This window comes from Cryptomeria japonica, chromosome 3 (assembly GCF_030272615.1).
Source record: "Cryptomeria japonica chromosome 3, Sugi_1.0, whole genome shotgun sequence".
Taxonomy (NCBI): domain Eukaryota; kingdom Viridiplantae; phylum Streptophyta; class Pinopsida; order Cupressales; family Cupressaceae; genus Cryptomeria; species Cryptomeria japonica.
In genome coordinates this window covers 415,858,224-415,930,312 of record NC_081407.1, presented here as the reverse complement: position 1 = coordinate 415,930,312, position 72,089 = coordinate 415,858,224, and positions in this window count along the sequence as shown.

Here is a 72,089-nt window from a genome sequence, read left to right as displayed (position 1 = left end):
AACCATTTTCCCTTCTCTATTGTCCACAGTAACAGGTATAGAGTTACGATTTTCAAGATCATCTTTACTCATAGACACGAACAAGTCCCCCTTTGGATGCTAAGAAGTTCAGAGGACTAGAGCGATGGGCATTCTAGTCCCAAAAACTTAGGATCACCTTCTAGGAATAGATCCGATCACTCACATATTACTTAGATCCAGGTTTGTGGCTCGATTCGATGACTGTAGTTCACTATTTATGCATCTTTACTTCAAATTCAACACAATTACCCTAATTTCACCATTTTCACAATTCAACTTAAAAGAGGGTATCAAATCCTAACCTACTTAATCTAATAGAAATTCTCAACCCTATCCTTGCTGATTGGAGGCTAGATCCATTGGGTTTACCCCTCTTTAATGTGGTGGTCTCTAAGCAAAATATTAGTGGTTTTAGTGTGGTTTTATTGCATCATTGAGTGAAACCCTAATAGTTACACCATTATAGGTAAAATAAAGTTAAGGTTTCAATTTTAAATTGATAGTTTCCATTTTTGTTTCAAATTTAGGGTTTTTATTTTAAATTTATAGTTTAAGACCATGTAGATTTACATTTTAGTTTTGTTATATATATGTAGAAAAATATAAAATATGTAAAACAAAAGTGTTTTTTTAAAATAAATATTAACTTTTTAATTAAAAATATTCTTTTAATCATAGTTTAGGTTAAACCTCGAATTGAAGGTCTAGAGGTAGAATGCTAGTGTTCGATAGCTAGACAACTAGTTGTCAATTTACTATTGAATGTTGGCTAAACAATGACTTAGGTTTACACAACAAAAAAATAATGCTCGTACTTTTTTTAAAGGTTTTGGCTAAAACCTTTTTTACCTAATCCATTGGGTCTGCATATCTATGCCATGTGGTTTCGTTTTAAACCTTTCTAGCCAAAACTACTTTGTTGGCAAAAAATCTAACCCAATTTTGCATTTTCACCCAATAAATAAATTTTAACCACAAACAAGGATATATTAATTTGAAATATAAAAAATTAATCTAAACTAAAGTATATCTTTCCTAGAAAAAATGCATCACCAACACTAGTATTATACCTTCATGACCTTAATATTTGTTCTTGGATGAGGGATTGAAATGATAACTTGATTGTTTTGTTGCTCTTGCTTTGGAAACTTCTTAATTTTTTAACATGTACTTACTTCCAATTGTAATTAGTTATCCTTTGGATATAAGTGCTTATATAGATTCCCATCAATAGAGATAGAGGGCTAAGATTCTATCATGACTTGGATGGTTAGGATTTATTTGCATGTAAATTAAGCTAGGATTTAGACAAGTGGAGGGATAGGATGAGATCAAAATAATAAAGAGTTGATAAATCATTATGGGGATGGGAGATGGACACAAGTGGAGCTCCGATGCAAACCATCCAGCAAAAACAAACTAGGAAGATCTTTCTCCCAACTCACCTATTCAAATAGGTGACAACTCTTCTCAAACTCTCAAGAATCCTCACAAGGTTACTAGGTGCTCATAAGGCTTCAAAACCCCAAAAGTGAATCCATGCCTCCCAACCCTTGTCCAACCATTAGAATTAATTAGATTAGATTCAAAAAACTTTCTCAAGGTAAAATTGAGTCTCTCCAACATCTAGACCACACCAATCCCTCAAATCCGCACTCACACAAACTCAACTCCTATTAGGACTCCAACTTGTCCACAGGTACAACTCACAATACCAAGTGGATATATACAAACCCAAGGAATCCCATGACACCCTTGTAGATACTCCTCATCATATCCAAATCATTGTTCTTTACCCTCCCATCCACCCCAAAAACCAAAAAGAAGGCCTACTACTGCAATATTGTCTCACTGTGACGGTCACAAGCTTTTAGGATAGTCATTTTAGTTTGGGTTGTTTCCACTCTTTAGGGTTTTCCAAGCACTAACAAAGGTTATCAAGGACCTTCACACCCCTATCCAAGTGTCCTCCACCAAACAAACCCATTCATTGCATCGTAATCACAAAATCTTAGTCCACTAACCGTTATGGGTAGTTACATACCCAGTTAATAAAATGATGAGAGTTCTGGCCAATCAAGGGCCACAATGCTCTTAATAGGATCTGTACTAACCCCTTACAGCCCTCTATGCCTTCACCAACCTTTTGGATTCCAAAATTTTCACACTCACAACCCAAACACCATCAATTCACTGTCAATTTCAGACAGACACAAAAACTCAGATTTGTGTCACCTTTCGCACGTGCCATTTTGTGCATGGTACCCTGCAAAGAAGGAAAGATAAAAATAAACATTTACAAGGGTCATCCCATCCAGTGGCATGAGTTTTTGATGATGGGATGACCAAAAATTACATTACTTTATGTCACTGGATACCCTAGCAAGGGTTAGTGATAGTTTTTATCAAAACTTTGATAACTTGCTCAAAAAATATGAAAATGAATGAAACCAAAAACCAAAATTCAAAGATTCATTGCTCTTTCATTCCCAATAGGTTTTGAGTATCCACAAAAAGTATTTCACAATGAAAAATGCTTGATAACAGATTGTAACTATCCGGACCTAAATTTGACTAATTAATTTAATCAGATTTAACTCCCTTTCCTCTAATTAAATAATTTCCCTATTTCGTTCTTCCAATTAATTAATCCCCAATCATATCCTTCTAATTAATTAATTAACCCCTTTCCTCCAATTAATTAATTAATCCTGCAATCCTATTCCTCTAATTAAATAATCTATTTAATTGATCCCCTTTTTGCCATCACATTTGATTAATTATATTTAATTAATTAAATGTCCTTTTATCCAAAACCCCCATGAATTAATTAATGCAATTAATTAATTAGACTCAAATCTGATTTGAGCACATGGCTCCTAACCTCCCCCAACCTAGTCATCCTCCAAACCTCCCAACCAACCCTATCTATCCTAACCTCCCCTATCCTATTCCTCCAAACCTCCATATGTGCACATCCTAACCTCTTTTCCATCTTTTTCGAGAAAATAAACTATTTTGGGTGGCTTTACCCAAAATAGACACGTGTCCTTAGGGACACATGTCACCCCTTTTTCTCTAGTTGAGCCACTTGTCCCTTTCAAGGACAAGTGTCTCCTCTTCACACCCCCTCTCCTTCCTCTCATCTTCTATATAAACTCTCTATTTCCTATGCAAAGAATCCACCTTCATACAATCATATTGTCACTCTGTCGGAATCATTACTCACTCTCATATTTGCATTATCACATCCATTATCATTTTCATCAACAATCATGCAACATAATCGAGCATCCAAATCAACATCATGAGTACACATCAAATCCTGGAATAATCGAATCAAAGCGAGGATATTAATTTGCAGTGCTTGTCATTTATGTTCTTCATTTTTATTTTAACATTCTTATCTTGAAGTGTCAAGTTTAATGGCTTGTTTGGTTGTTTTCTTCATTATTTTAATCATTTAGTTTATCATGCACATTTTTCATCACACATTTTCTGGTACGCCCAGTGGGACCCACTTCACAAGTCATTCTAATGATTTGTTTGTTGATTGAGTGTGTTTATTGCATATTTTGAGCAGTTGTAGGCAAAAAAGAAGATCTACAAGCTGATTTCTGCCTAGGCATAAATCTATTTTCTCAATCCTATGATTTCACGAAACAACGGGTTTACACCCTGAAATGGTGGGTTTGCACCTTGAAACATCAGGTTTGGGTCCTAAAACTGCGGGTTCGCTAATATCATTTTCATACGACGGCGGGATCACCATCATCACTTTCATACGAAAGGTAAAATTTTTGTTAAGTTTTGGGTTTTATAAATGACAATTGGCTTCTATCTCTTAAAGAGCGGGTTCGCATTCTCACAACAACGGGTTCGCTATCTTGCACTTGTGGATTCCCTATCTTGCACCCACGGGTTCGCTATCTTGCACTAGCAGGTTCTCTTAAAACAACAAGTTTGCTATCTTGCACCGGCGGGTTCACTTAAACAAGCGGGTTCGCTATATTGCACCAACGGGTTCACTATCTTGCACCAACGGGTTCGCTTAAAACAACGGGTTTGCGCCACACAGTAGCGGGGTCGCTAATTATCATTTACATGATTTTTCCGAATGTTATTTTGGTACTAATCAGCTAACTTGTGTGTTAGCATTTTAGACAGATAGCGGGAACATGTTTTAGACAACCAACAGGTTCACTTAAACGAGCAAGTTTGCGCCTTGAAACAATGGGTTTGCGCCTTGAAATAGTCGGTTCGCTTAAAACAATGGGTTTGCGTCACACAGTAGCGGGATTGCTAATTATCATTTACAAGATTTTCCAAAATGCTATTTTAGTACTAATCAGCTAATTTATATGTTATTGGATGGTTTTACTAACATTTGTGCAGCATTTCAAGCTATAAGAAGACCCCTAAGTGTTTAAGCACTAACATTTTACATGTAGGACCGCTAAAGAAAGTAGGGTTTTGTTGGAACAAAATTGCTCATTTCATTTGTTTCATTTCCTTCTTTATTTTGTGTCTTATTGCATAATTAGGCACACTTTTATTCAATTAAGGGAATGGACATGTTGTGTCTTTTGAGTAATTAGGCACACTTCAATTCAAGTAATGGAATGAACCCCATGTATTTTGTGTCTTGCACGCTTGTGCATCTCTAGAGTGGTCCTAGTGCTAACACACACTATCCTCTCCCTCTGGATCTCCTAGTCATAGGTGCAAGAGAAAAGTGTTAGCGACGCTCGATTTTACTTTCTAAGTAGGAGGGCTTATCCCCCCGAGTAGCTTATAAGGTCGGGTGAGGGGAGAACGACCCAAGCGGTACTTTCTTTCGGTCCTCGATATAAATATTTGTGATTTTAGCGAAAGCTATAAATAAACTGGTAACTATGTGTTACACTGATTATTTCCCTCAATATCATTATGCAAATACCTTTGTGGTCTTAACGCAATTCAAAATCCCCTGGTGCTTGTGTGGTAGATGCATAAAATCTATGTTCTATGGGTTGGGATATCTCTTAAATGAGCTATCCACCGTATGTATGACTACCTGATTCACCCTGAAAGTTCCCCCACTATGAGCCAATTGTTCTTTAGCATGAAAAAGTCCTTCTATGTGTTAACTCAAGTGTTGTGATATGCGCATACCGAAGAAACTCCTCATGTACCCCCCAATTCGAGATAACAAATTCACTGGGAAGTGATTGCTCAGGAATTCAAAGCTTGGCATGCTCAAGAAGTGTGCGTCGAGGGTGGAGCCAATGCTATCAGGCTTCTATCTATCCGGTTGGATGTGGTATTTTATGGTTAGGAGATTTAACACATACTGTATTTTATGGTATTTTATCTATTTTCTGATCATACCTTCATGCTTGATGTGTTTGGTGTCTCTTTTGTTGAAATATCAGTCTAGCGGGTTTCAAGTCAGTTCTAGCAGGTCTGTGGTCTATAACAGCGGGTTTGTAGTCTTGTACTAGTGAGAATGTTGTCAACTTTGAGCCAGAATTGACATACTTAGCGTAGTCATTGTTGTTTTCTCTACCAGTGGGTTTGCATCTCAAACTAGCAGGCTTTCTCTTTGTTCTATCAAGTTTGCTCTTTGTTCTAGCATGTTTGCTCTGGCTGTTTTTAAGTCATGTTCTAGCGAGTTCGCTTTTTATACTATCTATTGTGCTATTCCAGCGAATTTGCACTCTGTTCCAACAAGTTTGCACCCTAAAACAACGAGTTTGCACCATGAAACAGTTGGTTTATGTTTTTGGTGTCGTTATGTTATCCAAGCATTTTTCAGTCTTGCCTTTCTTGTTCTAGCAGATTTGCATCTTGTTTTAGTGGTTTTGTGTCTTGTTTTGGTGGGTTTGTGGTCTATTATAGCAAGATGGCTCTTATCTTGTCACAATTTGTCAGTTAGTCTTGTTATGCTATCATTTTTTTTTTCATTGATTTACAATCTTACATTTCCCCAGTAGTTAGGGTCTATCTTTGGTGATCCCAGTCTTAGACGTCATTGTACTGTCGTTATGATGACTACATTACTCTATACATTTCTTGATCTATAGGAAGTTTGCACCCATCTTTTATGATCTTCGTCTTAGGCATTGTTACGATGTCGGAATTCTATTTGTTTAGCATTAGAGTTTCCTTGACCCTTCAGCTATCAGTTATCTCTTTGATTTTGGTCTTGGATGTCATCATGCTGCCAGAATTCTGTCCATTTAGCGTTAGAGTTTCCTTAATTCTTTAGCTGTTAGTTAGCTCTTTGATTTTGGTCTTGGACATTGTTATGCTACCGGAATTCTATCTGTTTAGCATTAGAGTTTGCTTGACTCTTCAGCTATCAGTTATCTCGGTGATATTGGTCTAAGAAGTTGTCATGTTCCTGAAGTGTTGTCATATTATGTTATAAATCTCTTGAGTTTTCAGCAGTTGATATCTTTATCCGTGCATTTCTCTGGTCCTAGCTTTCCTTGGTCTATGCATTATGTTGTATGTGAGTCTCTAGATTCTTGTTAGATTATTATCCTTTTATTTTTGGCTTCGCATGGCATTCGATCATTGTGTCCCTTTTGTGTCCAGATGCTATCGATTTTTGGTTAGATCACTTTATGTCTCATATCTATCGTCCACTATCATATATTGTCTCCCAATTCACATCATCATTTCCTTCTTCCTAAGTTAGAGGTTGAAGACCAAATATCCAAAATTTAACATCAAATTTCATCCTCTTTTCAACTTCTTCAAAGTCAATCCCCATATCATCTTGGTCTTTAGTCTATCATACATTCTCATCTTCCATCTCTTCAACTCATCAACTAATCGTCATGTCACAATCCTAATATGATGGGTATTATCATTCCTCATTTTTGTCCACTTCACCCTATGTCGATGACGATGAGGGTATGGTTGATCAACCTATTGACACATATATCCAAGTCATCCCCTCAATCCTACTATGATGAGTATTATCATTCATCATTTTATTCCACTTCACCCTATGTCGATGATGACGAGGGTATGGTTGATCAACTCGATGAGACAGATTTCAAAGTCATGTTGCCATCTTATCTCACTTCTCCATCCAGTTCTCATCTTCAATCTTCTCACATATCCATCCAATTCTAATCTCCCATCTTATCTAGCTTCTCCATCCAATTCTAATCACCCATCTTATCTAAATTCTCCATATAGTTTTAACCTCCCATCTTATCTAAATTCTCTGTCCAATTCTAATCTCCCATCTTATCTCACTTCTTCATCCAGATCTAATCTCCAATATCATCTCACTTCTCAATTCAATTCTAATCTCCCATCTTATCTCATATCTCCATCCAGTTCTAATCTTCCATCTTATCTTAATTCTCTATCCAATTCTAATATTTCATCCTAACTCAATACTCCATCTTATCCTAATCTGCCATCATTTTTCATGCAAGCTATGACTAGGGGCATGAATTATACAATTCCATTATCATCAATGCCCCCACCCATCCAATCAGTGCCACAAGTGGTCAATGACCCACAACGTCAACCTCAAGTAGCATCACAACCTACTGTTTCACAACCTTAATTCAGTTATCTATAGGCCCTGCCTTCATCCATTGTTATGAGCATTTGTGAATAAGCATGTGGCACTAGTCACAATCCTTCATCATATCACAATCCTCAACCATCCACTTCCTTCTATCTCAGTCCACCATCCACCACATCTTATCTCAATCCACCAACTTCCCTTCCAACTCCCACATCTATCACTCTTCTCCCACTTTCTACCACCATTGAAGACCTTTCATCCAGTGAGATTCTTTCATCACAATCCCCATCACCTACTCCTACAGTCATCCAAACTCAATCCAAGGAACCTCTCATCCTTCCATCCACTCCATCTCTCCCAGTTGATGCACCCCCCATCCTTCCATCCACTTCATCTACCCTAGTAGATGCACTTTCCATCCCTCCATCCACTTCATCTAACTCAATTGAGGAACCTCTCACCCTTCCATCCACTTCATCTACCTCAATTGAGGAGCCTCTCACCCTTCCATCCACTTCATCTATCCCAGCTGAAGAATCCCCCATCCTTCCATCCACTTCATCTCTCCCAATTGATGAATCTCTCATCCTTCCATCCACTCCATCTCTCCTAGTTGATGAATCTCCCATCCTTCCATCCACTCCATCTCCCCTAGTTGAGGAACTCCACATCCTTTCACCTACTCCATCTCTCCCAATTGAAGAATCTCTCATTCTTCCATCCATTCTATTTGAAGAACTTACCCAAACACATTTTAACACACCATCCACACTAATCCCATCATTCCAAGATCTTGTTCCAGAGCATGTTCAAAAAATTATTGTTCCAAGTCAACATCCTACAATTTCATCCCCTTCATCTCAAGATCCCCTATCATCCCCAATTCCAAGTCAAGATCCTCATGTCATACTCCACCTCTTGATCCTTTGTTTCCTCCTATCCAAACCATCTCGCCAACATCACTCTATCCCCTTAGTTCTCTTACATTCGTCCATGGCAGTTCATTCATAGTAGAAGAACATCTCATATGCACCACCCATTCTCCTCCATCTGATAAAGGACTCGCATCTTGTTACCCAGAGAACAAGTATCCTACTCTAAATAAAATGTTAAAAAAAATGAATATAGAGGTAAAGGCTTAGGCCTACATGAGCAAGGTAATTTGGAGCCCATCCATGTCAAAGCACATCCAGGATCTCATGGTCTCGGTTACATGTCCCAAGGTGCTTCAAATAAAAATGTTGGTACAACTAATGAAAAATCCAAGTATACTTCCAAACACACCATCCCATCTTCCCATCGTTCCTCCAAATCATTTATCACCATCCCCCCTCCTCCATCATATAAATCTAAAGCAACCATCCATCTTCCTCCATCCTCTAAATCCATTTTGGGTCCCTCTATCCCAAAATCTACCTTCATATATCCCCCACATGCTAAATCCATTTTGGGCCCTTATATCCCAAAATCCCATCCTTCATCTTTTCCTACTCGTCCCTCCATGCAAATCCACTATCTCCATCACCCATCATAAACCTTCTTCTCCTTTCATTCCTAATCAAGATCAACGAAGGCACGTGTCCTCACATTCCATCCAACATCCTACCTCCATCACTTCACCCATATTTCCTACATTCCCCACACCTTTGCACACTCCTTCCCATGCTACTAGCAACAGTTTGGATGCCAAATTAAAAATGTATAAAGATAAACATCCACATCAATATGAATATGACTATGTCCACTCAAAAAGACATTCTCTCACAAAGCAAAATCTGATGCAAAATACAATGAATCCCAATGGCAGCAAAGGCCCACCAAAGAAAAAGAAAAAACAATGTGGATCCAAAAGCAAAGAGAAGCAATGCATCCAAAAGAAGAATCTCCAATGGCATCCAAAGTTTCTATTCCACCTGCTAAAAATGCTTCCCCTCCATCTCCTAAATCTATTCTGGGTCCCTATGTCCCAAAGCTACCTATCATAATGCCTCCATCATATTCACATGCTACATCCATCTCTCCTTTGTTCATCCCACATCCTTCACAACATGTGCCAATATTAATCCTTACAACATCCCCCCATCACACTCACATTCCTTCCTTCCATCAAAACACTTGCCACTACCATATCCCTTACATTCCCCATCAAAATCATCTAATCCAAGCCTTTGCATAATTAATTCTTTCTTAATAAAGTTGTACCAACATCTAGTGATCACTCCAAATGGGCTCCTATTACCTTGATATTAAACTTTATGCTTGAGTCCTCCATCCACCTACCTTATCACCTATATTCTTAATCCATTTATCCTTCTCCCTCTTCATCCATAAGTTTCTTCCCAAAATCAGAAAATACCAAAAAATTTAAAAAAATCCCAAAACAAAAACAACAACAAAAAAAAGAGAAAAATTAGTCCACTAGTGAAAACTTGGCAACAGGTGACTTGGACAAGTACCATGATGAAAACCTGGCAAATAGGTGTCATGCATAATTCCCCTCATCCTTTTTCTCTTCATGCTTGGGGGAAAGTTCTTCTACCCATCTAGCCATTTCCTCCTCCATTCCATCTTCCTACCATACCCATCATATCTTATCCAATTTGCTTCCTTCATCCTCCCTTGGATATTAAAAGAAAGAAAAGGCTCCCATATATACATGCTTTGGACACCTCTTGTCTATCATGTCCCTATCTTCCATCCACATTCCTCAACTTCTTATCCTCCTATCAGTCATCTTATCATATCCTTTCCTCCACGAATCCTTATCTCTCGGTTCCTCCATCCCTTCACTCATATCCTTTCATCCACCAATCCTTATCTCCCAATTCCTCCATCTCTTATCTTGTTCCTCCATCGACCCATCCTTAGACCTCTTATTTCCTCCATCCCTTCATCCATAACATATTCCTCTCCCCATCATAACTTCATCCCTCATCCTTTAATCTCCCAACCACTTTCGTAGTGCTTCCATCTCCACCTTTTTCATCCTATCCTTCATCCTTTCATCCCTCCTCTCATATCATTTTATCTACCTCTTTCATCCCTTGTCATTTGTATCTATCTCTCAGCTACCTCCATCTACATTTCCATCGCATCCACATTTTTTTAGCATGGTATCCCATGGTACATGCATTCCCTCGATCCGTTTGCTCCTCGCAATTCGTCATCTCATGCAAATCCTATCCATCTTCTTCAATTATCCAATACCATCCATCTGATCATCCAATCACATCCTTGGTCTTATTCTCAGACCTTGATCGCAATCTCATCATCATCATTGAGATGCATCCTTCCCAATCATCATCATCAATCTCTCATCACTTTTCCTCTTGATTGGGGCAACATCATGCCTATCTCAAGGTCTATCATCTCTCTCTTTCCTCATGTGGTATCTCATGTTACCTACATCCCATTTCATTGCATCAACTCTATCTCCTTTAGGAATAGTATCCCATGATACCCACATCTTCACTTGCCTCAACCATCATCCATTATACCTAATCCTTGTAAGTATCATGTTTATGCTTGGTTCTATGTGCATAACTGGTATTTTGTTGTTCAAAGGTTATCTTTTATATAGGTGTCATTGTACATAGGCGTCTGTCGGTCCTATCTATCGAGATCATATCCTATTAGTTGGTCCTTCAACAATCATGCTAGAGCATCTTTTTCATCATGATCCTATTAGATCGTTTTGTGGCACCATCATCAATCTTTTATCCTGGTGTTGTTCAGAGATATATCCTTCTCACCAACACCCATCATCTGTCTGTGCAGGATGTATCCTTCTTCAAGTTAGACATCATCAAATCCTCATCCAATCAATCATCCTTTTGGCAAAAGACATCTGAGACACTCGTGTTGGCTTTGATTTTTTTTAATCTTTGTTTATCTTTTTAAGATCCTAAGGGCTCTATTTCCTCTTGGTCGCCACAATCTTTTATATCATGGTGCGCTAGGAATAACAAGGCTCAAGATATGATCTTGTTGCTTTTGATTTTTCTTGATGTATCTTTTTGATTTGTCCCTTTCTTATTCCCTCATGAGCTCTCTATCATCTCATGTTACATAGGGGAATATCTTATGCAAGATAGGGAGGGATAATTGGTTGAATCGATGTTGAAACCATAGTTACCCTAACTAACTAAGTAACCCTAGGAAAATTAAGTACTATCTTTCTCTTTCAAGCAATTCAGAACTTCAAATCACCGGCAAACGGAAGATATTTCATTACTCTATACCCACATGTGCTCACCCAAATAGCTCCAATCCATACAACAACATATAAGTACATAAAATAGAGTAATTTGCAGAAATTGGACCTCCAAAACGATGCCAATGATTTCAAAATTTTGAAAATATGCTGGACAATTAGATTTCAGAAATTTAAAATTTTTCAGAATTCACTTTTCATTCTCCTTTTCCAACTGTTGGCTTATACAATTTATATCAAAATTTGAACTTTCCCGTGGTCACAACAGACCTTTGGGTTTCGTGACTCTTCAACTCCTAGATTTTGAAAAATCAAATTTAGGACTAGCATCGGAATAACAATCCCGAACTGACAAATCAACACTAGACACCGACGTCGGAATAGCAATCCCGAACCGAGCTCTTGATCACCCATCAAAATAAGTCATATAGGTGGACTAACCATTTCATTCAGTTTTGATAGAGTAAACTTACCCTAATGTCCCTATTTCGGCATAGCTATATCGAACAAGGCATTTGGATGTCTATCGACATAGCCATCAACAGTTGGCTAAGCAGTATTTTCCAATCCTGATAAAGCAAACTATCTTGATAACCCTTTATCAGGTTAACTATCCCAATGACAACTTTGACAACTTTTTATAACAGTGACACTTTATTAGGTTAACTATCTTGATGACAACAGAATGACAACTTTTGAACAACTTTACATACTTGTAAATTATGACTCCAAATTTGACATACAGACCTAAAAACATGAAATAACATTACAGATGGTCTCAATAGACCTTTTTGAATTAAAATGACATGACCGCTAACTTCTAATAGTCAAACATCTAATTGACATGTTAACTAGGCTCTAGATGCTCCTGCACCATACACCCGGAGAAGAAAGATTCCATGCTCCTGATGAAATGAGATCTGCAACTGAGACCCCATGTTGTGCCATATCCTCCTCTGACATCCATGTGGCATCTTCATTTGGTACTCCTAGCCACTTGACTAGGTGCTCCTTATAAATTTTCCTCCTTGTCCTCTTCACCTCTCTTGAGTCCAAAATGGCTTCAAGTTGCATAGGATGAGTAGGTGGAAGGTCCTTGACCCATTCCATATCAGCATCTTCAGCTCCTTCTTCTCCTTGACTTGCAAAATCATATTCCTTATAGGGATACAAATCTTCTACATTGAATATGGGTGAGTTAGAAACCCCCAGTAAGAGTTCAATCTCATAAGCATTGTTGCAATACTTGTGAACCACTTTACATGGCCCTATCTTCTTCATCGTCAACTTTATATACTTGCCCTTTGGAAATCTCTCCTTCCTCGAATGTGCCAATACTAGATCACCCACCATGAATTGTACATCTTTCCTCTTCAAGTCTTCCTTCCTCTTATAATTGTCTACATTATGCTTAAGTGTCTCCCTAGTTTTCTTATGGATGTCATGCATGGCTACTATAAATTCTTCACCTTGGGCACTTCAACTAACCATTCTACTTAGATCTCTCAATTCATAGATACCTATAGGATGCACTCCATAGATAACTTCAAATGGACTCTTCCCTATGCTTTGGTTGATTGAATCATTGTATGAATACTTTGTCTATGGTAGGATTAGATCCCATGACTGATTGTGCTCCTTAGCCAGACATCTCAGTAGATTGCCTAATGACCTATTGACAATCTCAGTCTATACATCCATTTCCAATAAACTTTGAATCTCTGTCGGACACAATGGATAATGGCAATCCATGGATCCTTACATTCTCCTTAAAGAGTAAGTTTGCAATGTGGGAGGCATCATTGGTTGTTATGCATTCAATGAAGTGAGCCATCTTGCTAAACATATCTACAACTACATACACACTTTCATATCCCCTTGTGGTCCTTAGTCTACCAAAAAAAAAATACATACTGATAGCTTCCCATGGTATATTAGGTATGGGAAGAGGTTGAAACAACCCTACATTAGAACTTGACCCCTTTGCCCTCTAACATATACCACAACCTTCCACAAACCTCTTCACATCTAGGTGCATCTTAGGCCATTAGTAAAACCTTTTAACCTGATCCAATGTCTTATCACATCCAAAATATCCTCCAAGACTTCCACTATGCTTCTCTCTGATCAAATTTTCCCTCATAGAACTCTTTGGGACACACAACTAAGCTCCCTTAAACAAAAGACCACCTTGTAATACATAATTTGCATACTCACTGTGAAAAGAACCCTGTGACAGCTCACAAACAACAAACACTTCATGAAAATCTGCATCATTCTGATACATACCTCTTAAGGAATCAATTCCAAAGCTTTAAAGCTACACCTCCGGTATCATCATTGTCCTCCTGCTCAAAGAATTAGCTACATTGTTATCTTGCCCTTTATTGTGCTTTATGGTGAAGGTATAGGACTGCAATTTCTCTACCCACTTCATGTGCCTATGACTCAACTTCTCTTGACTATTTATAAAACTCAAAGCATGGTTATCTGTATATACCACAAACTCCTTGGGCAGTAGGTAGTGTCGCTATTTTTTAAGTGCTTGCACCATGGCATACAGCTCCAAATCATAGGATGAATAATTCTTTTCGGCTTCATTCACTTTCTCACTAAAGAAATCTATTGGTTTCCCCTCTTGACTCAACACTGCCCCTATGGCATAGCCACTGGCATCACACTCTATTGTAAATACATTATTAAAATCAAGTAAAGGAAGGATAGGTTGATGTGCTACCCTTGTCTTGAGGTACTCAAAACTCTAATTAGCCTCCTTGATCCATTGGAATTTTCTCCTCTTCTCTCCTTTGATGGTGTCTATCATGGGTATCACAATATGACTAAAAAAATTTCATGAACTTGCGGTAGAAGCTTGCTAAACCATGGAAACTTTTGACTTCCCCAACTGATTTAGGTGCTGGTTAGTTGAGTATGGCCTCTACTTTTTGTGGGTCCATTTTCAAGGTTCCTTGTGAAATCAAAAACCCCAAGTATACCAACTCTTTCATCATCCATTCACACTTCTTGAGATTGATCATCAATTTCTCTTCATCCAACCTCCCTAGCACCTTGTCCAAGTGTCTTAAATGGTCTTCCTTTGTCCTGTTGAACACCAATATATCATCTAAATATACCACTACAAATTTGTTTATGAATTCTCTTAGCGCCTCATTCCTGAGTCTCATGAATGTGCTAGGGGCATTCGATAGCCTAAAAGACATGGCAAACCATTCATAAAGGCCTTCATTAGTCTTGAAAGTTGTCTTCCACTCATCCCCCTCTTTGATCCTTATTTGGTGATAGCCACTCTTTAAATTAATTTTAGAAAAGTACCTTGCTCCAGCCAGACTGTCCATAAGATCTTCCATCCAGGGTATGGGGAATCTATATCTAATGGTTATCTTGTTTATAGCCCTTGAATCTGTACAAAGCCTTCAATCTCCATCTTTTTTGGGTGCCAAAATAGTTAGCACAACACATGGACTTAAACTTTTCCTCACCAAGCCCTTATCAAGCAACTCTTGGACCTGCTTCTTAATCTCCTCATTTTGTTTAGATGTCATTTTGCATGCTTCCTTGTTGGGAAGACTTGCACCAGGGATTAGTTCAATATGATGACTCACATAATGGATGGGAGGCAAGGAATTTGGAAAATCCGTCACCATAATGCCCTCATACTTGTCAAGTAGGGTCTACACCTCCATAGGGACTTCCTTGTTGTCATTATTTGTTGCTTCTAAGATTGGTTTCCCCACAATGGCATAACCACACTCCTCTTCTTCCAGGTTCTTCATGAACTCCTTCTCCTTCACCACCATCACACTAGGTCCTCCATGGACTGCACTCTCAAATTCCTTTAATGGGGTAAGGGTATAAGATACTCCCCCTTTATTAATGCCATAGGCATTCTTCTGCCCATCATGTTGGGCCTCCCTATCATATTGCCAAGGTCTGCCAAGTAGAAGGTGGCACACATCCATGGGAATGATATCACACATAATTTTATCCTCATAGGCACCAATTTTGAACTCTACCCAAGACTGCTCACTGACAAGTACTTGCTGACCATTATTTAGCCAAGAAACCTTATATGGTGTTGTATGAGGGATCCTCTTTAATCCTAAACTTTCTACCATCTCTACGGAAACAAGATTATCAATGGAACCAGAATCAATTACCACCTTACATACCTTTCCTTGTACCTTACATGTCGTTCTAAACAAATATTTTTTTTGTGGTGGTTCCTTGATGGTTGGGTCTTTAATCAGTGTCTTCCTCATAAGAAAAGCTTCTCCAGTCTCAAGTGTTACCTAGGATGAAGGTGAATTCACACTTTTTGCCTCTTCCTCATGAAAAATTTGTTTCCTCCTTTCTCCTCCATATGAGCTTGTACTCGCTTTTTCCGGACATCTCCAAGCAAGGTGACCAACTTGGCCACACTAAAAGCACTTCCCTGAGAATGTGTTTGATCCCATTCCTTGGTTTCCAAATCTACCTCTTATGTTAGATCTCCTACCCTTGAATCCACCTCATTGCTCGTTATTTTTTTCTTGCTAACCACTAGTCTCCCCTTGATGCTTCTGGAATTATGTCTTGCCTCCCCCAAAGCTTCCTCTTCCTCTATTATTCTTACCTCTACCTCTGGCATGCTGCTCTTGCCTCCTCATGACCTTCTCTTCTTCTCTTGTGGCCAATTGAAAACATTCTTCTACACTCCTAGGGGTAGTTAGGCTCAACTCATATTTTATTCTATGTCTCAACCCATTCATATACCTTGCTATTTTCTCCACTTCATCTTCATGGTGCCCTTCCCTCGGGCTCAATTTATGAAACTCCTATGTATATGTTATCACATCCATTTCTTTTTGCTTTAAGTTATGCAACCTCTAAAAAATTTGGACCTCATAAAAATTGGGCCTTCACCTTTTCTACCATTTTGTCCCAAGTGTTAATCTTGGGATTTCCTCTTCTCAATCTCTCTGACTGAGTGTAATTCCACCACGTCAGTGTTGAACCCTTCAACTTAGCCTTGGCCACCTTCACCATTTGGTCCTTTGGAACCTCCTTGAAGTCAAAATAGTTATTAATGGAACCTATCCAATCTACTACCTCCTCATTATCCATCTTGCCATCATACCTTAGCAAGTCAAATTTCATGTCAAAATGGTCTCCTTTGACAGCCTTGAGCACCATCAGAAACTTTTTCTCTTTCGGCTCCAATTGTTCCTCTTGGGGTTCATTTTGGAGATCTCCATTCCCCTGCTCACCTACTTCTTCTTCCTCTGAGTCACTATCCACATTAGCAACCCCAATTCTCCTCAAAGCTACTTCTAGTGTTGCTATCCAGACAAACATACCATCTTGGCTCTCCTTGACTGACCTCACCTCTTTTGTGAGGACTGCACTTCCCTTGGGAGGCATATTGCCCTTCTCCTTCTATGGAATCACTATTTCCACTCAAAATTCACACATACAAAACTCCCATTCAGAACCTAATCTCTTATACCACTTGATGCAAGACAGGGAGGGAGAAATATTGGTCAAATTGTTGTTGAAACCCTAGTTACCCTAGCTAACCAAGTAACCTTGGGAAAATTTTGTAGTGTCTTTCTCCTTCAAACAATTCAAAACATCAAATCACCGACAAACGGAAGATATTTCATTACGCAATACCCATGTGTGCTCACCTAAATAGCTCGGATCCATAAAACAACATATAAGTACAGAGAATAGAGTAATTTGAAGACATTGGACTTCCAAAACAATGCCAATGATTTCAAAATTTTGAAAATATGCTACAGAATCAGATTTCAGAAATTAAAAATTTTTAGAATTCACTTTTCATCCTCCTTTTCCAATCGTTGGCTTATACGATTTATATCAAAATTTGAACTTTCCTACGATCACAACAGACCTTTTCGTTTCATGACTGTTTGACTCCCAAATTTTGAAAAATCAAATTTAGGACTGGCATCGAAATAACAATCCTGAACTAATAAATCAACACTGGACACTAACGTCAAAATAGTGATCTCGAACTGAGGTCTTGATCACCCATCGGAATAACTCATACAGACAGAGTAACCATTTCATACAGTTTCGATAGAGTATACTTACCCCGATGTCCCTATTTCGGCATAGTTATACTGAATAAGGAATTTGGATGTCTATCGGCATAGCCATCAATAGTTGACTAAGAAGTATTTTCCATTCCCAATAGAGAAAACTATCCCAATGACACTTTATCGAGTTAACTATCCCGATGATAACTTTGACAACTTTTTACAACAGTGACACTTTATTGGGTTAACTATCCCGATGACAACAAAATGACAACTTTTGAACAACTTTACAAACTTGCAAATTATGACTCCAAATTTGACATACAGACCTAAAATTATGAAATAACATTAAAAATGGTCTTAATAGATGTTATTGAATCAAAATGACATGATCCCTAACTCCTAAGACTCAAACATCCAATTGACATGTTAACTAGGCTCTAGGTTCTCCTGCACCAATATCTTCTGCTTGTGGTTGTTCTAGCATTGGTTCTTGTAGGGTCTCTCTAACTCTATGTAGTGCTAGGTCACCCCGCATGTCTGTGCATACGTGTCCATCCATGCATTGGCTATGAAATTCCACCTCGGTTCCTTATACCTTGGTGACTCACAGACACTGCTAAATCAAAATAAGTGCTCACTGCATGGCATCCAATTTTACGGGTTCTCGCGCTCCATGATCATTTCATCCATATCATCCCCATATCCATCGCATCTCCTTTTGCATTCTCTCTTTCGCTTCCTTTATAGGATGTGCACATGTACCCTTGCCATCAGTGGCTTGTCATTCCTTTTCCTTTCTTTTCCCCAACCCCTCGTTCACCTTTTCGATGGCTTGCATTCCCTTCTTTAGTCAATAAGTGTATTTCACCGACTCGTCTGGCGGTCCCCCCCTTTGCAGGACCGTGGGGAAAATTTTATTTTTCCCCGCTCTTCGCCTTTCTTTTTTCTTCCTTTTTTTCCTTTTTTTCAGTCATTGGGCCCTTCGCCCACATGGTTGCGCCCCCACACTGGCGGGGTTGCAAACTTGCTTTTGCTACGTGGCACCCCCGCGCTTACGAGGTTGCGCCCCCGCGTGAGCGAGGTTGTACCCAAACATTTTGGTATCAGAGAAAGGTTTCCAACACTAGGAACCTTTATCCATTACGTTTTGCTTTAATTATTAGTTTTCTTTAAAATTATTTATTTATTTTATTTTATTGCTCGTGAAGGATGCATCCGATTATGCGACAAGCTCATAGGCGCGGTAGGGGTCCTAGAAATGCTCACATGGCACACAAAGATGTTGTGTGGGAAGACTCAATTCTAGAAGGGAATCAGGAAGCTCCTATGAACAACCAATTCACCCTAACCAAGACATTTTGGTTGCACTTCAGATCCTAATAGGAATAGTTCAGGATAGGATCCCAACAGTAGATCATTAGTCAGAACACAAGATTTCAGAGAGTCATAGATCAGCAGCTAGCGAGCAGAGCAGGAGTCCACCTCCTAACCATATAGAGGAACAAGCCGAACATGAGCCTGAGTCAGTCCATCTACCTGAACCACCTCCAGTTGTGGCACCAGTAATTTTAGAGAGAGCACCCCGTGATCTCGTGGATCAGATCAGAGAAATTTTACGTCTTCAGCCACCATCATTTGTAGGATCTACCGATGGGGTAAAGGTTGAGTCTTGGCTATTGAGTCTAGAAAGGTGCTTCAGATTGCATCCTTATGACAGAAATTTGAACGCATGATTTTCTATTCACCTTTTGAGAGGGACAACTTCCACATGATGGAGGCAGGAGGAGTATAAGAATGTGATAGTTGTAGACACCATCACTTGGGATACCTTTATGGAGAGATTCATAGACAAATACCTATCAGAGCACTTTAGGTAGTGCAAAATTAATGAGTTTCGTGACCTTCGGCAGAAGGGTCTTTCAGTGTCTCAATATGAGAGCAAGTTCTTTGAGCTCTTACCCTATGTTGACTACCTGAAGGATGAGAAGCTACTCATCAACTAGTTTATTAGAGGATTGAATATCGGTATAGCAGGACCAGTTAGGATGGAAGCTCCAGGAATCCTTCAGGTTACCGTGGAGAAGGCCTTGCTATCAGAGGAGATTCGGGATAGACCTTAGGACATGCGGGATCAGTGTCAGAATCAAAATCCTATACCTCAGTCTTTTGGGTTTCAAAAACCCCACTGGAAGGGTAATCATAGACATTCATCGGGGTCCTTCAAACCCCCTCCTCTGCAACAGCCACAATAGAACCAGAGGAAAATGCCTCCACAGGGTCAGCAAGGCTTTAAGCCCAAGCAGTGGCAAACACAGGGTCCTAGGCATGATCAGCGACCATAGGCACAGACTTAGCAGTACTCTAGGGATGGTTACAGTGGATTGAGCAGGACAAGAGGACAGGCATACTCTAGGCCATAGGGTGTTCACCTTCGAAATCATGGTTATTGTTTTACTTGTGGGGCCATGAGACACATGGAAAGAGAGTGCCCACATGGACAGATGGTAGGCAGTCAGTGGATGGCAGGTTCAGAACCTACAGTTGGGGACATGGGTAAGTCCCATAGAGTTTTTGCAGTGGTTGACAACTGCCAAGCTGAGCATCAAGCCACAGTCATAGAGGCCACAGGTATGATCAAAGGTAGCAATGTTACTATCTTTTTTGATTCGGGAGCTATAGATTCTTTTATATCTCCATTGGTGTTGGAGCAGTACAGGCTAGTGGCAACTAGGCAAGATGTTAGTTGGGAAGTGGAGTTAGCTTCAGGAGCTAGAGTGTCCATTGAATTAGTGGTTAGGGATTGTCAGCTTCAAATTGGAAGTACAACCACCATAGTAGACCTTCAAGTCACACCACTAGGATCTTATGGCATTGTTCTTGGCATGGATTGGCTATATGCCCATAGAGCCAAGATGGACTATCGCCAGAAAAAGATCAAGTGTGTGGATGACCATGGTACTTCCACAGTAATTTCAAGGATTCAGAGACCCATATCACTTCGTGTGATTTCTTATATACAGCTTAAGCAAAGCATGCGAAAGGGATGGCAGTTATTTTCCATCACCATTAGTGGTAAAGAAGAAGAAGATGAGAAGGAACCATCACTTGAATATCATCCTATCCTTAAGGGATTTGCAGATGTGTTTCCTTCCGAGCTACCAGGTATGCCACCTTGTAGAGAGATTGATTTTCACATAGATCTTGTACCAAGAGCTGAGCCAATTTCAAGAGCACCATATAAGATGACCACTAATGAGCCTAATGATCTCAAGATGTATCTTGAGGAACTTTTAGAGAAAGGTCACATTCGTCCTAGAATCTCCCCTTGGGGCGTACCAATCATCTTCATAAAGAAGAAGGACAGATCCCTTCGATTATGTATAGATTACTGACAGTTGAAAAAAGTGACCATCAAGAACCGATACCCTTTTCCCAGGATCGATGACTTATTTGATCAGCTTCAGGGTGCCAAAGTATTTTCTAAGATAGATCTAAAGTCAGGTACCATCAGTTGAAGATAGTAGAGAGCGATATCTACAAGACCCCTTTTCGTACTAGGTATGGACACTATGAGTTCACCATAGTTCTATTTGGTCTTACGAATGCTCTAGTTGTATTCATGAGTCTCATGAATGGGGTATTCTGCACTTTCCTTGACTGATTTTTTATTGTGTTCCTTGATGACATATTGATATATTCTCAGAATGAGAAGGAGCACGAGGAGCACGAGGAGCACTTGAGACAAGTATTGTAGTGCTTGAGAGATAATCAGCTGTATGGCAGTTTGTCGAAGTGTGCATTCTTTAGATCAGAGGTCAGATATCTAGGACATGTCATATCTGGTGATGGGATCTCAGTTGACCCATTGAAGATCAGAGCTATTATGGATTGGTCAGCGCCAACTAGTGTGACAGAAGTCAGGATTTTCATGGGTCTAGCAGGATATTATAGATGCTTCGTTGAGGGGTTCTCTAGGGTTACAGATCTATTGCATCTCACATCTATTGCATCTCTTCAGCAAAAGGGAAAGAAATTCAAGTGGACAAAAAAGTGTGAGAGGGCCTTTCAGGAACTCAAAAATGAACTTATGAGTGCACCTATTCTTGTTGTGTCAGATCCCTCAGCCAATTTCATGGTATGTGCAAATGCTTCCTTGGATGGTTTACGATTAGTCCTTATGTAGGATGGTCGAGCTATAGTGTATGAGACTAGGAAACTTAAGACTCATAAGCTTAACTACCCTACTCATGACCTTTATCTTGCAGCAGTGGTGCATGCACTTGTGAGGTGGAGACACTTTCTTTTGGGCCATCGTTTTGAGCTTCATTCAGATCATCAGAGCTTGCAGTACATATTTACTCAGCCTAATCTTAATGCTCGTCAGAGAAAATGGATGAATTTTTTATGTCTGTATGATTTTGATGTTCCCTACATCAAGGGGAAAGAAAATGTAGTTGCAAATTCCTTGAGTATGAGACATCATGAGATATGCTCCATGTCTATAGACACAGATTTGAGAGATCGCATATTGCATTAGTTGTCTGAGGATGAGTGGTATTTAGAGGTATGTCAGGTAGTGCGATCTCAGAAAACCCTAGAAGGAAAGTATGCATACTATTCATTAGAGTCTGATGGACTACTACACCATAGAGGGTGCATCTATGTACCTTCTTATAGATGGTTGTGTGATTTCATTATGATGGAGGCTCCTAGAGATCCTTATGCAGCACATCCCAGAGTTAAGAAGATGCATGCAGATTTGAGATAATTATATCATTGGTCAGGTATGCGGCAACTCATTGTTGTACTACTAGCCTGATGTCTTGAGTGCCAGAGAGTCAAGGCCAAGCACCACCATTCAGGTGGGTTACTCCAGTCTCATGTGATACCAGAGTGGAAGTGGGATACTATATTGATGGATTTCATTATTAGTTTTCCTATGTCATCGCATCGTCATGATGCCATCATGGTGACAATTGACAAGTTGACCAAAGTGGCCCACTTCTCACCAATTCAGACTACCTTCATAGCACCAGCAATGGCACGGGTATTCTTACAGGATATTGTTAGACTTCATGGCATTCCATGCAAGATTATTTCAAACAGAGATTCCCTCTTCACTTCTTCCTTTTGGAAGGCATTGCAGGCAGCAATGGGTACCAAACTCAACTTTAGCACAACCTATCGTCCGAAAACGGATGGACAGACGGAGAGGGTGAAGAAATTTTTGGAAGATATGCTCTGTATGTATGTCATGGATCATCAGACTAGATGGGAAGAGTACATTCCTTTGGTAGATTTTTCCTATAATAATGGGCATCCCTCTTCTTTAGGGATTCCACCTTATCAGGATTTGTATGGTAGACCTTGTAGGACACCTTTGAGTTGGGACCACATTGAGGATAGAGTAGCTATTGGTCCTAGGATAGTTTGAGATATGGAGCAGCAGGTAGACAGTGCCTTAGAGAGGCACGAGATAGATAGAAGAAGTATGCAGATGCGAAGAGGATAGATCATAGCTTCATGGTTGGGGACAGAGTCTTCTTGAGAGTGTGACCGCATAAAATTCCAATCAGTTATGGAAAGGGATCTAAGCTTGCACCTCACTTTGTTGGACCATTTGAGATCCTTGAGAGGATAGGACCTGTTGCATATCATCTAGCTTTGCCACTAACCTGTCACGCATCCATCATGTTTTTCATGTGTCAGTACTGAGGAAGTATATTTAGGATGAGTATCATATTCTAGATTGGGATGCCTTGCAGGTGGAGTCAGATGGGTAGTTGTCTTTGGAGCCTGTTCGCATTTTGGCTCGTCAGACGTTGGCTCTTTGAGGCCAAGAGCTGGACCAGGTTAGGGTCCAGTGGGATTGTTATGGCGAGGTTACGGAATCATGGGAGGACGCAGCACGGATGAGATCTCAATATCCCCATCTTTTTTAAGAACTCCAGGAGGAAGTTCATGCCTAGAGGGGTAGGGTGTGAGGCCCTATCCCAAGCTGTCATAGCATTGCAATTATTTTTCATGTTGGACCTATTATTGATACTTTATTTTGATATATTATGGATATAGATTATATATGATCCAGTGATTGGATAACATTGAGATGGTGTATGTCATTTATTTCTGATTTGCAGTACTTTATTTATGATGTTAGAAATTATGGATGCATGCCTTATGAATGATTGAATTTCATGATGATTATGATGATGCCATTGAGTAAATTATTTTATGTGAATTTTATTGGATAATTGGAATTTGATTGTTATGATTAAAATTGTATGCAAAGTGTCTGAATTGTATCATTTTCATATATTAATACTGCATGTGATTATTTAGGATTACTAATGTGCAAAGTGAGTTGTGAAGGAAAACTAATCCATGTGACCATGGAAACTATTCAGAGAATCAAGCTAAACCTATGTGCGTTTGTGAAGCCAAGGGTTGTCTATTTGGAGAGACAACACCTCGTGTGTAATGTGTTTTGTTTGTAAATGTGAATGCTTGAATGTGTGTTTAAATTGAATTTGTTAAAATTGTTAATTCCAATAAGGGACATTGCCATGTGTATTTAAGTATTGTGTATTTTTATGGTGTCACTTGACACTTGTGTTGTGAAGTGAATTGGCAGTGACATGTCCCTTGGAGGGAATTTGTATAACCAATGCATTTTTCAAAATATCTTAGTGTGGTCCCAAGAGAGTCTTGGATAGAGAGCCATTAGAAAGGTCAACTCAATTTTGACCCGTAGGTAAACTTTAGGTGAATTTCTAGAGGGTCAAACCGACTCCTAAGGTTAGGTTAGGGATATTTTTAAAGGTCCATATGTTATACCTATGGGTAAAGGTCAATTTTAACCATGTGTCCACTCACATGTGACTATTAGTTACCTCAAAAGCTGAGTTTTCCAAGATGGACGAAAATCAACTTTTGAGGATTTCTCCTAGGTTAGACAACCTTCCAATTGAGTGATAGTTTCTCTTCCCCATTTTCTTTTACCTTTTTCAATTGCCTTTTCTAGAGAGCCTATAAGAGGTTAGGAAGACCAACCTATGAAATCTCTCACCCTTTTCAAAGAGGTTGGAAAGTGTGAGAAGAGTCTACTTATGGAAGGGATTCAAACTTAGGATTTTGATCACCCACTCTCTATTTTTGGAGACTTAGAATTTTAGTTGGAAGTTTTGGTTTTTGAGTTACATTTCTAAGCTTTGGAAAGAAAAGAATAGTGGATTGGGCAACTCTCCTTCAACCTTTCCTCATTCCATTTGCAGGATAAGGTTGGTAGTATTATTCCTTGCATGTTGCATTTTATTGTCATTGTGAAGGAAATATTGTATGCACATTTTGCTTGGTGTTTATGTAGATTAGGAAGTTTAGTTTTGGAGTTCTTCCTTGTGTTCTTTTTATGTGTTGTATGGTTTATGTATTTTGGGTGTTTCAAAGCCATACTCACCCTTCGGAGGGTAGAGTAACCTTGGAGGTGAAGGGCTACTTGACAACCTAAGAGCTTAGAGACTCTCTTCTTAGAAGAGAGAGATACACAAGTGTTATGGGACCCTTGCTGCAATATTTTTATGTTAATACAAATGGGGTCATAAGGGGAGATATGGGCTTGTATGCCATGGGGGACATAAGGGTATTTTGTGACAAGTATGTGACTTGTGATGGTCTTACTTTGGTAGCCTTGTAAAGGCATTAGTTTCTCTTTCTTGCAGATCTCCTCTAGGTACTTGGTCCACCTTCACCCCACAAAAAAATAGTCAATTGGTGACATTGTTTATCCTTGGGCTGGGAGTTCAAATGTGGTTGAGTTTCTTCTTGTTTTGTGTTTGAGATGTTTGTAACCCGTTTAACCTTGGTTCTCCTAGCTCAGGGGTGGCTTCATGTAACCCTAGGTTGGGAGGTGAGCCTTCGTGGTCAAAACCTATAAACTTTATTTGCAAGTTTGCTTTGGGAATAAAGGATGGAGTAAAGTCAAGCTTGTGCAAGTTTCCTATTTAATTCTTTGGGCATTCAAAGAAAAATGTATTTTGACAAGTCCTCATTTTTGTAGAAATGAAGAGGCTTGAGTTTGTAACTTTCTTATTGTTGTGTAAAGGAATCAAAAAATTTATATTTACTTTGAGTATATTCATTGTAAAGAAATCAAAGAAGCATTTGAGTTTATTCCTATATGGTTATTTATTACTTTGAAATAGAGTAGGAATGGTAATCTTGTTTTCTATTTTATTATCTATTGAAAAGAAATGCATGTTAAAATGAAAAATGGTAGATAAACATTTAAGTCAAATCATTTATTTAATCTTATCTTTTTTCTGCAATGTGTTATGTTAGTTGTATAGTTGTTAATAGAAAAGAAATGTTCATTCCTGATTATAGATTAAACAAAATATATATATATATACTTCTTAGAGTTAGTCTTAATCTTATTCCATATTTGCATCTTATTCTTATACTGGATAAATAAAAAATTAGACAAATAAATGTTGCTATAAAATAAAACATTACTGTTAATTTATAAATCTGGAAATACACATTTTAGAGGAAATATTAAAGCTATGCATTCTTATTTTAAAAAAAACTACATGTTTTTTAACAATCTATTCTTATCATAAAATAACCTACTCTCAGTTAATGGAATGTTGCATATGTGTGTGTGTGTGTGTGTACATACATACATACATATATATATATACATACATACACACACATATATATATAGACATACATACATACATACATATATGTACATGTATGTATGTATGTATGTATGTATGTATATAAACTAAGTTGTTGTTTTAAAAAAATATACAAATATATATGTTGCATTTTTAAAAAAAACAGTGAAGTTAAAAGCTATATGCATATGAATATACATTTTTTTCAACATTCTGGTTCACATAAAATTTACATATATCTTCACAGTCATATATATTTATATACATATATATACATATATATATATACATATATATAATATATATGTATATATAAATAAATATATTTATATATCAATACCGTTTTAAAAATAATAATAATAATAAAAAACTTTATACATAAAAAAACTTTGCAAAAAAAATTGATGCAAAGGTTTTGTGCCTCATGGCACTGTGGGTCTAAGTCCATAGAGCAGCTCTGACTGCACTGTGGGCCGCGACCAACAGGGGCGGCTTCAGCTGCCCCTGTGGGTTGCGGTCCATAATCGATGCAGAGGTTTTGTGCCTCGCGGCAATTTGGGTTGGAACCCACAGAGCGACTTTGACCGCACTGTGGGTCGTGACCCACTAGTCGTTCGCGACCACACTGTGGGCCTCAACCCACAAGGGCAGCTTCAGCCGCCACTATGGGTCGCGACCCACAGGTGTGGCCTCGGTCGTCCTGTGGGTTGGAGCCCACAACCTCCCCCTCTACGTGTTGTCATTTCCCCTTTGTGCCCAACAGCCTCCGCCTCTACCATTGCCTTGGTCCATCATGCCCTTTGGCCGAGCCTTCACACCCTACACACACACACACAAAAAAAAAAAAAAAGATGGTAAGAAATGAAACCCTAACCTAATTTTGGGTTAGGTTTAGTAAATAAACAAAGGAAGCATAAGGTAAAAAGATATCTATAGTTAATTTTCTTAAAACATTTTAATAATGAGTTTTTCATCGGTGGAACTATATATATAAAAATTTATTTTTCCCCGCTCGTCGCCTTTCTTTTTTCTTCCTTTTTTTCCTTCTTTTTCAGTAATTGGGCCCTTCGCCCGCGGGGCTATGTCCCCATGCTAGCAAGGTTGCATCCCCACTTTTTCTAGGTGGCACCCCCACACTTGAAAGGTTGCGCCCCTACGCGAGCAAGGTTGTGCCCTTGCGCAAGTGGGGTGGTGCCCCCGCGCTTGTAGCGTTGTGCCCCTGCGAGAACAGGGTTGCGCCCCCGCATGAGCGATGTTACGCCCCCGCTATGTGGGGTTACACCCCAGCGTTTGCGGGTGGCGTCCTCGCTCTATCAAGGTTGTTCTTCACCACCCCCGAGTTTCTTCCCCCTGAACCCTTAGTTTCACCAAAACTAAGAAAAATTTTCAAAATTAATGAAAAATTCCCCTGGCCTCCTTTTGAGGTATCATTTTCGCCTGCTGGTTCATTTTTTTGTCCCCTTTCTTTCTGGTGGCTGGAGAAATGTCTTTTTGTTAGGTCCTAGAGACAACTAAGAGGGGGGGTGAATCAGTTGTCTAATAAATTCAACCAAAATTAACTTAACCAAAACTTAATGCTTAATGTCGGTAAACCAAACTTTATGTCGGTAGATAGTTTTATCGGTTAATTGCAGTACCGGTAAAGATTAATGCAAGAAACAAAAAGACAATAACATCCACAACACATAACACAAATATTTGTATGTGGAAACCCTGTAAGGGGAAAAACCACGGTGGGAAGCCTTACCCATAATCAAATGATACTACTGCAGATAGTATGTGTGTACAATATGGAGTCTACACATGCAGAAAGGCCAGTTGCCTAGAGCTCACTGCTCAATCACAAAATGAGAGTCACACTGACTACAATTGGATGGTTAAATCCAATGATAATGTACTGCATAAAATTGCATCTTCATATGTTGGATTCAGTATCGGTTTAGTTCTGATTGCCTTCACAAAAACCTTCCTTCAACCTTCAAATGATGTCTACGTGTATAGCTCTGCTTATTTTCGCATATACCTTATTACAATTCTATTTCCCAATCGCATATCAATCTCATAAATGAGATCTTGCATTTATACCATAACCTAAGACCAATTGAATAGGTCGACTCACTAGAAGATATTACAATAAAATCAATTACAAATAAATCAATATCCGATGCATGATGTTGGCTCAAATGTATTTACAATAATAATAAATCATCTCCATAACGTGTCGTGCTGATCTGGAACAGATATGTCTGTCGGTGCATATCCTGGACCTATTTGTCGGTAACAACAAATATGCAAACCCGAATAAACAAATAACCAAATCGCCAAAACCAAGTGATCGAATAATGTCTTCGACATAACCAAGTAGTCTCCAATTCATTCCAAGTGTCGTTGAACAATATAATATGCCAGTGAACCAAATACCGGTGACTGTGCATAAGTCTCTAACTTGTCGATGAACATAACCAAAGATATCCAAGTGTTGACAAGTGATGACAAGTGTTGACATCAATGAAAAAACCATATCAACATATCCAAAATACAAGTACTTTTTCGAGACGTCGCCCGTGCTCCTATTTTCCCATGCACCCTCTCAAGGGGGCACCCCTTCCCTCATCATATGTTCTCAATCAGGCCTAGGGCATTTTTTTGCTTCCTCGCTCTTATGTGTTTTATTTTTTCTTCGCACCGACGCTATTTTAGTGCCACCACGAAGAGCGGTAAAATGTAGACACTTAAATTTGACTAATTAATTTAATCAAATTTAAATCCCTTTCCTCTAATTAATTAATTTCCCTATTTTGTTATTCCAATTAATTAATCCCCGATCCTATCCTTCTAATTAATTAATTAACCCCTTTCCTTCTAACTAATTAATTCTAATTAATTTTAATTAACCCTTTCCTCCAATTAATTAATTCTTAATTATTTAATCCCCCAATCATATTCCTCTAATTAATTAATTAGTTAATTAATCCCCTTTTTGCCATCCCATTTGATTAATTACCTTTAATTAATTAAATGTCCCTTTATCCAAAACCCCCAAGAATTAATTAATGCAATTAATTAATTAGACTCAAATCCCATTTGAGCACATGACTCCTAACCTCCCCCAACCTAGTCATCCTCCAAACCTCCCAACCAACCCTATATATCCTAACCTCCCCTATCCCATTCCTCCAAACCTCCATATGTGCACATCCTAACCTCTTTTCCCCCTTTTTGGGGAAAATATCCTATTTTGGGTGGCTTTGCCCAAAACCCCTTTTTTCTCTAGTTGAGCCACTTGTCCCTTTTGAGGACAAGTGTCTCCTCTTCACACCTCCTCTCCTTCCTCTCGTCTTCTATATAAACCCTATGTTTCCTATGCAAAGCATCCACCTTCATACAATCATATTGTCACTCTGTCGAAATCATTACTCACTCCCATATTTGCATTATCACATCCATTATCATTTTCATCAACAATCATGGAGCATAATTGAGCATCTAAATTGACGTCATGAGCACACATCAAATCCTAGAATAATCGAATCAAAGTGATGATATTGGTTTGCATTGCTTGTCATTTGTTTTTTTCATTTTCATTTTAACATTCTTATCTCGAGTTTAATGGCTTGTTTGGTTGTTTTCTTCGTTATTTCAATCGTTTAGTTTAGCACACACATTTTTCATCACACATTTTCATTTTAACATTCTTATCTCAAAGTGTCAAGTTTAATGGCTTGTTTGGTTGTTTTCTTTGTTATTTCAATCATTTAGTTTAGCACACACATTTTTCATCACACAGTAATGTCTAGGAAACTTGAGAAAATGCAAGGGAAGTTCTAAATTTTATTGAAATTATGAACCATTACATTATCCAACTAACCCTTCATGTTCCTTCATCCCCCCAACGTCTATACCTAACTTTTGAATGTTATCTAACATTAAACCACCCTCAATACACTTTTTGAAACAAAATTGTATTGACAACTTTTGTCAATGAAGACGACTTTGATCAAAACTAGTCATGGACCAAAACTAAGACCACCATTCCTCTAGACCATTACAAATAGGATTAAAGAGGTCCAATAGACCCTCCTACATGATGAAACCCTTCATTTGATACCTTGGTACATACTTACCCAATATTGACAATTTTGACAATTTTTGACAACATTGAGACAACATAACTACAAATTGAACTCAAACATGACATAATTGTCTCAAGGACCTTATTACATAAAGAATTGTCTTTCAAGACCTTATTCCATCTTGACATGACATTGAAACTTGAAATAACTCATGATGGCCAAATAGGAGCATATGACCACCTAGGTGTTCCTACACCAAGCTTTAAAATGGGAGAAAGTGGATTGAGAGATCAAATCATTAGATAGAGGGTTGAGATCAATTTGTCTTGCATGGGGTTGTTTGGAGTAGACACGAGTGGATGAGAAAGCTTGATTTGAGATGGATAGACAAGATATTATCAAATTTGAATGGAGGGTGGAGATGAAAGATGCCTTTTCTAGATACTAATGGTTTGGTGAAAATAATCTTATTTATATTTAAATGGCACGATGAATTTGTATTAGTTCAATACATTAAATAAGTATGTCTTATTTAATTAATTAATTGGAGAAGCTAGATTCATTCAATAAATATGATATACTTAATTGATGATGGAGAATTAGTCCTGCTAATTAAACATATATCATTTGTTTAATTAATTAAAGATGGACAATTAGACTAATTAATTAAATAAATATAATTTATTTAGTATATTGGTAATGTAGAAAAATTAAGAATAGATTTAAAATATCTAATTATAAAAATTAAAAAAGGTCAGACATATATTTTCTAAAAATTAAAGAGTCTCAAGTTGTACAATCTATTATTAACACAACTAAAGACAAAGATACATGTATGCCTTCTAATAATCTACATAAGGAACCAAATTATTAAGCATTAAGGAAAGACACAAAAGCAAAAGTAATATAAAAAATAATTTTGTATGCTTAAAATAATATATGCATTGTAAAAAAAAGTATTGTGTTACATCAAATAAAAAAATATATACAATCACTATCAAAGAAACAAAACTTTGTTAAGAAAGAAAAACCTAATGTGCTAGAAATTGACAATGTGTTTGTAAAGAGTATGAAAGATTGTCATAAAGAAAGGAAGTCATAAGGAAGACAAATGCAAGTTTTCATTATGTTCATGTGTTAGGATAAACAAAATCTAATTGTGTCAGGATAAACAAAATCTTTTGGAATATGATAATAATAATCCTCTTAGATTTGTTTAATAATTTTATGTACCTACATTTCTAGACTTTCACTTTATCTTTTTGTTTACCACTTTACAATTTGATCTTTTTTTTATTGTGCCTCATTTGTTGAGGCTTTCCTTTCTACATCATGCTTTGCCTTTCTTCCCATCTGGGCCCCCTTGCTTTCTAAAGTTTTTTTTTATGACCACTATATCATTATATTCTTGTCCATTATGTTTGCCCATGTACTACCTTGGTTACTCATTTTTTTATTACATCTTAATTTTATACTAACTAGTATCTTATGTATTCTTATGCTTATTTTCATCATGAATTTGGTCTATTTATGATTATTATATTCTCATGTTTTTTATTCTTATCATGTTTGGTCTCCTTGTTGATGACTATTTTGATCTTTTCATTTTAATTTTTACTACGAGCAACATTATGTACCTTGATGATATTTCCAAGCTTACATGGTTTCCACCCATATCATTTAACATGTCTTACTTTCTTTTCATATGATGTTATCTATGACATGTATTATTTGGCTTTACATGATCTATGTGTTTAAATGCTTAGATATCTTCAAATTACATTTACATTTTATCCATTGTTTTCCTTCCTCCAATTCCTTGCGCACATTGTTTACAGCTAATTAAAGGGAGAGAATATAATGTCATTGACATGTTTATGTTGAGATTTCGGGAAACACATTACACTAGACAACTACTCATCATTATATTTAGAGAAATCTTTTCCACATTATATTAAATGTCATATTACATTAATGTTACCACATTGAACAAAATATTTTAATATCACTTTTTATATAAATAAAATTTCCAACCCTTCACTTTTTCTACTCTCATATTTTTCTTAAATAATTAAAAATAAAATATTATTTTTAATACATGTTTCAATTATATAAAATATGCTACTCAATCTATATCTCCTCTACATTTTAGAAATTCCTATAAAACTCATAATAAAAAGATTTTTTATAAAATATTATTTTTAATACATGTTTCAGTTATATAAAATATGCTACTCAATCTATATCTCCTCTACATTTTAGAAATTCCTATAAAACTCATAATAAAAAGATTTTTGTCAAAATGGGTCCATTACTTTGGATACACCTCAAATCATCTTTATGTCTAAACGATTACTTTTATACATGACTAAAAAACTTTGCTTTTGCCCATTATTAATTGTAAATTTTTCATTATTTAAAAAATAAAAATCAAATATTATAAAAATAGGATTTCAACTCAACACACGTGTCTCATAACCAATTTGTATTTTTGTTAATTTCATAAAGAAGATTATTAAACATCTTATTATCTTCATGCATTACACCTCAAAGTACAATTAAATAATTCAATCCTTTACATGGAAAAGTCATATAAGTACCTTTTTTTTAACTTAGGGAAAGTTGAGGATGATTATGCCTAGGGAGTTCTAATTGTCTTCACTTCTTTGTGCATTTGTGTCTAGTGTTTGATATTATATCATTTTCATACATTCACATGTTTTTATATATATGTTCTATTTGTTTGTTTACAAAACTTATTATAACACTCATTTTCATGTACGCATATACTCACTAATATTTATTTCAGTTTTTATTCCTAGACTAGCTTATGATTGAAAGACCATCCTTGCAATAATTGAATCGTCTTACCTTCATTTTGAATTTGAAGCTAAAACATGATTGATTTCCTACCTCTATCCGTCTTTCCTAGGCTTCACTATAAATTTGTACATTGTATTGTTATCTCCTTGTATTTAAAGTCAAACGATGTATTCATTATGAACATTCAAGATTTGTGAGCAATATTCCAGTATCAGTCACATTACATACTTCAATCGTTGCACGAAGAAGAATCTATTTCTACACAAGCATCCTAGGATTATAAGCATGATTGAAGGTTATTATTTTCTCATCCCTTATGCATGTTGTAGTTGTTTTATTTTACAACTAAGCCTTGTATTGTTAATTATTCTTATTTCAATAAAAAATTATTTCAACATAATTTTGAGGGTTGACCTAGGAGAACATGTTGTCCTATGACATTCTAACAACTCCACAAAGGTATTTAAAAATATCGGTAGTCCATAAAAATAAGGAATTGCAGAGGAAATGAAGAGTGATAGGTAAATTAAAGAACACAAGTTTTCAAATTACATGAAACAAGTTTGTGGTTCTAAAACAAGTTTGAGGCCTGGATTTCATCTTGATCCCCAAATTCATCCTTGCTCTAAGTGTCAACTAAATATTTAGATTATTTCATGATTACCTATTTGTCAATTACTATTCCTAAAATAAATGCATATCAAATGCAAATTTGCATTAGTATATGTGCATTCATTAATTACAAAGTTGTATAGCTATTAGTATTTGAATTTCTAGCATTTAAATTATCAACACATTGTTTTGTATTCTAACATTTTTATTAATTAGTCTATGTTGGTTTTCTTATTTGTGTGAATTTTATTAAAATAAATTGGACTAAGCTTAGGGAAAGTCTATTTTCCTTTCCAAGTGTATAGCTAGCATAAATATCTTAAATACATCTACCTAAAATATCCATAGAGATATTGGTATTGAGTCACCTATATGTGTGTAATGGATAGGTAAGTGGTATAAGATAAGTGACTTGGTATTGAACAATAAATAACTCTAATGGAACTAGTCAAAGGAGAAAATTGGGTATAACAACAAATTTATAAAAAAATGCTAATGATAGATGCATTTAGATTAAGTCATTGAATGTGCAATCTTATGTAAGAAACATGATAAGAAGTAACAAGCAATCCAACTAGAATGAAGAATATATTATCCTTTATGATGCAGAGGTAAGGTAAATAAGATAAAAAAAACTCTAAATTAACCAATACTTCAATACCCAAAACATACAAAATGGGTGGCTTTCCCTTACAGGCCTTCAACTAGCTAATAGCCTTATAAATGGTATCTTTTCTTCATAACTTTCCAGGAAAACGTGATAATGAAGATGTAAAATTAGTTTCTGATACCCATTTGGGTTTTATTTAACATATCTCAAAACCAAGGTAGGTTGTTTTGTACAGAACCCCTCAAAAATTGACTCTCCTTATACCAATTAGGCCTAAACTTTTGCAATTCATGAAGAAATCAGACGAACAGTCACTCATAACTTATGCATAACACATAATGAACAAACTATCTTCAGTTGAGCTGTATATAACCTAGTTAAATACTTTTCCTGAAGTTTTTATAAAGATCCAATGGTTAAAAAGGAATTTATGGAATTTTTCCGAAGACTAGGAACTCTAGGTAGGGTTCAGACCTGCACTCACCAAAATTGCATTATCTTGCACAAAACTTAATAAAATTGAATGAAAACAAAATAAAATGAAATTTAGCTCATTTATATTTCCAACTGTATAAGATTTAGATCTTTATCATTCCGTACCAGGCCATACCAAACAAAATAGCAGACTATTTGTAGAAAAAAGAAAAAACACAAAAAACTAGTATGCAATGGATTCAAAACAAGTTTTCTTCCATTCCCAAACTTCTTCCACACATGAGTTCAAATTGGGAGGCCATATTTATGCCTTTTCAACCAATTCCCACTTTCACAACCAACCAACTTCCCTTATTTACAACTTATGACTCGTCATATTCCCATTCTTGTATTTTTTCAATTTTACAAGTTGACATCATTTACAAGATTTGACAACTTTCAGAAAATACGCCCTAATGACCTATCATGAATCAAAATATATATAAATGGTCTTCAAATGACCTCATTACATGATCAAAACCTATAACTCAACCTAAAATAACAAGATGGCCTCATTGAGGCATATAGTCTATTTGGTGCTCCTACACTTTATTTATTGGTATTTTGTGAATGTGAAAATAATTTTAAAGGCAATTGCAAGAAAATGGGTTCCCATGATCAAGTGGTGAGAAAAAAATAACTTAATTTTAAAAAATAAACTAAATTACAACCAAACTAGGAGAAATGATGTGACTAACCTTATTAATTAGTAAACTATTTTATAAAATACACAATGATATGTCATTATATAATAGATTTTCAACTAAACCTTCAATAATATGTTTCTAAGTGTCATGAACATATAATATTATCTTAATATGGACAAGGTCATGCTAGGTATTAGATCTATAAGGTTCCGTTAAGCATAGTCACATGAAGAAAAATGGTCATGCGAAAAAAAAAATTTGGAGTCAAATTTGATTTTACTAGTAAAGGTTCATATGTTGCCCATGTGCAAGTCACACAAAATGTAGAGAGATTGATGATGAGTTGTACATGCTATTACTGAAGACAAAATATGATCTCCCAAAGTTCCATAATGCAATCAAAGAGTGTTTATAAGACTATCTTGTGATAATTTGTCTTAAGTTGTTAAAATTGATGCATGTACAGATGTTTGTGAATCCATTATACTAGAGTATCTCAGCCATGTGTAGAATAATAGTCCTATGTGTTCCATACAAAACAATATTGGATCATCAGACAAGCTTATCTCAAGACAATGCATAGAAGATAAAATTGAATGGAATTACAAATATGTCAACAATACATTAAGAAAATTCTCTATAAATTTATCTTAATGGTATTTCATAGGATATATGTTCTATTTGATTATACATTTTTGTGTCATTTCTTTTCTAAAATCATTTTTTATCATAGCCTCTGTGTTTCTCTTTGCATACATGAGTGTAGGAATTTACCCTGTATTGATTATTTTTATTTGATATCAAATCTTGGCTATCTTTGATTCCTTGGTAAGGACATAATGGTTAGAGATTGATAGATTTGCATACAAGAATTTTAAGCTATGTAACTTTAAAATGGATGACTTACTCATACATAAATATCTATGGGTTGTAGTCTCTAGAAGTAAACCTATATCTATGAAAGATTAAGATTTGATAATGTTTGATTAAGAATATTGAAGCCTAAATTATATTATTTTGGTAAATTCAATGTTCCTATTTTTTTCTAAAGGGCCCATCACTTAATCCCTTTAGAAGATGTTGAGTAACTTATACTAGGTTGAATTCGTGTTGAATAAATTTGGAAGAGTTTGTATTACTTTAAGATGGGTGATGGTAATTTTTTCCAATCATCTAATTGATTTAAATATTAGTGTGACTCGATTGAATTCTCTAGATGATAAAATAGACGATCAAGATCAAATTATTATACTCTTGTGTTCTTATTTAAATTCTTAAGATAACCTAGTGATGCTATTTGGGTTTTATAGCCACCAAACTAATGCTTGATTAAGTGAAGGATGCTAAACTCTTAGAAGACTTTGGATATAATACTTCTAATTTTCATGCAAGATCATGTTGGTATTACAATAAGTTTGTTGGTATGAGGATATTGAGAAGGTTGTTGGAGATTGATGATATAATTGATAAAGGATATTTATTGTCTTAATATTATTATTTTGTCATTGATGTCAAGCAATTGATTTTCTGATTCAGTATGATGTTGCCATATCTTAAAGAGTATGTTTTGATGAGTATAAAGATGTCGGTAAGTGACACAGAAAGAATGTGAAAGTGAAGGGGAGTAATAAGTTATTCAATGGGCAACTATTACCGAGTTAGACAGTGATGAGATTATGATGTTTTGATTGTTTTGATATCCTATATATGTGTATTCGAAGATTGAATAAAAAAGGAGAAAAGATTTCATGTAACAGAATGATTAAAGGTTTGATACTAATTCTATTTTACCGAGCAAGGAGCTAGTCGGTAAACACCAAGGTTATCAGTGTCGATTAAAGAAGAAAGAAGTTACCGAGTAAAGTTCAGTATTTACCGAGTATCAACCGAGCAGTAACAGAATGCATTGGATGAATAAATACATTATTAAATGAAGGATGCCAATGAGTTGGAGATTTATAGAAGATTGGAATGTCATGCAAGAAGTTTGTTAAGGATCAAAGGTAATAAAAATTCAAGAGTTAAGATCTACCACGCAGATTGAATGGTCATAACCGAGCACAAGTACCAAGGAAGGAATAGAAGTTTCAAGGCAAGATAAAACATTTTTTAGTTTGAAAGATTCAATGAACCTAGTCAAGTTTGATGATCTGATGGCTAAGATTAATCATGGGAAATGTGATTAAGGAGATTAAGCAGTTAGTAATTGCTTATAAATAAGGAAAAGTTGATGAACAAAGTATGCGGGCAAATAGAAGAGCAGTGATACTGCAAAGGTGATTACCGAGTACAGAAGATTGAAGATCTGATTGAAGAACAAATTGAGAAGCCCATAAAGGAGGAAGATAAGTCTTATCACAAGATTATTTTGAGCACATAGAATCTGCTTTAACATTTCAGATGCGAAGTTGCAGATATATTTTATTACTGTTATTTATTTTTGTAAGTGACAGGAAATCTCTTAACCGATGGACCTAACAATCTTATTTGTAAATCCTCTAGCAAGGTAACATTCTGAATGAGTGTTTGAAATCCTTTGACAAGGTCACTTCTAACAAAGTGCAAGATTCTAATAAATCTAAGGGAAATCCCTTTACCGGGTCACATCTAGCAATGTGTTTATGTAATCTTTAACAGGATTGGCTTTTAACCGAGCATACTCTAGAAGAGTATATTTTATTTGTGGATCTAAAATCCCACAATGGTTTTTCCCTATTTGGGTTTCCACGTTAAATCTGTTGTTAAATGTGTTTTGATGTTTCAAGTTTATCAGTTTATGAGTTTGAATGATTTACAGTCATAGTTGCATATCAAGTAAATTCTACCGAGGTTGAATCTGATGAATATGTTGTATTGTGAGTTTATTTGATTCACCCCTCCCCCCCCCCTCGCATCTAACTAACAATTGGTATCAGAACTGGAACTCTGAAAGAAAAGTTTAAAGGAACTTGAGGCAAGATCCGAAGATGTATAAAAGGGATGCACCAAAGTTGAATAAGTCAAGTTTCTCCACATGGCAGAAAAGGATGAAGCTGCACTTATCAGGAATTGGAGAATATGCAACATATTATCTGGAGAATGATTACACTGCACCTAGCACCTACCCGATGACAATGGAAGAGATAAAGGCAAAGCAAGAACATATTCAAGCAATGATTGAAATAACATTAGCATTGACCGACTCAGAGTTTAATGATCTACAAGGTTGTAATGATGCCAAAGCTATGTGGAATAAGCTTATATCTGTGTATAGTGGTGATGAGCATGTTCAAAGAGAAAAAGTAGACAACCTAAGTGGACAACTTGAATCCATGAGAATGAATGAAGGAGATAACATAATCCAATACAGTACAGGGTTAAAGGAAACTGTCAATCAAATCAAAGGAGCAGGAGGAACTATTGAAGAAAAGGATGTGACAAGTAAGTTGTTGCAAACACTTCTACCTGCTTATGCCTTTCAAGTCTCTGCAATTAATGAATTAAGGTTTGTACCAAACATGTCAGTCTCTTTGGATGCTACTATCGGTAAGCTACATGCTTTTGAGTTAAGTAATTTTGATAATAGTGGGTCTTCGGTTAACAAAGTTGAATCTGCATTCAGTTCTTTTCATCTTGGTGAATGTGATGATTACAATGATAGAATGTATAAGTATGTTGAAGGAAATCACAGTGGAGCAAGTGAGAGATTTCGCAAAAACATGGAAGAAGTACACAAACTATATGAGGAAATGAGAAAGCAAGAAGAGTTTGAAGCATTATTGGCCAAAAGGTTACCGAGAGGCAAAGGTAAGTATAAAGGAAAGTTACCTTTAAAATGTTTTAACTGTGATAAAATTGGACATATGGCTTCAAACTGTCCTGATAAAGAATCTAGTGAAAAGAGAGAATGTCGAGATGACAGACAGAAAGACAACCAATACAGAGGGCACCAAGATTTCAGAAGGAGAGATAGAAAGACATGCCTAGTAGCTGATGAGGAATCCAATGATGATAAATTTGATGGGACTGAGACAGAGGAAGTTGTATATGTGGCTATCAAAGATGGATCAGATGAAGAAAGGTATGAATAAAAATCCTTAATATCACACATAAATAATAATTATTCTTGGATCATAGATAGTGGATGCTCACACCACATGACAGGTGATAAACACAAGTTTGTTAATTTAGAAGATTATGATGGAGGTTATGTAAGATTTGGTAATGATGCACCATGTCCTGTGAAATGTAAAGGATCTATCACACTTCTTGACAATGCTAAATGTGATGTTGTATATTGGGTTGAAGGTCTGAAATACAATTTGTTGAGTGTAGCACAGCTAAACAATACAGGATACCGAATAGAATTTCAAAAAGGAATTGTCAAAGTTCATGACAAACATGGAAAGTTGGCTGCTACCGGGAGTCAAACAAGAGGCAATACATTTCATCTTGACTCAACTCGGAACAATTGTTTGTATGCAAAAATAGAAGATACCTGGTTATGGCATAAAAGGTTTTGTCATGTAAATTTTGATAACCTGATCAAAATAAGTAAGAAGCACCCAGTAAGAGGTCTACCAAGCTTGGGAAAACCTGAGAATGCAATATGTTGAGGATGCCAAATGGGTAAGATGACAAAATCAAGCTTTACAAGTAAGTCTTACACTTCTAAAGGAATTTTAGATCTTGTGCACAGTGATATTTGTGGTCCTATGAAAGTTCAAAGTTATTATAGTGATAAATACTTCATATTATTTGTGGATGATTACTCAAGGATGATGTCAATTATGTTTTTAAAAGAGAAATCGGAAGCCTTTCAAATGTTCAAATGGTATAAGGCAAGAGTTGAAAAAGAAATAGGAAGACAGTTGAAATGTCTAAGATCTGATAGAGGAGGAGAATTCATTTCAGATGAATTTAACTTATTTTGCAATGATCATGGTATAAAGAGACAAGTATCTGCACCGAGAACACCACAACAAAATGGGATAGCTGAAAGAAGAAACAGATCAATTGTAGATTGTGCCAGAACTTTGATGATAGAAAAGAGAGTGCCTCAAATATTTTGGAGAGAAGCAATAAGCACTGCAGTTTACACCTTGAACCGAGTACAACTGAAGAAAGGAACTATGAAGACACTGTATGAAATCTGGTATGACAAGAAACCAAATGTAAGTTATTTTAAAATATTTGGAAGTAGATGTTATGTTCATAAAGATGACAGAAATGGAAAATTTGATCAGAAAAGCGAGGAAGGAACATTTCTTGGTTATTCCTCTAGAAGTAAAGCATTTAAATGTCTGATCAAATCATCTAACAAAATAGTGGAAAGTGCAAATGTGAAAATTGATGAATTTGCGGAAAGGAATGATGAAGGAAACTCCAAAGAACTAGAAGATTATGAAGAGTTTGTATATGTACAACTGAGAAGTTTTACCGAGAAAGCCGATGAAGAAAATACTCAGTTACCGAGTGATGAAGAAGATCATACAGAGCCTACCGAGCATATATTAGCAAAATATGTCAGAAGAAATCATGCATCAAGTCAGGTTATAGGAGATAAGGATGATCCAGTGATGACAAGGAACAAACTAAGAAAGAACACATGTCTAATATCCGAGTTTGAACCGAGGATAGTAAAAGAGGCATTAAGCAATGAAGATTGGGTGAATGCTATGACAGAAGAGATTGAACAAATCAAGAAAAATGAAACATGGACACTGTTCCCAAGACCAAAAGAGAAAAATGTAATCGGTACAAAGTGGATTTTTAGAAATAAGCTAAATGAAAAAGGTGAGGTCATTCAAAATAAAGCAAGGCTAGTTTGCAAAGGTTATGCTCAAGAAGAAAGAATAGACTATGGTGAGACTTTTGCACCTGTGGCAAGACTTGAGGGAGTGAGAACATTGTTGGCATATGTTGCTTACAAAAATTTCAAGGTATATCAAATGGATGTTAAATCTACATTTTTGAATGGTATACTAGAAGAAGAAGTTTATATTGAACAGCCTGAAGGATTTATTGAAGAGAAGGATAAAGATCAGGTATGTAAGTTGAACAAAGCTTTATATGGCCTAAAGCAAGCACCTAGAGCATGGTATGAAAGGTTGCACTCTTACTTAATCAAGATTGGATTTATGAGGACTAGTGAAAATAGCAACATGTATATGAAGAATGATGAGGATAATGGAATACTGATTTCAGCCATATTCGTTGATGATATTATCTTTTGTGGAAATGATTCTTTATGTAAGAACTTTGGAAATGAAATGTGCAAAGAATTTGAGATGTCATTAATCGGTGAAATAAAGCATTTTATAGGTTTACAGATACTACAAATAAAAAATGGGATTTTCATTACTCAATCCAAGTATATAAAGGAAATCTTGAAGAAATTTGGAATGGAGGATTCTAAACATGTAAGTACTCCTATGACTACTAATTGTAAACTATCAAAGAATGATGAATCTGCATCTGTTGATGAGACACTTTATTGATCTATGATTGGAAAGTTACAATATGTAGTTCATAGCATACCTGATATAGCATATGCAGTAGGCATAACTGCAAGATTTTCTGCAGATCCCAAAGAAACCCATATGACAGCAATCAAGAGAATTTTCAAATACTTAAGAGGCACTGAATATTATGGTTTACTATATAAAAAAGAGGAATGATTTTGACTTAAAAGTCTATACTGATGTTGATTGGGCAGGAAATATTGATGAAAGGAAAAGTACAAGCGGTGGAGCTTTCTTTTTGGGAGAAAGACTAGTGAGTTGGCTTAGCAAGAAACAAGGATGCATTTCACAGTCAACAGCTGAAGTTGACTATGTCATTGCAGCATTGAATTATACCAATATAACATGGATCAAACAGCTATTGGAAGGTATGAATGAGATAGTTACCGAGCCAGTAACTATATTTTGTGATAATACAAGTGCTATTAACATTTCAAAAAATCTAGTAATGCACTCTAAGACAAAGCACATCTCTATAAAGTATCATTATCTAAGAGAAGAAGTTCAAGAAAAGAAAGTTGTGCTCGAATATGTTAGCACAAAGGAACAAATAACAGACATCTTCACAAAGCCACTACTAAGGGACACTTTTGAGTATCTCAGAAGTAAGTTAGGGGTCCTACCCCTATCTAGTACTCACTGATAGAGTTCGGTGAAAGCATCAATTCTATGACTCTACAGGATACTATTTGTGAGTTGATGCTGATTTACAGACTTTAGGATGTTGTCTAAAGTTGTGCAGGAAATAGTGAATGAAGACAAGATGCTCTGACCAAGAGTAAGATGATATATTTGTATATGTTTTAAATAGCAAGGAAATTACTTCACAGGGGAAGTAATCATGGATTAGTTTTACTTTTGGCATTGTTGTCAAAGGGGGAGAAGACTAATGACAGGGGGAGAAGATTACAGGAGAAGTTTACAGCTCAAGGATAACAGGAGAAGAATAACAGCAGTCTGAATCAATTGGAATAAATCAAGTTGGTATTGCCATCAATGCCAAAGGGGGAGATTGTTGGCATTACAATAAGTTTGTTGGTATGAGGATATTGAGAAGGTTGTTGGAGATTGTTGATATAATTGATAAAGGATATTTACTATCTTAATATTATTATTTTGTCATTGATGTCAAGCAATTGATTTTCTGATTCAGTATGATGTTGCCATATCTTAAAGAGTATATTCTGATGAGTATAAAGATGTCGGTAAGTGACACAGAAAGAATGTGAAAATGAAGGGGAGTAATAAGTTATTCATTGGGCAACTATTACCGAGTTAGACAGTGATGAGATTATGATATTTTGATTGTTTTGATATCCTATATATGTGTATTCGAAGACTGAATAAAAAAGGAGAAAAGATTTCATGTAATAGAATGAGTAAAGGTTTGATACTAATTCTATTTTACCGAGCAAGGAGCTAGTCGGTAAACACCAAGGTTATCAATGTCGATTAAAGAAGAAAGAAGTTACCGAGTAAAGTTCAGTATTTACCGGGTATCAACCGAGCAGTAACAGAATGCACTGGATGAATAAATACATTATTAAATGAAGGATGCCAATGAGATGGAGATTTATAGAAGATTGGAATGTCGTGCAAGAAGTTTGTTAAGGATCAATGGCAATGAAAATCCAAGAGTTAAGATCTACAACATAGATTGAACGGTCATAACCGAGCACAAGTACCAAGGAAGGAATACAAGTTTCAAGGCAAGATAAAACATTTTTTAGTTCGAAAGATTCAATGAACCTAGTCAAGTTTGATGATTTGATGGCTAAGATTAATCATGGGAAATGTGATTAAAGAGATTAAGCGGTTAGGAATTGCTTATAAATAAGGAAAATTTGATGAACAAAGTATGCGAGCAAATAGAAGAGTAGTGATACTGCAAAGGTGATTACTGAGTACAGAAGATTGAAGATCTGATTGAAGAACAAATTAAGAAGCCCAGCAAGGAGGAAGATAAGTCTTATGACAAGATTATTTTGAGCACATAGAGTCTTCTTTAACATTTCAGTTGTGAAGTTGCAGATATATTTTATTACTATTATTTATTTCTGTAAGTGACAGGAAATCTCTTAACCGAGTGGACCTAACTGCCTTATTTGTAAATCCTCTAGCAACGTAACATTCTGAATGAGTGTTTGAAATCCTTTGACAAGGTCACTTCTAAAAAAGTGCAAGATTTTGATAAATCTGAGGGAAATCCCTTTACCGGGTCACATCTAGCAATGTGTTTATGTAATCTTTAACAAGATTGGCTTTTAACCGAGCATACTCTAGAAGAGTATATTTTATTTGTGGGTCTGAAATCCCATAGTGGTTTTTCCCTATTTGGGTTTCCACATTAAATCTAGTGTTAAATCTGTTTTGATGTTTCAAGTTTATCAGTTTATGAGTTTGAATGATTTACAGTCATAGTTGCATATCAAGTAAATTCTACCGAGGTTGAATCTGATGAATATGTTGTATTGTGAGTTTATCTGATTCACCCCCCCCCCCTCTCATCTAACTAACAAATCAAAGGAAAAATAAATTAAAAATAATAACAAGAAGGGTCATAAGTTAAATTTTACAAGCATATCTAAGCCATCTAGTAGGCATAAAGTTAACTGTTGGAACAATGAAAAATAAGCCACATAAAATAAAGATATAAGAAGAATGAGAATAAATGATTGCATGATGATTCAGATTTAAGGACTTCTCAAGATGGAAATGGTGGTGTATTTTTTACATCCTTTGCTACACATTCATGTGAGGATGCATGGATAATCAAATTCAAAGATTCTTTCCATGTGACTCTCCAAAGTGATTGATTTTCTAAATATGAGGGATTCAATGGCAAAAAAATTTACTTTGGTAACAAATATTTCCTTACTATTATTATTTGTGGTAGGATTAACACCAAATTTTGTTATAATAGAATCAAATTTATCTTAGGAGTTATGCATATCTTGATTTTGGCATAAAACCTATTATTTGTCAATAAGATGAACCATATGCATATGCATGTAGCCTTTAATAAGGAAGGGTGAAAGGTGCATTGTGGAACTATGGTTCTTACAAATGGATTTTTAGTTGGGACATTTTTTATGGTTCTTACAAATATAACAGTGTAGGTGTACCTATGGTTAGACCTATAGCATCTTCACCTTTGATATATTTGACATCAAAACCTACATTACATAGTGTTGGATCACTAGGATGTGAAGTTAGGGATCCTAACATTAGACAATAACTTAAATCTCAAGAATATTATGTTGTGGGATGAATTTAGGGGATATAATGGTGAAAAATATCTTAGGAAATTGAAAAACAAAAATCCTGTGAAGTAGTGGATTGATTGTTCCCTTGATTTTGACTTTTGTGAACATTATATCCATGGAAAGTAAAATCATGGTTAGTTTTATTTGAGCTCTTATATTTTTGTAAGGATTTTGGATCTTATTAAATTTAGTTTTTTGGTCTACCTAATATAGTGTTTCTTATGAAATTCCTATTATGTTTGTTTTATTGATGATTTCTCTAAGAGGACATGATTCTTTTTTCTCAAGAACAAATTCGAGACCTTAAATAAATTCAAATACTTTAATGTAAATGTGGATATTTAGATGGAGAGGAAGATCAAGGTGTTGAGAGTGAATAATTGTGGAGAACTATATTTAGTAGAGTTCAATTATTCTATACCAATGTAATATTCTTGCTTGAAAAATATACAGCTTCATACAACCCTTAGCATAATAATGTCCCAAAGAGGATGAATATGATGTTGATGGAAATGGCTACGAAAATTCTCAATGCAATGTATTTAGATTATTATTGGAGGAAAACATGGCTAGCATGACTTCCTATTTGATAAATAGATACCCTACATCAACTCTTCTTGGAAAAATCCCACAGGAAGTTTGGATAAATAAGAAGCCCTCACTTTATCATATCCAAGTTTTTTATTGTGAGGCATATGTTCATGTGCATAAGGAGAAGAGGTCTATGTTAAATTATAAAGGTATTATGTGTATTTTCATTGACTATAATAATAATTGTATGAAGGGATAAAAATATTTAGGATACTACAACTTAAAAAAAAATATACAACAAAAATATGATCCTCCTAGAGATTAGGCCTTATTTTACAGTTAAGCCACCACAAGAGAGTGTGAAGTCTATAATGTGACTTTAGACAAATAATGAGGTTGTTAAACTAGAGGCTAAACAAGATGGATTAGTTAATGAGGCTAGTAATAATAACTTAGAGGAGGGCTAAATTACACCATACCTTGTGAGGAGATACACTTAATAGAGTAGGAAACTAGAGGTATAGCTCAATATATTTTATATTTTTTTGTTTGCTAATGTTGATGATAGTAGAACTATGAGGGAGATAATGGAAATGAATGATAGTGAGTCCCAAAAACCACATAGATGAGGAGATGACAATGATAAATAAGAAGAACACATGGGACTTGGGTCAATTGTTGAATGAATGGAAACCTATTGATTGTAAATGGTTATTCACAAATAAATTCAATTTTAAGGTTAAAGGTGAGTTGCTAGGGGATATTCCAAGGTAAAGGGAATACATTTCAATGAGATCTATTCTCTATTTGTAAATATTTCATCCAATCAATTCATATGATCTATTATTGATGCATATGACCTTGAGAAAATATGTGCAAATATAGTTTTTTACATGGTGACCTAGAGGAAGATATCTACATGAAACACCATAAAATTATGTGATAAATGATAAGGAATTATTAGTTTGAAAGTTAAATAATTTTTTGTATGGTCTTAAATCCACCCAAAATGTAGTTTGATTCTTATTATTTAAGGTTGTAATATGTGATTTCCAAATCTAAGCACTATGTTTAATATAAGAAAATGATGAGCAATTTATTTCTATAACTTTATATGTTAATATTTGGCAATGGTAAGGGTATGATTAGGTAATTAAAATTATTGAAATCTTTAGTTTTTTCAAAAATTAAGAAAAACTATTCTGGGGCCACTAAGTTTATCTTAGGGATGGAGATAGGATGAGATAGATCTAATAGAAATTTGGTTGACCTATAATAAGTTTGTTGACTCTATTTTATGTAATTTTAATATTATTACACACCAATGAGTGTTCCTATTTGAATAAAAATAAATTTATCAATTTAGTAGTGTGATATTACTCTGGTGAGATGGAGTACATAACTTGTGTTCCTTATGCTAATGTGGTTGAGATTCATATGCATGTTTTGATTTGCATTAGACTAGATATTGCACAAGTAATGGGAACCTTGAGCTAGTTTATGGATAATCCTAGTAGGAATCACTAGGCAACAATGGAGAGAGTGTTCAAATATTTGTGCGGTGTTCTAGATTCCTCTAGGTTTTTATTATGGAAGACACTTAGAGCATGCATGTGGTAGTGTCAATGATGTTGTAGATCACTTAGAGAATTTAGTTGAGATTTAAGGTTTCTAAACTTAGATTTAGCGAGAGGTGTGGATAGCAAAAAGTGTTAATAGTAGCTAGCTTTTATCCTATTCAATGTTGCAATTAGTTGGATGAGTAAGTGGCGACTTGTATTTTCTCTTTCCACTACAAGGTCATAGTACATGGTAACTACTCATGGTTGTAAGAAGTGATTTTGGATTAATGGTTGCATTTGAATGGGTTGAGTATGAGAGCAATGCAAATTGGTTATGACACTGTAAGAGTGAGCATTGTTAGTTTCATGAGCTATCTAACTTTTATGTATGAACAAAGAATATTGAGGTTTAGTATCATTTTGTTTGATATGTTGGAGGATAGGTGGGTTATGCTAAATAAGTTTGATTCTCTGGTGAATGTGACAAATGCTTTGATGAAGCAAGTGCATATAAGTAATTTTAAAATGATGGTATAAGTATATGGGAATCAAAGCTCTCATTAGATAATTCATGGATTGTTGGTTATTCCTGTAATGCCCACCAAAATAACCTAGAGAAATATATTAACTAACATTTAAAAAGAGGTAAAAAAATATTTAAAACATCTACTAATACAACACATTAAACTATCATTACTCAAAAGCATTGTTTAACATCTACAAGATTACATAAAATATCATAACAATTACATAACATCAGAATTATGCAAGCAGAATATACAACATGTACCATTCCCTAAGGTACTTCAACGTCATCACATAAATAACTGTAACATGTAAACACATCAACATCTATGATAGCATTTAACATTCTTTACATTCATTTCCCAATCAAGATCACTTTCCTTCTCAACATGTGAATCATTATTCAACAAATGCATATCCTATCATATCCCCATTATCTATTTGATTCATTTTAAAACACCAAACCAAATGTTCCTAATCCCTTTCCAAATAATTTAACATGTCAAGTTATCATGAATTCCCATTTAGGCATTAAATAATACGATCTGGTTCACTTCCTTAAGTAAAACCATACATCCTACAAGCTACTCATTCCTATCCATATTGTAAAGATGTCCATGAACCAAGAATAACATCATTTCCATAAAGAGCATTCATTTAATGCCAACACACACACATCGCTCAATCATTTGGTCCCTTCCAATCTAGAATTACATACATAATGAATATCCATTTACAGCATAGTAATTTATAATGATTTCAACAATCATATTTTATTACAATACAACATGATCCCAATACACTACAAATCCTATTACATATGATTACAAGATACTATTACATATTTATCCTTTACAATTACACCTTCCTCATGATACAAGATACATAATCTTAATTTCCAATACATAGAATATACTCCAAGAATCCATCTACATGAAGAGAAAATATGAATCCACATCCATGCACAAGAGCATCCAACGAAGAACGTCCCAATGAAAGAAGGCATTAAACCACCCAACCATGTGGAACCATAAGGAACCACCCCCCGTGCTAGGAGATGACACAAGATCCCACTCACACTCTAGATCTAGGATGACACCTAACAACCAAATAAATGACCAACACAAAGAAACAACATAAAATCTCCAATCACAAATCCTCCAAAGGCAACACATCAAATCGAGGCTCAAGGCACTAGGACCTACATGTAGGGAAAAGAGTGTCATCACATGTGACAAATGGGAACTTGGGCACTTGTCCCAGCCATCTTAGATTCATATGCAGAGCCATCTCAACCTCTATGGAGTAAGGGAGATTAGCTTACTTGGGTTACCAAGGCCTTCCCAATCCTACTCCGGATCAATACCACTGAGCAAGGCAATGGGGCCACCAATCCTTTTCTTATCTTATTAAGATGAGCTATTCTACCCAACCCCAAGAATTATTAATTATATTATCACTTGATTACAAAGCATAAACTCACAATGAGATATTTCGGCAATCTAGACTCTGATTAACCTAGTCATCTACTCCACACAATCCTAGTCACTCACTTGGAAGCCCACTCCCCCCTAGCATGCACTCAGACCTTAGGGTTACACAAACATCACATAACAAAAAATATCACATCATGACCAAGGGCTCACAACAAGTCGAGACCGGGTAAACCAAGGTTCCAATTCAAGCCATTACCACAATATGCAACATAACAGCCTCTTAGGCGAAAGAAAGAGTCCATCATATAAGAATATAACCAATGAGCCCGGTTCCAAATAATCACATATAAAATAAATCAATTAATAAGCCAAATATAATCCAAATCAATCAATAATCAAACAATAAATCAATCCTGTAACAACTCAAGAATTAGGAACAACCTCTAGAATCTCAAAAATCTAACACAAAAAGCTCAAAAATCTCAAAACTGACTCATATGACCTTTCTTTTTGTGCATATGACATTTCTTTTCGCGCATATGATACATACTTTAGTGCATATGACTATGAGATTAGTGCTTATGACAAAATAGCACATATGATATCCAGAATTGTGCATATGACTCCCAAAATTACACATATGACTCATGAATTAGCACATGTGACTCTTGAATTAGCGCATATGACTTAGAGAGCTAAAAACTCGAAAAGACGGAAACATAGATTTACGACTTGACTTAGAAAATTTGCTAAGGCATAACCACGACTCAAAATCCACCCAGAAGTGACGCAAAGGCAAAAAGAAGCTAAGGAAAGACAAATAAATTTAAGACAAGATCAAAATAAATCAAACTTCCAAGGAAGGACTCCCGGCATCTCCAAAACAGAGAACTCAAAAAATAAACCTAAACATAATTTCCAAAGCAAAATGTAGGACTGAGAATAACAAATTCTTCATCAATCCAATTCAAAAAGCTCAATCAATCCACAAATTACTCATAAATTCCCACAGAATCTCTCAGAGACAAAATGCCATTCACGACAGAAAAACAATTAGAACAACAATATAAATAAATATTTCCCCCATAACCATATAATATAACCATATATATATATATATATATATATATATATATATATATATATATATATATATATATATATATATATATATATATATATATATATATATATATATATATATATAACTCTATTAATTTATTTCCAATAGTTCAACCCAAAGATTTCCCAAATACAAGCTTTCAGAAAACACAGTGCAAACACTCCTTCCTGGAAAATAAATTGCAAAGGCAAGATCAACCAACCTGGATAGTAGAAGTGATGGAAGAAATTTGAAGGAGTGCCCAAAACAAAATCCAAATACCACAAGCAAATCCAGCAACAAAAGCTCCAACCAAGAAATCAAATATAGAAAAAATCTCCAAGAAAGCTAACCTGACAAAATGCACAAGAAAGCCATTAAATAGAAAATCAAGCCAAAAAACATACAAATACATCGGTCAATCGAAATAAAATAAAATGTATTCCTTACCAACCCTTGTGCAAAAACAAGGGTAAAATATATCAAATATTATTTAAATAACTTACTCAATACTCATCCAATAGCAATATAGGGTAGGTAGTATAAATAGGAAATACAGTAATAGTAATATAATCAACCAATGCTAATAAAACCATGGGCACAATTAAATATAAAATCCCGTTAATAAAATAACCAAGGGTGTATAAATAAATACCCAATTAATATAAAAGCCACAACTTAATAATTCAATAAATAACAAATAATCCTTGATAGATAATAATGATATAAAGCCATTAATTAAATATAAATCCATAGGATAAATAATAATAATTCCCAAATAATAATCACACATTAATATTAAATATTTATATCAACTATTTATTTAATATATTATTATAAACTATGTAAATCCATTAATTTAATTTAACATTATTAAACTATATAAATCAATCAATTAATTAATAATTAAATTAATCAATATTCATAACACTTCAAAGCAACCCAACATAGGATAACTCAAGAGACCACTTGACACTAAACAACAACTCACACCAAGACACTAAATTGACAAGGGTAATCAACTTAAACCTAGAGTGTAGAATAGATTTTCATGTCATCTCCGATCAACTTGCCATTGGGGTAAGACATTCTCAAACCTATGAAGCCAGGTGGAGTCGATGTCTAGTACCTACAAACCTGTCAACACCAATACACGCACAACAACATATATAATAACATATATCATAAATGATCAAGCAAGTGAAGAGAATCACAACATCATGTCATGCTCGCAATGAGTGATATGACATCATCTCTATCACAAATGCAGAAGAAGACAGTCATGACAACTAAGCATTATCAAAATCATCATCATATCCAAGTTAATCATGAATTAGGGTTAGTACATCATAAGATACCATCAAATCATCATTAAGTAGACTAAGCTATATCAATATAATCCTTTGATGTACAAAAAGGCAAGATGAATCAAGGAGGGGCACTACAGTTCCCCTTTTCTCTTGCGAGGTAAATGCTAAGTGGGAGAATGTTAGGATTAGGTGTCATGCATCTTGCATATTCTATTTTTTATTAATTAGTATATCAAGCATGCCTTTGTGGAAAAGGGCATCCCACTTGATGTGACACGTATGCCATGTGTAGTTAGTACAATGATATGTGAGAATATTTAATGTAATGTAAGATGTATAAGATTATCTATGACAATATGAAATGCAAGATTCTATGCCACGTGTAAGAGGGAAGTTACATTCTACACTATGACAGATTTGACAAACTTGTGATTGATATATTTTTACTTTTTCATTTGCCTATGCTAGGGGTAACCTTATGTACCTTGATGATTATCTTCAATTTTACATGTTTTTCACACATATTATTGGATATGTCTTGCTTCTAACATGATGTCATCTATGGCATTTCTTATTTAGCTTTACATGATCTATATGCTTTCACACTTAGATTCTTCATATTACATTTATATTTTATGCATTATTTTCTCTCTCCAATTCCTTGCATTCATTGTATATAACTAATTGGAGGAAGCAATAATGTCACTATTATCTCTCTATTGAGATTTCAAAAAGCACATTATGCTAGACAAGTAGTCATATATATGGACAAGTGTTATCCATATCACAAGGCCATGCCTTAAATGTCATGCTACATTACTGATGCTACATTCAACAAAATATTTCAATATCACTTTCTGTATAAATAACATTCTACCCTTCACTTTCTCCTACTTTCACATTTTTTCTAGACACTTAAATAATATTAGTTTGTGTGTCTATTTCATTTATATAAAATATACTTAATCAAAATAAATATTATATATATGAAAAAAAATTAAAATGAAAACAACTACATTTATATATATATATATCATCTTTGTCTAAGTGTTTATGTTTACTTTTATACATGATTAAAGATGTTCATTTCCTTCTACCAATATTAACTATGAACTTTTCATTTACTTTTTCATTTCAAATGTGACAAAAACAGGATTCCAACTCAACACACGTATCTACAACAGATGTCATAACCATTTTTTTAATTTCTAAAAGAACATTGTTATTAAATATTTTAATGCCTCCTTTTACATTGCACCTCAAACTACAATTAAATATTTGAATCCGTTAAATAGACAAAGTTGTAAAGCTATTATTTCTTAGGGCGATTATGCTTGTATTCAGATGTTTGTATTTTCGTTTCTAGTGTTTTATTTAATGGCGTGGAAATAATTGTCTTGCAATGTGATCTGTGCAAAGCAAAACATGACAAACACATGCTTGATTCTAATGCTGAAATTTTATTGTCTATTTCATTTATAAAGAAATGTTTTAATATACATATATTGACAAATAAGATATTTTTATATAAAATTGATATTGATTATGTATCCCTATTCACATGTGTGCATCTTTATACATGTATTTTCTATTTGTTTGTCATAAACTTGTTTTTATGTACATATTTACATAGTAGTTTTTTTTTTTTCTTTTCTGTTTTTGTTTCTAGAGTAGTTTATGATTATAAGGCCATTCTTGCTATAATAGAATTATCTTATCTTATTCTAATGGTGAAATTTTTTTGTCTATTTCATTTATAGAGAAGTGTTTTAATATCCATATATTGACAAATAAAATATTTTATATAAAATTGATATTGATTAGGTATCCCTATTCACATATGTGTTCATCTTTATACATGTCTTTTCTATTTGTTTGTCATAAACTTGTTCTTATGTACGTATTTACATAGTAGATTTTTTATTTTCTTTTCTTTTCTTTTTTGTTTCTAGAGTAGTTTATGATTATAAGGTCATTATTGTTATAATAGAATTATCTTATCTTAATTTTAAATTTTAAGTTTTGTAATACAATTGAAGAGTGTTTACAAGGCTATCTTATGCTAAGTTGCTTGTGTAGATGTGTGTGAATCCCTTATACTAGATTGTCTTATCCATGCGTGTAGCATCATGATGGTATGTTCTACATGCAAAACAAGATTAACAACCTTGTCTTGAGCTAATAAACAAAAGCATGAGCCGCCTAAAATCACATTGAGAAATTTTTTTATCGAGTTTCTTCTATAGGCTTTTCCAAGGATATATGTTGGCCCATTTGATTGTACATTATTGTGATATTTATTTTCTAAAATTATTTTTGTTATGACTTCTTTCTATTTCTATTCTCATAGATGAGCGTAGGAAGCATTGCACTATCTTGATCATTTTTATTTGGTAGTAAATCTTGGCCAACTATGATTCCTTGGTATTATGTAAAAAGGATTTTTTGTACTAATCTATTTGAGTGAGATCCTATATGTCTTCCCTTATTGACTAATAATCTGGAGTAGCTAGGTCATGCACTTCGACTCAATGGATTGAATTACCATTTAGTAAGCAACTATCAACTATGAGAGATTACATTTAAATGGCAAATCAGAGACGTGTCTTCTTGGATGATGTTGGTACTATAATTGAAAGGGTTCTAGGAATTTCCAAAGAAGATAAGTATTACATTTTAACTTATTGAACTTAAAGGAAATTCATACAAAAAAGGACTTACAAAATTCTGCTACAATTATGTTATGGGCTATTGTTGTAGTCGCAAGTTTTGTAATTAACTCTCATCAATAGATGCTACATGTGGCAATTATAAACTACTCAACACTTAACTAATGATCTAATGTAATACATTGAAATGGTATTACTAACACTAACAATAGAGTTGCAACATTACCTCAAGTAGACACTTGCTTGGGTAGCTACACTCTTCTATATTGCAAGAATATCAAGAATATATATAGTATTCACACTTAGCTCAATACTATATATATTCATTGATATTCTTGCAATTTAGAAGAGTGTAGCTACCCAAGCAAGTGTCTACTTGAGGTAATGTTGCAACTCTATTGTTAGTATTAGTAATAGTATTTCAATGTATTACATTAGATCATTAGTTAAGTGTTGAGTACACACACGCACACACGCACACACACACACACACACACACACACACACACACATAAGCATAAACATACACATACACATACACATACACATGTGTATATGTATATGTATATGTATATGTATATGTATATGTATATGTATGTATGTGTATGTATGCATGTGCATGTGCATGTGCATGTGCATGTGCATGTGTATGTGTATGCACATGTATATGTATGTACATGTATATATGTATGTATATGTGTGTGTATGTGTATGTGTATGTGTATGTGTATGTGTATGTGTGTATGTTTATGTGTATGTGTATGTATATGTATATGGATGTGCATATGTGTGTGTTTATGTGTATGCATATGTGTATGTATGTGTGTGTGTATGTTTATGTGTATGTGTATGTATATGGATGTGCATATGTGTGTGTGTATGTGTATGTGTATGTGTATGTGTATGTGTATGTGTATGTGTATGTGTGTGTGTGTATGTGTATGTGTATGTGTATGTGTTTGTGTTTGTGTATGTGTATGTGTATGTGTATGTGTATGTGTATGTGTATGTGTATGTGTATGTGTATTCCTATGCAAAAAAAAAAGATGTAAATTATTTAAAATCATTGTTACAATTTTACTACAAATCATATATTATATAGACTAACTTAACTTATCAAATTAGACTCCTAGATTATAAATATTGGCTCATTCCTACAAAATAGGAAGATGATTATTTAACAAGAAAATTCAAAAGTAGAATCCTAATGTAATTTTTTTATCTATGATTGAAGGCCAAAATTGTTGGCATGTTCAAATAATTGGCATAATACACATATAGTAACTTGTTATCTGCCATCATCAACTATTGTGGAGTTTCTATTCGTTCTTTATGATAGGATTCATTAATAATTGATGCTCTGCAAAAAGGATTAGAAAATCTGTTTGATGGCAACACACACAAGAGCACAAGAAACAAACGTTAGTGTTACCAACAAAAGATTATCCTAAACAGGCATATCAAGAGAGATATTAAGCATGAAATAGAAAACATACAAACATAGAATAAAATAGCTAATCAAGATGCTCATAGTTGCTCCTCCCTTGTTCCTCTCCTCTCCAAGTCCCAAATGAGGGTAGCTCTCAGCTTTTAGCACTATCCATGGATGCCATATGGAGATTCAAGATGGTTGAATATGATAAGCAAATGCTATGCAAGTGTAGACAATGATGCTATGAGAAAGCTCTATGCTAATGCCAGTATAACAACAATACTCTAATGCTTCCTTCTTTCTTGCTTGAGGAGAAGGGTTCTATTTATAGAAGAAATGGGGAAATGAAGGGTTAAGATTGAATGGTTTAATCAAGGGCCAAGTTTGAAAGTTGGGGATCCATGTGCACAATTGGCACCAATAAAATGGTGACAAGTGTCAACATAGGATTGGGTTGAGAGAAGAGGTTGGAGGCATTAAAGGCCTGAGAAGACCTCATGGTTATCTAGAGGCTAAGGGTCAAGTCCAAATTAAGATTACCCACTGGATTAAGAGTTAATCCAAGGATAAACCTTTGTGCAAATGTTTAAGAGATAATCATGGTCAAAGCATTAATGGCCTGATGAGACCTTTGGGTTGGGTAGAGGTTGAGTCAAAACAAATGTTTTAACCATGTGGGAGGGTTTGAGGTAACCATTAATGGTTATTGGAGACTTTGGGGATTAAGTGGTTGAAGGTTGAAAGCCTTCAATGGTTATCAAAGACTTTGAGCCATTTAGTGGTTGAAGGTTGAAAGCCTTTAATGGTTATCAAAGACTTTGAGGGTTTGAGAAGTGACTTCCCTTTTGCTTAGGAATGTGACAAAGTTTAGAGAAGGGGTTAGGTTATTTAGAAGTGATTAGAAAATTCTAGAAGGGGTTTAGGCATGCAAGTGGATTTTGTAGGAAAATGCAAGTGGGAGAAATTTTAGTATTTTCAATTAAAATAAAATCATTTATTTCAATTAAATGGTGTAATTTGTATTTGGATAAATATTCAAATAAATATTAATTTATTTAAATGAGAAAAAGAAAGATAAAGCATTAAAATGCTTGAAGACTTTGAGGGAAACCATTAAAGGCTTGAAGACTTTAAGGAAAACCATTAAAGTCTTTAGAAGATATTAGAAGGAAGCCATCAAGTTTGAAAACTTTAAGGGAAACCATTAAAGGTTTCAAGTGGGTGAGGATAAATAGGATTTTAAATAAATAATTTATTTAAAATAGTTGTGCAACTTGCTTTTGTAAGAAAATACAAGTGGGTGGAGGATAAAGGTGATTTAAATAAATTATTTATTTAAAATAATTGTGCAACTTGCTTTTGTAGGAAAATACAAGTGGGTGGAGGATAAAAGTGATTTAAATAAATTATTTATTTAAAATAATTGTGCAACTTGCATTTGTAGGAAAATACAAGTGGGTAGAGGATAAAGGTGATTTAAATAAATGTTAATTTATTTAAATGTGAGAGGTGGGATTTTGGGGGATTTAAATAAATATTAATTTATTTAAATGTGAGAGAAGATTTAATTAAACAAATATGATTTATTTATTTAATTAATGGTCTGAATTTGGTTAAGTGAATTAAATCAAATAAATTGAATAATTTATTTAATTAATAGGAGAAGAGGGTTAAGATGAATTAATTAAATATTAATTTAATTAATTATTAATTGATGGTTAAATAATCAAATAAATACTAAGTATTCATTTAATTAAGTGGACAGATTTATGTGACTACATTTGCCCCTCTTTGAGACAGTGCGGTTTATCGCGTCGTTTCAAAGAAAGAAAAATAGGTGTGAAGAAATGCCCCATAAAATGTAAATTTAATGGGTGGTATACCCCCTCGAGAGAGGGGCCGAATTTTTTTTTGAAAAATCGAGCGATCTCTCGAAAAAGAATGAAAAGTGGAGGGGATGTAGAATAGAAGAAATTAGAACTAATGATGAAAGAATGGGAGAAAATGGAGTGAATATGAAGAAATAACAAGCCAGTGGATACCCTGAGGTCATGCAAGAGATACATAGCAGATGTAGTGTGGGGTTTGGATTGATGCTATACAATTGATCAAAATTTGGTTAGACAATTTGGTGCAATCGGTTTAATTGCTCCAGTCAAGTCAAAGCGTGACAGTTGATGTCAGTTGGTCGCTTGGACATGATAAAGTCTGAGTAAGTGAATCAAAGTGACCTGATGTGACTTAGACAATTGATATAATTGCCCGATGAAGTCAAGGTATATGAAGCAAAATACTTGTTGAGACATAGACAATTGATGTAATTGTCCGTTGGATTGTGTTTGATTGGTTGATCAATTGATAGTGTATGCGTGTGATGGATGGTTGTGGGGAATCATGGTAGCCCCGTTGAGACTAGGTCATTATGATAAATGCCTATTGTAGTCTAGGTTTGCCATAATCGATTACCTGTTGAGACCCAAAGATACTTGATCAGAGTATCTGTTGATAGTCTAGGTGTGCGTGAGTTGATGTACCTATGCAGATAGAGTAACTTTCTTGACTTATTGGATGACTTAGGATAGGAAACACAATCCCTCCTATTTAGAGATGGATGGTGATGCACGTGGCGTGATTGGGTTGATTGAGAAATGATGTAGGATATGTGATGCTGATTATCGAGATGGGGAGGGTGAGGGGGGAGGTTCGATGTTAGATAGAAGAAATGGAGAACCTATGACTCATTCCTATGGAAGAAGAGGAAAATAGAGTATCCATTGTCATTACTATGTATGAATGATATGCAGCTATTTATGAATGTATGGATGGATGGAATGCAATATATACAAATGAGATGGAATGATGATCCATGGTGCTTTATTTTTCATCATTGAGCTTTAAAATGTTGTAAGAAAATACAAGCAACTTGACATAAAAATTCAAGATGACCAGAGTATTTCTTACATGGATTTTGATATAGCAAGTTAATACAAGCAACTTGATATAATGGATCAAGTTGACCTGAGTATTGCTTGCGGAACAGACAAGGATTATCTCCTTTCATGCATGACTTGGATCGTCCTCCTTGATCTTAGGCTGATCATATCCTGAGACAAGTGCATACCGTAATAAGAGATAAAACCTTTATCCAGTTTGGATGAGGTAGGAGGAACCAAAGAAAGAGAATTGTACCTGCAAACAAACAATATATACATAAAGAATAAAGAATATGGATCCTTGGTAATGATTCATGCTCATATGGTCGAGGTATACGCTGTAGTCAGCAAGCCGTAGTGATCTATGACTGTATTTTTTCCTATGATCACATAGCTTAGTGAACTTCCCACGTAGACACCATTAGTACATGCCCCAGAACTTCATCGGAATAATGTGTCGAAGATACACAAACAATGCCGTAGGAACCTGATATAAATTACTAGACCATAAATCAGCCAAGTATTTGATAGCATAAACAGAATTTTCTTGTCAAAGAAAATGTCATCTTGTCTTTGTTTTGGTAAGGAAGGATGCATCCTTGTTGAAGACAGTTTTGAGTGTTGATGTTGATTGTGTGGTCGATTGATAAGTGGTCATTTTGTGGAGTATATCACAATGTTTGTTTGGTATCTGTGCGGATGAGTATGTACAATGTGTTGCCATGTTTTTGTGTGATTTTCGATGGTTTTGATGTTTTTTGGATTTTGTGAGATAGTTTTAAATGAAGAACTTTAATGAATCATAATACAATGTAGAATCCACTTCCATCAATAGGTTAAGGGCATTGCCCCCAGTTTTAGACATGACTATGAAAAAGCGGGATGCAAGATGTATGGAGTACTATCATAATTGCAGAGGAATAAAAAGCCATGGTTGATGGATGGATGGATGTATGTATGAAGTAGATGTGATCGCAACAAGTCTGAAAGACAATGGAGCCATAGCCTTTACGAGTGGCACCTATTTTCCAGGTTTTCACCATCGTACTTACCCAAGGTGCCACCGAAGTGGTTGTTCACCATTTGGATGCATGATTTTTCTTTACTTTTTGAATGTTTTTGTATTTTCTTCAGGACATTTTTCTGAATGTTTTTGGTATTTTCTGGTATGCAGGGGAGCCTGATGCTTTGTTCAGCTTAGGTATAAAACCATTTGAGGTGCATGCTGTTAATTGGATCTGTGAGCGGTTCTCCTTCTGAAGTAGCCAACTGATATGCCTCGGATCCGAACACAACAGTGACAACATATGGGCCCAGCCAGTTTGATTCAAACTTGCCCTGATGTTCTCGGTTTGGTTGGTTGCAAGGATTCTCTCATAGAACAAGATCACCTACCTCAAATGTATGAGGTCTAACTCGGTGATTTTAGCTTCTGCTCATGCGCTGCTGATAGGCTTTGAGGTGATTGTATGCAGCTTCTCGTTTCTCATCAAGTAACTCTAAGTCCTGAAGACGGGATACTCTGTAGGCTTCGTCATCGATGAGATTGTGCAAGGAAACCCGTAATGATGGTATCTCGACCTCAATAGGCAAGATAGCTTCTGCACCATAGACCAATGAATAAGGAGTTGCACCTGTAGGGGTTCGAATGCTAGTTCGATATGCCCATAGCGCTGGATTTAGTTGAACATGCCAATCACGACCGGCATCATTGACTATCTTTTTGAGGATTCTTAATATGTTTTTATTGGATGCTTCGGCCTGACCATTGCCTTGTGGGTAATAGGGGGTGGAAAAGCGGTGTTGGATATGAAATTTCTCACAAAGTTCACGGACATCCTAATTTTTGAAAGGGAGACCGTTATCTGTGATGATGGACATGGGTACACCATACCGACAGATGATGTAATTGAGGATGAATGAGGCGATCTGCTTGCCAGTGACTTGGGTAAGTGGAACAGCTTCGATCCACTTTGTGAAATATTCGGTGGCGGCAATAATGAATTTATGGCCATTGGATGAAGATGGATGAATCTTACCCACAAGGTCAAGGCCCCATTGACAAAAAGGCAATGGTATCGTGATTGGTTGCAGTTCCTAGGTCGGTGCATGTATCAGGTCGCCATGAACTTGGCATTTCTTGCATTTTCTGACAAAGTAGTAGGAATCCTTTTCCATAGATGGCCAATAGTATCCATTGCGCAGGAGTTTCTTGGCGAGTGATGGACCACTTGAATGAGTCCCGCAAATTCCTTCATGTACCTCTTCCAAAGCCTTTGTTATCTCATCTTGTTCCAGACATCGAAGGAGAGTACCATCAAGACTGCGGTGGTATAGGGTTTCGGCAATAATGGTATATCGAGCAATTTGACGAATGAAGGTTTTACGTTGGTTATTTGATTGGTTGGGAGGAAGGGTGTGATCGCGGAGATAGGTGTAGAACTCACCGTACCATGGGGATTCAGAACCGACAAGGTGACATATCATCTCAGATTCAGGGATATCATAAGCGGGGATCCAAAGTTGTTCTACCAAGAACTCGTAGCGTGTTGAATTCTGTGGAAGATCTAAGAGAGATGAAATGGTAGCCATAGCGTCAGCAGCTCGATTCTGATCTCTTGGTATCTACTCAAAAGTGATAGTAGTAAATGATGTCTTTAGAGTGTCCACCATTTGCTTATATGGCATGAGTTTATCATCTTTGGTCTGATATTCATCTGTTGCTTGTCGAATGACTAGTTGGGAGTCGCCATATACTTGTAGTTCTTGTAATTTCCATTGTACGGCTAACCTGAGTCCCATGATCAAGGCCTCATACTCTGCTATGTTGTTAGTGCATGGAAATGTGAGCTTGTAAGACTTTGGGATGCTATCACCCTGAGGTGTGATAAACAGAATGCCTGCCCCTGAGCCGTGCCTAGTGTATGAACCATCAAAATATAGTTTCCATGGTTGTGTTGTTGTGATCATGAATATCTCTTCATCTAGAAAATTGGAAATGAGAGGATGATCGCCTATGAGTGGTGCATCGGCCAACTGATCTGCAATGACCTGCCCTTTGATAGCTTTACGGTCCACATACTCGATGTCAAATTCACTTAGAATCATCACCCATTTGGCTAAGCGACCTGTCAATGTTGCTTTGCTGAGTAAATACTTGAGTGGATCAATCTTTGCAATGAGTTGTACTTTGTGTGTTAACAGATAGTGCCTCAGTTTAGTGGCTACTAAGATTACTGCTAGGCAAGCTCGCTCAATAGGGGTGTAATTGAGTTCATAGTCTACCAGTGTGCGAGAGATATAGTAAACAGCACACTCTTTTCCTTCTGCATTATGTTGTGCCAGTAGTACACCTAATGCTATACTTGTCGCTGAGATATATAATAACAACGGTCTTCTTGGATGTGGTGGCATCAGCAATGGTGGATTCATGAGATAGTCTTTAAGCATCTGAAATGCTTGTTGGCATCTGGCATCCCACTGACAGTGGATGTTCTTATGTAGCAAGTGTGTGAATGGGTGACATTTATCAGCCAATTGTGCAATGAATCTTCAGATGGATTGAAGTCGTCCTTGTAATGTCCTTAGCTGACTAATATTCTTTGGAGGTGGCATGTCCATAATTGCTTTTACCTTCGCTGGGTCGACCTCAATACCTTTGCTTGAGACAATGTATCCTAGAAGCTTCCCGGAGGTTACTCCAAAGACACATTTCTTTGGGTTGAGTCGAACATGGTATTGTTCCAGTCTATCAAAGATTTTATCTAAGATGTGGAGATGCCCTTCTCTGGTGAGTGATTTTTCTAGTAAGTCATCAACATAATCTTCCATCATAGTATGCATCATGTCATGGAAGATGGTGGTCATTGCTCTTTGATAGGTTGCTCCTGCATTCTTGAGACCGAAAGGCATTACATTCCAGCAGTATGTGCCCCATGGACATGTGAAGGATGTCTTATGTTGGTCCTCTGGTGCGATCTTTATTTGATTGTATCCTGAAAAGCCATCCATGAGTGAAAGCATGGCATGTCCTGCTGTCAGATCCACTATGATGTCGATATTTGGTAGGGGGAAGTCATCCTTAGGACAGGCCTTATTCAGATCTCTGAAGTTAGTACAAATGCGGATGCCCCCTTTTGGTTTGCCGACAGGCACAATATTGGAGATCCATTCTGCATAATCAATTGGTCTAATGAAACCAACATCTAGGAGTTTCTTGAGTTCTGTTTTGACTAGTACTGCAATCTGAGGATGCATCTTACGAAGCTTTTGCTTGACAGGTTTGGCTCCTTTTGCTACGGTGAGGTGATGCATGACTAAATCAGGATCAAGCCCAGACATGTCTGCATATGACCATGCAAAGTTGATCTGACGCTTCTGGAAGAACTCTATAAACTTAGGCTGTTCCTCTGGAGTGAGAAGAGATGCTAGATGTATGAGATGAGGATTTTCAGGATCCCCACATTGTATTCTTTGGTTTCCTCGATGAGAATCGTTGATCGTTCTTGTTGTGCATTAGCAGGGAGAATGTCAAACCCTTCATCCTCAGGCGCCTCAGAGAGGTTTTCACCATTGGATACACTCTTTCTTTTTACTTTTGTTAGATCAAACAGTGCCACAATGTGGTTTTCACTGGAAGATCCATGTTTTATTGTTATATTTTTGCAGCTGAAAGGTTTGGCATCCGCCCCTAAGTATGTTGCGCTATTAAGTTCAATGGCGAATCCAGCTTTGTGATCCCCGCTTGGTAGGTTATCCCTTAATTCCAAAAAGTCAATGATGGCCTCATCGTTCTGGAAGAGGTCAAGACATGGGGAATTTGGTTGGTTCCATTCGATGAGTTCAGGGTGGATAATGGGCATTACTTCATCGATTAGGTTAAGTACATTAGATGTATCAGTGAGGGTTAAGACGTTATGGTGAAGGTCGTTAATGGTACTCTCCCTGTCGGAATCAGGCGTAGGATGAGACGTAGGGTCTGTGGAAGATGTTTCCAGTTCAGGAACCCAAGTGGTCTTTATCTGTGCTTCTCCGTAAACAGGGATGTCTTTACGTGGTGGAGGTGGTGATGTGTCTTCCTCATCTGATGTGTTAAGCTGTACAGAATCAAATTCCCATTCATACGAGTCGGTCTCTGAGTCACTTTCCAGCATCCGATTACTATATCATACTGGGATGTCTTTTGAGTTAAATACTGCAGGTGTGATTGGTTGATGTACCTTTGTAGTGATCGGTGCTGCAGGAAGATTGATGGGGATCAAGGAATCTAGTACGGAGAGTATCGGTAATATTGACTCAGTTGCTTCTGCTGGAACTGCTGGTGCTATAGATGTTGTTGCGGGTTCTGACACAGTTGCTGCTGCTAATGGTACTATTAATGGGATTACTGGTTTGCTTGGTGGGATGATTGGTATTGGTGATAGTTGTGTTGGGGTTTTGAGCCTTGATGGGGCAGTTGGGATGGTGCTTGATGGTGCCTTGATTATAAAAGGTGTCCTCTTTGCAGTAGGTGGACAAAATGGTTTGTTGGGTTTTCCTTTGAATCTGAGCTTAGGAAAGATCTCTTTTTCAAAGCCTAGGCTTGTGTTACCTTTGGGCTTTAATTCCGGCAGCAGAGGTTCATGTCGTCCTTGTTTGCAATATCCTAAAGCACTCTGACCATCATACCCCATTCTTTGCATAATGAGGAGGCCTTTGCCATACTGATCCGTAGGAAGTTTAACTTGTGGTAGATCAGTGGTGATGGGATCTTTATAGATCCATTCCGCCAAGTCCTCATCTTGGGTTTCTTCTTCTTGACTCTTTCCAAGGATGAAAAGCATCAAAGCACATGCTGGCGTGACTATGGGTTGTTGGAGTAACTGTTGTGGTTTACCATGTGTTTGAGGAGAAGTGGGCATTTGTCCCACACAAAAGAGTTGACTCAAGTTGTATTCCCTAGGACCTTCCTCTGCTACTTTCATTTTAAGCTTTTCTTGCTTCGGTATAGTGGTGTTTGAACTGGCAAGAGAGGCGGGACTTATATATGATGTGGAGGAAATGGCTTCTCTATTATTAGGAACAGTAATCTCTGGTTGATGGCTGATATTATGACAAAATGCAAAGGGGTTTGCATCGCCCAGAATTGTGATCTCTACACCGTTATGTGGGAACTTGATACATTGATGGTAGGTAGATGGAACGGCTTGCATGACATGTATCCAAGGTCTCCCTAATAATAGATTGTATGGCAGAGGAAGGTCCAGAACCTGACAGATGATGTTCTTTACCACAGGGCCCACGCGGATTGGTAGTACCACAGCTCCTTTGGATGAACGCTTTGCATCGTCATAGGCTTTGATTGTGATCTTCTTACGAGGATCCACTGATTCTACTGCATAGCCCAATGCTGTGACCAACTGTAGTGTACAAATGTTCAGGCTTGCTCCATTATCGATCAAGACTCGCTTGATCCTATGCTGGTTAATAAATCCTTCGATGTGGAGTGAGGCATTATGTGGTTGTTGGAAGGAAGAGTTGTCACTTTCAGAAAAAGTGAGACAAGGTGATGACTTTAGACTTCCAACCATGGCTTGAAATTGGTCTGTATTTAGATTTGCAGGGACCGACGCCTCTTGGAGTGCTTGATCCAGGATAGTCTTATGAGATGGTGATAGACGCAAAAGCTCTAAAATGGATATAAGCGCATGGGTTTTGTCTAATTGTTCCATAAGATTGTACTGCTTTGGGATGGAGGTGGTGCCTTGTGGAGTTGCCTTTATGGTAACTTTGCCGTGATGCGTAACAACATTGCAATTTGAGTTGGGATTTTTGAAGGTTATGGTTGCAAATTGTTCATTGGCATCATACAGATGATTTACAGTGTAATTATACGCAGCCTGCTTATAATCAGTGGTATCAGTGCCTCGTGTGGAAGTGGAAGGATCCCTTTGATCTTGTGATGGAAGTGGATTTTTGAACATCAGATGATCATTATTGGTTGTTTTTGGGTCATGTCCTTCAATTTCAATTTCTCCTCGATCAATAAGATCCTGAATGAGATCTTTCAATCGGTGACATTACTTGTCTTGTGTCCTCTCCCTTGATGGAATTCACAGTGTTCAGTATCTCTCCACCATGCTGGTTTGACCTGAGGCTCATAGTTTGATAGCTTAGGCAGAGTGACCAAATTTTGAGAAATGAGTTGTTGCAATACTGTTTCAATGGGTTCCCCTAAGGGAGTGTATGTGCGTTTTTGTTTTTGCTAACGAGGTCTTGGTTCATCATGAGATGTGATGCGACCTTGATTTGTAGGACCATTTGTGTTGTTCTGAGGTGGAAGATTCTGTCCTGCAAACCGAACCACAGGTTGTGCATTTTGTATAGTCCTAGCATCCACAACCCCATCATTGACGATATTCTTGTTTTTATTCTAGAAGCTTGGTTTATCACTATTGAAGCGTGGGAGAGGACCATCTTTTGGTTCATTAAAGATTTTGATGAGTCCTTTCTTGATAAGTGCCCTTTCACATTTCAAACCCTTGGTGATCATATCATTAAAAGAGTCTGTGTCTTTGACATCCAGGTGAAATTCCATTTCTTCGTTTAAGTTGGAAATGAATATTTCCACTAGTTCTCGTTCAGGTAACTGAAGAGAACGTCTGCTAGACATTTGGCACCATCGTTGCAAGAATACTGAGAATAGTTCACCTGGTTTTTGTTTAGTGTTGCACAGATCAGCCATGGTAATGTCGCGTTCAATGTTATGAGAGTAATGAGCTAGAAACTTCTGGATGAGTTCCTCAAATGTTCTAATGCCACTTGGTAGTCGGGAAAACCATGATGTGGTTGTTCCTCCCAAGCTTTGGGGAAAAAGGCGCATTAGGTATGTGTCTTCATATGCTACTTCGAGACAAGCGGAATGAAATTCTCGGACATGATCACGGGGATCCCCCTTTCCTCTATATTTTTCAAATTTGGGTGTTTCGAATCCTTGTGGAAATGGTGGCATGTAAAGATTCCTATCAAAAGGATAGGGACAGATGTCATTGAGTGAGAATTGGTTAGTCTTGACACCACTATGAAGCTGTTGGGCGAGATTCTCGACTTGTTGCCGCAACATCTCCATTTCATTTGGAGGAGGAGGTGGTGGGTTACCTAGAGGAATGTTATATCTGATGGGATCTCTACCTCTTTCCTCTTCATGGCGACTTTGTCTTTCTGATGCTTGTCTTAATTGGGCAAGATCAAAGTCAGAGGGGAGTTTTGCTCCTTCTTGAGCGAGGCTTAAGAAGTGAGCATCCACATTGCTCCTGAGTATTTCGTCAAAAAGTCTGTTAAAGAGAGGGTTATGCTGAGCCCTTTCTATTGTTGCAGGAGTGGGAGTACTTGGGTTTTCGTCGTCTGCATTTCCTCCAAGTGTTTCTTGAAATTCATTGAGATTTTCCTCTTCTTCTTCTTCCCTTTCTATTTCTCGTTGCCTTGACTGTGATCGGGTTTGAGCCATTTTGCTTGCAAGCTGTTGTTGAAGTTGTGTGAAAATAATGATGAGTTTTTTATGAAATGAAAGTTTGATGGTTGGTGAATTGTGTTGCACGTGGATCTCTAGCACTTTTAAGGTGGATGTAACCAAAATTCCTTCTTTGAATTGCTTGTTTGTTTGATAAGTTTTGATGTGATAAGGTGTAGAGAAATCTGAGATGTGTTACAGATTTAACTACCTAGTAATGAGAGGATTCACTCATGAACTAGTTTTAACCTGCGTAGATGTGTCTCTTAGGATGAGCTTATCCTAGATGTAGAAACAATCTAAAAAGTGATGTGATGTGTTTGATTTCAAGCAATATCTAAAAGAGAACTTGGGACAAGAACCTCTTAATGTTTTGAGAGTTGGGACGGATTGATGATATGAAGTGATGATGTATGAGTGAGATGATGGATGAAAATGTTTTCAACTTCAATAAAAACTTTGTGTTATAAATGGGACAAACTCTATCTCTTCCCTTTCGGGTGTTGGTGGTATTTCTCGAGTTGTGTTGTATGTGATACAGACGTTTGGGAAGAAGTTGGGATTAATCTTTCCTCCTTGGTTTTTGTGATAACTCAGAGCTCTATAAAAGCTCTGCGGTTCAATGATTCGGAATCAAATTCATTTGTTTTTCCTTGAAGGTAGAGACGCATGTGACGCAAGAAAACTCTATGGGAGACAAAGATTTGTCTATTGATATAGAAGAATTTCCTTCGTTTGATCAAAGCCTTTGAGCTTAATTGTCTTCTTTTCAAGTTGATATTTTGATGACGCTTCTTCTTTCGCAAGATGTGAAGAATGGTCATAAAATTTTTGACTCTTTTATTGTTTGCACTTTGTTTTTGATGTTTTTGGTTGTTTTTGAAAGATGTTTGGTTGGATGAATACTTTGTTTTTGGGATTGATTTTCTGATTTGATGTTTCTTTGACAAGAAAACAAAGCAAGCACACAAACACCAAAATGTTGCCTCAAAGGCACAAATGAGTATGGGTCTAGATCAACTCAATCTTTGGACTTGTATATGACCCTTCCTTTAGATGTATTTTAAGGTGTATTTCCAAAGCCTGAAGTCGGCTCAATTTGCACTTGGTCTTTAAAACGAACACATTTCAAACACTTTTTATCCCTAAGGTCAAATGGCCAGTTGTGATAAATTTAGCCCACATCTTGATATTTCTTCGACTTTGGTACTACATACCTTATGAATCCCGCTGTGGCAGGTAAGGATGTGATATACTAAGTCTTGCACGAGCATAACAAATAGATGATCCCTATGATGGGGGAGTCACCACTTTTATCAAGCCACAAGTGACTTTTCAAAAAGCTATGTTTCTACTCAAGGAAATATGTATGGTGAGTATCTTGGGAGCAAAACCATCTATGCTCTTGCACTAAATTATATCACAAATATCCTCAATCAATAGAATGGGTGGGCTACTACTAAAAGGTGTTTAGTCATGTTCGATGTTTTTGGACATAAGTTCATTCTACAGTGACTCACTTAAGAGCCTTGTAACTGGTGGTGGGGCCCATTTGTCCTTTCGGCCAGTTACACTATAGGAACAGCTATACCCAAGGCTACAGCTTTCGCTCTCACCTGATTTCTATAGCGGCTCGAAGGATTTACCGCTCGAGGTCATTCCCAAGAGTATCGATCCCTTGGCAGGCCTCTCTTAAAAAGATAAAATTTTGAGTGTTACTAACACTTTTCTCTTGCACCTAGGACCACGAAAGCCAAGGGAGAGGATAGTGTGTGTTAGAGGTAGGACCACTCGACTGACTTTTTGCACAAGTGTGCCAAGTACGAAAGACACTTGTTCTTTTTAATCCACCATTACAAATGTGATCTAACTATTTGGAGATGTTGCTCCAACAGCCATGGTGTTCTTTTTAATTTCAAAGGCAATGTGTTTTGTAACCTAGAATTCGGAAATCCTGGTCAACTTAAAGAAAAACACGTTTGCTTGAAGTAAAATTTGTTTTTGCAAAAATCAAAACAAGTGGATTGTTCTTTTTATTTGCCCAAAAATTGAAGTGTGGCTTGTGATTTTTAAGTTTGATGTAAGAAAGAAAATTTGTTTTGTTGATTTTAAGCACCAAAACAAAATGTATCCCTAACTTGCAATGAAAGCAAAATTTTGAAGTTTGTTATTTTTTTTACTTTGCAATAAAGAAAGATGAATTTTCTTTTTAAGCACCAAAAACAAGTTTGAGGTTCATTTTATGTACTCTAAAATAAAATGTGAGGTTTATTTTAACTTGTGCAAGAAGAAAAAATGGATTCTTTTTAACCAACTTTTGTTGAAAGAAAGTAAAAAAGAAACTTTGAAAGCATTTAAACTAACTCCTTCCCTTGCACAAAAAGATTAGAACCTGCATAAAAGACAATTAGTTAGAAAAATCCGCATGTTTTGGTGGGCTTCTACAAGCCTAATTTTTATTTTTTTTGGTTACAAGGTGATTTGTACAACGTTCTGTTACAATAGCGCTAGTCTGCGTTTGAACAGAGGTGCTATTTAACACAAACGCACTAAAAGAAAGGGAAAGACAGGAGAAGGCAAAAGCACTGAAATAGGGTGAATAACGCCAAAATAATGTCAAACGCACCAAAACAGTGTCAAAAACGCAACCTGTGTGACATTTTCAACATTCAAACATGTTATTGGTTAAAAAAAAAAGTTGATCTTTGTGGTGTTTGGATTCATGTCGGGTTCACCAAATGATGCTCTGCAAAAAGGATTAGAAAATCTATTTGATGGCAACACACACAAGAGCACAAGAAACAAACGTTAGTGTTACCAACAAAAGATTATCCTAAACAGGCATATCAAGAGAGATATTAAGCATGAAATAGAAAACATACAAACATAGAATAAAATAGCTAATCAAGATGCTCATAGTTGCTCCTCCCTTGTTCCTCTCCTCTCCAAGTCCCAAATGAGTGTAGCTCTCAGCTTTTAGCACTATCCATGGATGTCATATGGAGATTCAAGATGGTTGAATATGATAAGCAAATGCTATGCAAGTGTAGACAATGATGCTATGAGAAAGCTCTATGCTAATGCCAGTATAACAACAATACTATAATGCTTCCTTCTTTCTTGCTTGAGGAGAAGGGTTCTATTTATAGAAGAAATGGGGAAATGAAGGGTTAAGATTGAATGGTTTAATCAAGGGCCAAGTTTGAAAGTTGGGGATCCATGTGCACAATTGGCACCAATAAAATGGTGACAAGTGTCAACATAGGATTGGGTTGAGAGAAGAGGTTGGAGGCATTAAAGGCCTGAGAAGACCTCATGGTTATCTAGAGGCTAAGGGTCAAGTCCAAATTAAGATTACCCACTGGATTAAGAGTTAATCCAAGGATAAACCTTTGTGCAAATGTTTAAGAGATAATCATGGTCAAAGCATTAATGGCCTGATGAGACCTTTGGGTTGGGTAGAGGTTGAGTCAAAACAAATGTTTTAACCATGTGGGAGGGTTTGAGGTAACCATTAATGGTTATTGGAGACTTTGGGGATTAAGTGGTTGAAGGTTGAAAGCCTTCAATGGTTATCAAAGACTTTGAGCCATTTAGTGGTTGAAGGTTGAAAGCCTTTAATGGTTATCAAAGACTTTGAGGGTTTGAGAAGTGACTTCCCTTTTGCTTAGGAATGTGACAAAGTTTAGAGAAAGGGTTAGGTTATTTAGAAGTGATTAGAAAATTCTAGAAGGGGTTTAGACATGCAAGTGGATTTTGTAGGAAAATGCAAGTGGGAGAAATTTTAGTATTTTCAGTTAAAATAAAATCATTTATTTCAATTAAATGGTGTAATTTGTATTTGGATAAATATTCAAATAAATATTAATTTATTTAAATGAGAAAAAGAAAGATAAAGCATTAAAATGCTTGAAGACTTTGAGGGAAATCATTAAAGGCTTGAAGACTTTAAGGAAAACCATTAAAGTCTTTAGAAGACTTTAGAAGGAAGCCATCAAGTTTGAAAACTTTAAAGCCATCATGTTTGAAAACTTTAAAGCCATCAAGTTTTGAAGACTTTAAGGGAAACCATTAAAGGTTTCAAGTGGGTGAGGATAAATAGGATTTTAAATAATTTATTTAAAATAGTTGTGCAACTTGCTTTTATAGGAAAATACAAGTGGGTGGAGGATAAAGGTGATTTAAATAAATTATTTATTTAAAATAATTGTGCAACTTGCTTTTGTAGGAAAATACAAGTGGGTGGAGGATAAAGGTGATTTAAATAAATTATTTATTTAAAATAATTGTGCAACTTGCATTTGTAGGAAAATACAAGTGGGTAGAGGATAAAGGTGATTTAAATAAATGTTAATTTATTTAAATGTGAGAGGTGGGATTTTGGGGGATTTAAATAAATATTAATTTATTTAAATGTGAGAGAAGATTTAATTAAACAAATATGATTTATTTATTTAATTAATGGTCTGAATTTGGTTAAGTGAATTAAATCAAATAAATTGAATAATTTATTTAATTAATAGGAGAAGAGGGTTAAGATGAATTAATTAAATATTAATTTAATTAATTATTGATTGAT